Genomic DNA, 69017 nt, shown 5'->3' with positions numbered 1-69017 from the left:
ACCCGGCACTAAGCAATCAGACATTATGTATCCTTGGAAAAAATACTTTGCTGTTCTGTTGGTCTGCTTCTAAATTCTGCTTCTAAGACCCCTTCTGTGGCACTGCTTGTGGTCTATTTACATAATCACTGTTTTGTTTGCACTGGTTTAATCCCCACTGGTTTGTGCTTTTTCCTTCTCCCCACCCCCATCATACATACTTCCTCTTCTTGACACTTCCACCTCAGGAGATATATAAGGACAGGATTGTGATTCGAGCTAGCTAGCTTGCACTGCATCCCCGCTCATCAATAAAGATTGAACTCAGGTCAGCCATGAGTCCCTGGTCATCTGTCTCCCGCCCGCGAACCTAGACCAGCACTGTTCCTCATTCTTCTTGGATGTAATCCATACATATATGCTGTTAGCGGACAAAAACTGCGAGGGAGGGGCCAGGCGGTGTCACACCAATAAAGCAGACATAGTGCTAAGCCCAAGGGCCACCCACCTTGCAGGGGGGACATTTCATAAGTGGTGAAGCAGGTCTGCAGCTGTCTTTCTCTCTTCCTCTCTCTCTTGCTCCTCACTCAATTTCTCTCTGTCCTATTCAATAAAATTAACTTTAAAAAAATGTTTGGAGGGCCAGGCGGTAGGTAGTGCAATGGGTTTAGCACACATAGTGCAAAGTGCAAGGACCAGCTCAAGGATCCCGGTTAGAGCCCCCAGCTCCCCACCTGCAGGGGAGTCACTTCACAGGCAGTGAAGCAGGTCTGTAGGTGTCTGTCTTTCTCTCCCCCTCTCTGTCTTCCCCTCCTCTCTCCATTTCTCTCTGCCCTATCCAACAACAACAGCGACAATAACAGCAACAACAACAAAATGGAGAAAAATATAGCCACCAGGAGCAGTGGATTTGTAGTGCAGGCACCAAGCTGTCAGGGTTTCTGGCGGAGTGATCTCCAGGGGAAAGGTAATGGACCGGTTCTTTCTCGCTCACGACAGGGGACGACATGAAGTAAAGACACCGGGGAGACTTGCAGCATGCTCAGATCTTGTTTATTAGCAGGTGGACATGAGTTAAATAGAAAACCAAACAAAGGGAATTATTGAAATATGTCAGAAATTACAGGTTTCTTAAAGGTCAGCTTGCCCCTATGGTAGGGGGCTGGTATGACAGGAATTGATGAGATACAAGACAGTTATTCTCCATGACACAAGCAACTTAATTATCCAAAGGTATTTGAGAGAAGCATAGGGGTTAAACCAGTAGGGTGAGACAGAGAGAAGATGGATATCAAAAGGCCATATAGTTTGGAATTTCTCTTGTCTGAGGTCTAAGGTGTATGATGGAGTGTGTGATAAGGTGTGTTCTTCTGTGATCAGAAGGTAAGGTGACTTTGAGTAAGTGAATCTTAAAGTAGGCGACCATGTGGCCTGCAGTTAATGGGGAGAAGTATCGGTGTTTCTGTGGGCCTGAGAGTCAAGAAGGAAAGAACTAAATCTGAACTTCTCCCCTTTGCTCACCTTGGCTGAGAGAGACTAACCAAGAGGGTATCTTCTCAGACCTCCATCCAAGGATGGGGGAGTTCTTCCTAAGTTCTATCAAGCTTACACAGAGCCCCAACACTGAGCCCCAGCGATAACCCTGGAGGCAAAAAAAAAAAAAAGTCTGCCAAGAGCGGTGGATTAGTTCCAGTACTGCGCCCCAGCAATAACCCTGGAGGCAGAAGAAAAAAAAAACTCCAAGGGAGAGTGTTTGATGAGGTCCCATCATGGGATATATTCTGGTGAGGCTACTTCCGGATTTCTGTTGCACGGTGGATGTTCTTTGAGGTAATTTACTTGACAGAAGGCTCGCATAGGAAGCCTTGGAACCCAGCATCTTTGTATGATTGCAAACACCTAGCAGTGCTGCATTTATTGCCTCGGGTCTGGAGGTGGATTGGCTCCTCCAAGTGATGTCCTCCTAGTGCCGATTCCTCTGGAAGCAACATGGGGCTTGGTGGTTTCGGTGACCACCAGCTAACAGCACAGGAAAGGTGGGTCTCTCCCACCTCAGCATCTCAATTCCACCCTCAGCTCTTCTAGAGAGTTGGAACTTCTCCAGAGCTTCCTGATTCCTTCCCTGGTATTTCACCTGCCTCCACAGAGCTAGTTTTCCCCTTTACTCCTGGCCTCAGCCAGCAGTCAGCACATTCTCTTCTCCTTTCACTGGTCAATACTCTGCCATGCCTGAGAGGTACAGTTGACCATTAGCAGTTGCCCTGCATCTGGTTGGTTCCTGCTTTTGAGGGTGAGCCGCCAGTTGCTCTATCTCTCAGGATTATCTTCTCTCCAGGGCTGGGAGGCGACATCCATGGTTGAGCTCAAGTTATTATGCACAAGGACTTAGGTTCGAGCCCCGCCCCCAGCCCCTACCTGCAGGGGGCAAGAGCAATGAAGCAGGTCTGCAGGTATCTATCTCTGTCTTTCTTCCTCTGTACCTCCTGCTCCCCTCTCAATTTCTCTCTGTCCTATCGAATACAAAAAAAAAAAAAAGGAAAATAATACTCAAGGACCAGGGTTCGAGCTCCTAGTCCCCACCTGCAGAGGGACAGCTTCAGAAGTGGTTAAGCAGAGCAGCAGGTGTCTCTCTGTCTCTCTCCCTCTTCCTCTCAATTTCTAGCTATCTCTAGTCAATAAGTAAATAAAGATAATTTTAAAAATAGAAGTCCGGGGGGTCAGGCGGTAGTGCAGCTGGTTTTCCAGTGAGAGGCTCAAGTTCCTTCTGGGTCTGCTGGCATCTTGAAAATGCAAGACAATGATTTTCTTTTCTAACCATCCAAGTCTCCTGCTGTGACAAGACTTTTGGATAAAGCAGCTCTATTTTTAACTCGCAAAAAAAGAAAATAAAAGCTATCATCAAGCTACCTCTTAGACTGTGAAAACAATGGAGGTTATCAGAGAAGAAGGGAGAGGACTGGGGGGAGGGACACTGGAGCTTCAGGGATCAGTTGGTGAGTGACACTCACCTATGTGGAACTGTATTCCTTACATTGGATAAGTTTGCAAATTTACTTCAATAAAAATATGTGCTTGGGCAGCACAGTGGGTTAAGCGCACGTGGCGCAAAGCACAAGGACTGGCATAAGGATCCTGGTTCGAGCCCCGGCTTCCCACCTGCAGGGGAGTCGCTTCAAAGGCAGTGAAGCAGGTCTGCAGGTGTCTGTCTTTCTCTCCCCCTCTCTGTCTTCCCCTCCTCTCTCCATTTCTCTCTGTCCTATCCAACAACGAACAACAACAACAGTAATAACCACAACAAGACTACAACAACAAGGGCAACAAAAGGGTAAAAAATGGCCTCCAGAAGCAGTGGATTCATGCTGCAGGCACTGAGCCCCAGCAATAACCCTGGAGGCAAAAAAAAGAGAGATAATAATAAAATATAATAAGTATAATAATCGTACAGTATCGTGAGTGGCATATGAAACGTCCTGTGTCTCTCCTGTCTGCCCCTTTTATCTGAAATCCACATTGGTTTGAGACCCATTAACCAGAAGTGATTGAACCCCATCGAGGGAGCACCTGCCAGTGGCAGTGATGCAAACATTGTCTCGGGGCGCCACCTAGCGGACAGTGTGTGTAGCGCCCCTATTGTCTCAGTCTGCCTCCAGGCCGGCTGCCCTGGGTTCTGCCGCTGTGCTCTTTCCAAATCAGCGTATTTCCACTCAGATTTCTCCCAGTTCACAAACAAGCACGAGCCCCTGCCTAGGCTGGGGACATTTTTATTTCTCACTCTTCCTTCGTCCCTTTAGAATGATGAAAAAGCGGGGCCTGTCTTAGTTTTCCCAGCAAAGGACTTTAAGCTATCTGGCTGCCCGCCCGGCAGAATGTTGACTACATGCTTTCTCTGTAAGATGAATTCTCACAGGGTGAGACCTGCACTTAGACAGGTCTGCGTGTGCCTTTTCCAGAGAAATCCTCTCAGGTTGACATCTAATTAATCTAATTAAGCATTAATCTAAATCCCTGGAACAATCACAAATGAGGAAGGTGTGAACACAAATTTATATACCCTCTTAGTGATAGAAAACCTGATGCGATCAGTTCAAAGTCTTCATGAATGAATAAAATCAGCATGTGTGCTGTAAAATAAAATAAAACAAAAATCCATATTCCCATTGGGGGAGGGTGGAGGGAGGGCTTTCCCGTGCCCCCCACTCTGTCACCAGCCTCTTCAGCAGCACCTTGCATGGTGGCTGCCCTCCCTCACGTAAGTGGCCCGCCATTTTTGGTGCTGTGCTTAGTTATACGGGGGTTTGGGCTGTGGGGGGGGGGGGGGGCAGGCAGGCCAGAGGAGAAAACAAGTACAAAGCAAGGTATCTCCTTCCCCGTCTGCATCTCTGTTCCCTCCATAGCCCTCTGAGTGCAGACCCGGCCAGGCCAGGGACCCCCCACCCATGGGATGGGCTGTTGGAAGACCCACTTGGGACATCGAATGGTGGGGGGGGGAGGGGCTCCCAAGGTGACTCCTCTGTGCAAAGTCTGATGGATTTCTCAACAGGCACACACAAAAGAGGTTTGTGTTATCTCTGTAAGCATCCTACAGGCCTCATTATTGAAGAGTTGCTGGGGAGACAGCATAACAATTTTGCAAAAGACTTTCCCACCTGAGGCACTGAAGTCCCAGGTTCAAGCCCCAGCACCACTATCAGCCAGAGCTGAGCAGAGTTCTGGCCTATCACCTCTCAGTTTCCAGACCTAAAATGAGATCCATTGATCTTCTCATTTGCGTCTGCTAAAAGCTAGCGTGAACAGCTTCTGGAGTTGAGCCAGCAGGGCTGAGGCTGGTGGGGTAAACTCGTGAAGTCCGGTCAGTATCACCGTAAGGCGCATGTCTGGGCTGGGTATCGGACTGGGTCAGAACAACTGAGGCAGCGTTTCAGGCCAGGAGCGGACTCAGCACCAAGGTCTCCTGTCAGCATGGTCCCCAGCCTCAAGGAATTGGTCACATTCCTCCCCTTCACCCACCCAGCTCTGGATTTTTCCAGTCTGTTTGCAAACAAAGCCCTCCCTCACCCATGACTTTGGTCCCAAATAAAGTAAAGGCAGGCTCACTTTAATGATGGTCTTTTTGGTTAATACCAGGCCATTCCATCATCTGGGGCTCTAGGCAGAGAATCCTGGGATTCCCACACAGACATGATGGGCCCAGACCTCTCACAGACCCTCTCTCACCCTCACTGGTCACTTCCATCAGGAACGTCATCACAAGCCCTCCTATGGCCTCCCCAGGACCTGCCCTCACTGCAGAGCAGCCATGGCAGGGACTCCCCACTCTCTGTGGGGAGGCTGGTCACCCTGCTCTGCCCCTTGAGGAAGATGGGTACTGACATGAGAGCAGCCTGGAATGTTCCAGCTGTGACCATGGACTGTGAGCTCAGACTGACAGAGACTTAGAGATCACATAGGCTCTTGTGCTAAATATACAGAGACATGGGCCCTGGGTCAGGATAACAGCTAATTGTATTTATACTTTCCTCATGTTTGGGAGCAGCTCCCTGTCCTGATCCAGCTTTCAAGTCCTATTCTCAACTCTGACACTATCTCCCCAAATGATACTTTTTAGCCCACCTGCATGTTAGCTGTTGGGCCCAGGCAAAACTTACTAAAGTCATGAGCCCTTTGGAACATACCTAAGACAGACTTCCTAGCTTCTTCCCACATGAAAACCCTTATTTCCATCTGCTCTATTCCTACCTTTAGGTTCCTGTTTATTGGACATTTTGTCCTGCTTTATATCTTACCATCTTTCAGCCACCAAGTTGCAGATGCTGCCATGATGCCAACCTGACCTCCTCACCCATGTGTCCTGGAGCCTCCCCTCCCCAGAGCCCTGCCCCACTAGGGACAGACAGACACAGGCTGGGGGTGTGGGTCCACCTGCCAACACCCATATCCAGTGGAGAAGCAGTGACAGAAGCCAGAGCTCCCACTTTCTGCTCCTCATAAAGAATTTGGGTCCAGACTCCCAGAAGGATGAAGAACAGGGAAGCTTCCAATGGAGGGGATGGGACCCGGAACTCTGGTGGTGGGAACTGTGTGGCATTGTGCCCCTGTTATCTTACAATCTTGTTCATCATTATTAAATCACCAATAAAACATTTAAAAAATGTAGATAAGGAACTGCTTCCACTCTAGCTCAGTTCTCTGCGGTTGTGAAGAGTTTTTGTAAAAAAGAAAGAAACCAGGGAGACGGGAGGTAGCGCAGCGGGTTAAGCACACATGGCATGAAGGGAAAGGACCGGTGCAGGGATTCAGGGTTCGAGCCCCCGGCTTCCCACCCGCAGGGGGACGCTTCACAGGCGGTGAAGCAGGTCTGCAGGTGTCTGTCTTTCTCTCCTCCTCTCTGTCTTCCTCTCCTCTCTCCATTTCTCTCTGTCCTATCCAACAACAATGACAACAATGAACAAGGGTAAGAAAAGGGAAAAATAGCCTCTGGGAGCAGTGGATTTGGAGTGTAGGCACCAAGCCCCAGCAGTAACCCTGGAGACAAAAAAAAATAAAAAAGAAAGAAAGAAAAAGAAAGAAAAGAAAAGAAGAGAAAAAAGAAGCCCATGCATGGGAGAGACTCCCCTAGCCTTGGTGGGTTTTGCCATAGTCTTTCTTATTTTACAAAGAAAATACAAGTCCCTGGAAAACACACTTTGTGTGAAACTATGAAGGAAAACAAAGAAACAAACCCCAGTAGCCCCAGATGTGTGCGGCAGTGAGAGCAGCACTCAGCTGCACTCCGTCAGGATGGGGCCAGCTCTCTGCTCAGCCATCCATCTGGAAAAGCAGAAACGCGAGTTAGACGCTTGCTCAACCTGCTGCTTTGCCGGTTAACCTTGGGAAAGTGGATGAAAGCTGACGGGAGGCTCTGAGTCCACTGCCGCTGAGCTGCTGAGCTGAGAGCGCACAGATGTGCAGGCCGCTCCCACGGAGGCCGGCCCTTAGCAGGGGCTGGAGACAAAGTGACCTTGTCATATGGTCAGCGCATCTCTGAGCACGAGGGGCTTCTGTGGGATTCTTCTTCTTCTAGCGTTTGCCCTTCTTCCGTAGCCAGTTAACAGCGTCAGGTTGAGCCTGATGTAAAGTTTCGAGACCTCCTTTGAATCTGGAGAGGTGGCAGTCGTTAACTATGTGGGTCATAGTCTGTCTGGAGCCGCAGGGGCAGTTCGGGTCGTCTCTGGCTCCCCAGCGATGGAACATAGCGGCGCACCGGCCATGGCCTGTTCGATAGCGATTGAGGAGGGCCCAATCATAACGTGCCAGGTCAAAGCCGGGTTGACGCTTGCAGGGGTCTGTGATGAGGTGTTTGTTCTTTACCTCAGCTGACTGCCAACTCTGTTTCCAAGAGACTGGAACAGAGAAGTTCAGTGTAGGCGTAGGGGTCCAGATTGGGTGACGAGACGTCAAGCGTTGGACAGGGTGGGCGAAGATATCCGCGTATATTGGCAGGTCCGGTCGAGTGTAGACGTGGGAAATGAACTTAGATGATGCCGCATCCCGACGAATATCTGGCGGGGCGATGTTGCTAAGAACTGGCAGCCATGGAACCGGGTGGAACGGATGGTTCCAGAAATTATCCTCATGGAGGAATATAATTTGGAATCGACCAAGTGGACATGGGGGCTACGGAACCATCCTGGGGCACAGTATTCTGCAGTGGAATAGCATAATGCCAGAGATGATGATCGTAGTGTGGAAGCGCTCGCGCCCCATGAGGAGCTGGCCAGTCTTGCAATGATGTTATTCCTCGCGCCCACCTTTGCTGCAGTTTTTATGAGATGTTCGTGAAATGACAGATTGCGATCGAGAGTAACGCCAAGATAGACTGGCTGGGCTTCATGCCGGATTCTCGTATCGCCAAGCTGCACATTAAGCTCACGAGAGGCCGAGACATGGTGTAGATGGAAAACAGATGATACTGTTTTTGCAGTGCTAGGGATTAGTCGCCATTTTTTACAGTAATCAGATATCAGAGACATGTCTTTCGTGAGTGTTTCCTTGAGGATGTCAAACTTTGATGCCTGAGTTGCACAGCAGATGTCATCGGCGTAGATGAACTTCCTTGAAGAAGTTTCTGGGAGGTCATTGATGTAAATATTAAATATTCTGCGGGATGTGCCGGGGTGACAGCAGCAGCAGCGATGCTGGCCAGAGAAAGAGCGGCACGGAGTCGGGCGGTAGTGCAGCGGGTTGAGCGCAAGTGGAGCAAAGCGCAAGGACCTGTTAGAATCCCGGTTCGAGCCCCAGCTCCCCACCTGTAGGGGTGTCGCTTCACAGGTGAAGCAGGTCTGCAGGCATCTCTCTGTCTCTCTTCCTCTCTGTCTTCCCCTTCTCTCTCAATTTCTCTGTCTCTATCCAAAAGCAAGCAAATAAATAAATATAAGTAAAATTAAAAAAAAACATTAAAAAGAAAGAAAGAGCAACACATCTTCAAGATGCACTTAAGAGAGAGGGACACGAGAGGCTTAAGACCAGGGACTGGGGGAGTCAGGCCGAAGCACAATGGCTTAAGCACAGGTGCTGCAAAGCGCAACGACAAGCGTAAGGATCCCGGTTCGAGCCCCCGACTCCCCACCTGCAGGGGAGTCGCTTCACAGGCGGTGAAGCAGGTCTGCAGGTGTCTGTCTTTCTCTCCCCCTCTCTGTCGTCCCCTCCTTTCTCCATTTCTCTCTGTCCTATCCAACAACGATGACATCAATAACAACAACAATAATAACTACAACAACAATACAAAACAAGGGCAACAAAAGGGAAAATAATAAAATTTAAAAAAAAAAGACCAGGGGCTGGTCCTGAGACTTCTGGGGCTTCGGGCATGCAAGGGGATATTAAATACTGATATTCTATCAGAGGTAGCTCTGAGTGGGCTAATTGGTCTATCGGGTCACCATCTAGATTCCACAGTACAGCCAAGGAGGCAGCCTGGCTGGATGGGCACAGGCGTGGCATCGTGAAGTTCCACACAGAATTTCAGGCCACAGGTCAGAGCTGGTAAGTGCTTGAGCCTTTTTCTCTCTGGTATAAATAGATTTTTTTTTTTATTTTGACTCATGGGACCTGCCATCTAATCTGGGGATCCCTCTCCAAGGCATCTATCCAGAGAACACAAAACACTTGCCCCAGGAGGTCTCTGCACACCTGCAGCATGGCAAGTCTGTGTGTAATAGCCAGGAAATATCCCAAGCACCCAACAACAGGTGAGTGTTTGGGGAAATTTGGGTGTATGTTATATACTGTGGGGTACTATGCAGCTGTTAGTAGTGGCAGAATCTTCTTTTCTAAGATGTGAGTTCAAGCAACAGTGGTGAGAAAAATAAAGCAGAGGGACCCATGTATGATCTCACCTGTAGGTGGGGCTGGTGAAAGATGAGGAATAATTCAGGGTAAAACCTCAGTGAGCTGCAGGTGTCTCTCTGTCTCTCTCCCTCTTTATCTCCCCCCCCCCATTTCTTTCTGTTCTATCAAATAAAATGGGGGGAAAAAAAAAAAGGAAAAAAATGTCAGGGCCAGGCAGTGGTGCACCTGGTTTAGCAAACACATTACAGTGCACAAGGACCTGGGTTCAAGCCCCCAGTCCCTACCTGTAGGGGGAAAGTTTCACGGGTGGTGACACAGGGCTGCAGGTGTCTCTCTGTCTCTCTCCTCCTCCTCTCTCAATTTCTCTCTGTCTCTATCCAATAATAAATAAATAAAAATTGAAAGAAGGAAGGAAGGAAGGAAGGAAGGAAGGAAGGAAAGAGAAAGAAAGGAAGAAAGAAAGGAAGGAAGGAAGGAAGGAAGGAAGGAAGGAAGGAAGGAAGAGACAGCTGGCCCTGAGCTTCACTGATAACCCAGGAAGCAATAAAAAAAAAATTGACTTGAAACCACTCAGTGGTCGCACAGAAGTTCACTCCCCACTGTTGGAAGGCAGGGAGAGAGGATTTCACTCAGTGTTGTCTGTATCCTTTGCAGAATATTCACAAGATGTTTCTACCACATTTAGGGAAAGCATCAGGAGAGTCTGAGGAGAATGCTTAAGCCATTGCTTTAGCAGGAGTGCCTAGTTCTTGGCGAATAAAACTGAGATCCCCAAATACATCCCGCCTTTCTCTCTGCCCGGCGACCACCCTCTCCCCTAGGCTCTGACATCTCATTGCTGCGAAGCCCCTGGCCTCCTGCACTGTTTCCTGTGCTTACCTTCAAGCCACAGTTCCAAAGCTTGTGTCTCACTGTATCATTTTTAAGGTTGATTCACCTTTTTCCAAATGTTTTTACATCTTATATGCTTGATTTAAAAGTTTGCAGTGGAAAAAAAAAAGAGAGAGAGACTCAGAAAAGAAAAAAAAGAAAAACCTGCAGGCAGCAGAGAAAGAAGTCTACAAGGACCTCTGGGGTCCTCGCCCTCCGTCAGCCAGCAGTTCACTTCAAAGATGCGGGCAGGGTTTTCACTTTTCGTTTTTAGTACCTACCAAGCTTCCTAATGAACAGATACATCACCAGGGAGAGTTTTTTCGTGGCTCTACCAATATCCCAGCATTTCTCACCTATAAAGAGAGGCTGAGAAAAATAAATCGTTGCTTTGCAAATGCTAAAAAGTGTCTCCATGAGGAAGAGCTTCAAGGGGCCACAGAGCATAGCAGAATTGGCGTAACTCAACTTTTATTGTTATGTGGGGATAACTTCAATGCTGCCATTTGAAATGTAGAACCTCACTGTTTATGCGCCACAGTGAGTAACACTGCAGACTCCGGGCCTGAGCTCTACCCAAAGCAAATGCCAGCAAAGCTCACTCCTGCCAGGTTACAAAATAATAACAATAATAATAATAATGGTATTTTTATACTTTCCCCATATTTGGGAGCTACTACTCTAGGCCTATTCGCGACTCTGACACCAGCTCCCCAGACAATACTTTTTAGCCCACCTACTTGTTAGCTATGAAACTCTGGCCAAAATTACTAAAATCAAACAAACAAACAAACAAACAAAAAAAAAATTACTAAAATCATGGGCTCCTAGTTTCACTGCTCTGTTCCTCCTTTTTGGTTCCTGTTTGTTAAACAATTTGACCTGCTTTATATCTTACCATCTTTCAGCCACCAAGTTGCAAACGGTGCCATGATTCCATCCTGACCTCCCTGGGCAGACGCCCTCACCCATGTGTCCTGGAGCCTCCCCTCCCCAGAGCCCTGCCCCACTAGGGAAAGACAGACACAGGTAGGGCTGTGGGCCCACCTGCCAACACCCATGTCCAGTGGGGAAGCAATGACAGGAGCCAGAACTCCCACCTTCTGCTCCCCATAAAGAACTTTGGTCCAGGGTCCAGGTGGTAACACACCTGGTTGAACGCACATATCACAATGTGCAAGGACCTGGGTTCAAGCCCCTTGTCCCCACCTACAGGGGGGAAGTTTTGGGAATGGTGAAGCAGGGCTGCAGGTGTCTCTTTATCTCTCCCTCTCTGTCTCCCCCTACACTCTCAATTTCTGGCTGTCTCTATCCAATAAATAAAGATATATCTTTTTTAAAAAGAAATACATCAGAAAATAAAAAAATATATAATGAAATTGACATTTAAAAATATCTTTGGTCCATACCCCCAGAAGAATAAAGAATAAGGAAGCTTCCAGTGGAGGGTATGGGGCATGGAACTCTGGTGGTGGGAACTGAATGAAAGCTGCCTTTTTATTTTACAATCTTATTAAATCACTAGTAAAAATAAAACAAGATAATAAATAAAAGCACAAAGGCTGGGGAGCTAGCTCAGCAAGTTAGAGCATAGCACTTGCATGGTGAGTTTCTGGTTCAATCCCCGGGATCTCTATTTGCTAGGACTGAGCAGAACTTCCTCCTCTCCCCTCCTTCTTCTTCTCACTCTTCCTCTCCATCTTTCTCACAAAGTAAACAAAGCTTGGGGACCCAGAGACAGCTCACCCAGTAGATGGCACATCTTACAAGGTACAAGGACCCAGGTCCAAACCGCCAGCCTCTACCAGGAAGCACCTGCAAGTGGAATGCATCACTTCCTAAGGAGCAGAGCATTGCCATAATGTCTCTCCTCTCTATCTCTGTCCCTCTCTGTCTCTTGCCCTTTATCTCAGAAGGGGAAAAATCATCTTGGAGTGACGGAATTGTGCAGACGCAAAGCTCTAGAAGCAGGAAACAAACAAATGAATTGATAAATCAAAGTGTCAACATGTCTTAAGAATCTATCCAAATGGCCTTGTGGTCAGCCAGAGACGAACCATTTTAGCGACAAACAAATCCAGACATAGGCCCAGTACTCATTGCCAGTGGAAGCTAAAATTACACCAGGTTTTTGTTGTTTTTTCTTTTGCTTGCAAAAAAAAAAATTAATTAAAAGTTTTCTTGCCATTGGCACCTGTCATCAGAGACCAGAGCATTAATAATGCAAGTCAGGGCAGCCAGGTGGGCTCAAAGCCCCCAGATCTTCCTGACTCTGTCACAATTTCAAACATTCTCCTAGAACAAAGCCCATAATCTTTACTACTCTTCAATACCTCAAGAGGGCCAAGCTAGCAAGAATGAAGCAAGGCTACCAGTCCCTTGAGCTGACCTTAATATTTTCCAAAGGAGTAAAATACACAATGGAGTACTATTCAGCTATTAAGAATGATAGATTCACCTTTTTCACCTCCTGTTGGATAGAGTGTTGTTGTTTTTGCCGGGCTGGCTTCACGGGCGGGTAACAGACGACCCGGGACTCATGGCTGGGTTGTACGCAGTATCTCTTTATTCATGCAGGACGCAGCACAATCTATACCAAGCTAAGCTAAAACTAAACTAACTAACTACAAACAATCTTGTCCTTATAAATATACTAGCCCAGTAGGGTGGGAACAGGATGCGAAGCAGAGAGGGTGGAGAGAAAAGTGACTGGTGAAAATCAGGGTATGACAAGGAGAGGGGGCGGAGCAGGTGAGAATTCTACCACTTAACCACCAATGCCCTGGAGGGAAGGTGGTGCTTGTTAACAGAGGTTATGTAAATAGAATGAAGTGGTTTATGTAAATAGAATGCAATGTTAAGCAGGGGGGATTTAAATCAAATGAAACAGAAGGGGGTTTTAGAAGCATACCAACAGAGTACGAAGGAATCATGTTAAGTGTTATCAGCCAGCAAGAGAAGGATGAGTGTGGGATGATCTCACTCATGGACAGAAATTAGAAATCAGAGCAGAAGGGGAAACACCAAGCAGAACGTGGACTGGGTTTGGTGTCTTGCACCAAAGTCAAGGACTCTGGGGTGGAGCAAGGGGGCTTTCAGGTCCTGGTGCTGATGGTGGAGGAGGACCTGGGGTGTTTTGCAGAGAACTGAGAAATGTTACACATGGACCAACAACTGTATTTACTGTAAACCATTACTCCCCCAATAAAAAAAATGTATCGAACCCAGACATAAAAAAAAAATAATGCCTTCAGCCTTCTTCAGCCATCTTTACCCTAAAATAATACTTTTAAAAACTGAAAATGTCCTAAGCCAAGAAAGCACATCTGAAGTCCTGGTCATGAAAGTGTAATGGGTGTCTGAAGCAACATTTGGATTTCCATGAAATGTCAACCAACCACATTTGAAAAGAAAAATGTTGGCATTCAATAAAACACAGGTGAAAGTCTGGAAGGACTGATTTAACATCAGTATCAGAAACACTCCTTTTTATTAGGGTATGAGTTAATGTCCCTTTCCAAGCAGGAGAAATTTATCATGGCCATTCAAATAACACAGATATACTTAAATTATCTCCGGATTCAGAAATGCGTGGCTTTGATGTGTCTGCCCACACGGTTTAGGCAAATGGCTCAGAAGGACTCACCTTTGTCATTGACAGGACAACCAGAAGTGACCAGACCTCAGTGCCCGGGACATTCAGCACCTCACAGAATTATGACTCAGCTTACAGGTAGACGCGGTTCAATGGGCAGGGCACAAGACTTGCATGGGTAAGGTCTCAGGTTCTAGCCCCTGGAGTCATCTATACCAAGCCAAGAGGGGCTCTAGTCACTGTTCTCTCTCTCCTTCTCTCTCTCTCCCTTCTCTGCTTTCCCTCCTCCCTTCCTCTCCCCCCTCTGTCTCTCTGCTTTCCCTCCTCCTACTCCCTCATTCTATTTCTTTCTCCCCCTCTCTCTCACAAAATAAACCCATCTTTTTTTTTATTATAATTTACTCCTCCCTAGTTTTGTGTACAAACAGGAGAAGTCGCCTGCATTTAGACACACTCACTTCTTTTAGCTTGCTTGAATTTGTTTTTTATGGCAGCCAATGGTTTACGGCACCCTGACTGTTCTAGGGAGTGTGGCTTCACACTTCTTCAAGTGTATTTTTTATATTTGAACCTTTAAAATATTTATCATGAATGGCTTGGGGGCAGTATATGTATTTGAGGGTCTTAGAGGACTAAGAACAACCCTAGTTTATATCTCAGCGGCACTTTATGGAAAACATAGAGGAATTAGGAAGCACTGGATGTCGACAAGGTTGTTGTGAGGAGATAGATGATGATGGTAGCTAGGTAGATGAGAGACAGACAGACAGATGGATGCTAGGTAGATGATAATAGAGATGCCTAGACAGGCAGAAGTCAGGAGCTGCTATTTAAATGCTGCTCACAAGTTAACACAGAATCGTCATTTGATAGATGGAGGCAAGCTGAACAACATGATCATTTAAGAACAGAAATCCTGAGACACTTCATGCCTGCTTCCTATGCTTGTAACTCTGGTGTCTTCTTCCCTCTCACCCTTCTGTCTGCAGTTTCCATTATTTCTGGTTCTGGACCCTGCCTCAACACAGACAGAAGCAGAAAGGATCCTGACTGCATTTAAAAAAAAAATTTATATTTATTTTCCATTTTGTTGCCCTTGTTTTGTTTTGTTTTAAATTGTTGTTATTGATGTCATTGTTGGATAGGACAGGGAGAAATGGAGCGAGGAGGGGAAGACAGAGAAGATGAGAGAAAGATAAGACACCTGCAGACCTGCTTCACCGCCTGTGAAGCGACTCCCCTGCAGTATTTATTTATTTATTTATTTATTTATTTATTTATTTATTTATTTATTTACATAGAAAGGCAGAAAGGCCAAGGTAGAGAACCAAAGGCACCACAGCGGAAGCTTCCTTCAAAGTGGAGGCTGGGCTCGAACCTGGGCCTCGCACATGGCAAAGCAGCGCACTCCATGAGTGAGCTACGTGGCCGGTGCAGCATGGGAACACTAGGTGACGGGCAGGCGTGCGACTGCTTGCTGATGCCGGCACCCCATCCCTCCGTGTGGACAGGCAGCAGGATCAGACCCAGAGCAGGATCCACTCGCCAGACACACATCCCAGGACCAGCTGACATGTGACCAACCAGCTCTGGACCTGGGGTGCTGCGTCCCCCTCTCAGCCTGAGATTCTGGGACGACAGGAGAGAGATGAAGCATAGCTGTCAATGGCTCCACTCATCTGTGGAACAGAGACTACTGAAGTAAACTAACATGCAGACAAAGAAAAGTGGGGGCCCGGCGGTTAAGTGGCGCAGCGGGTTAAGCACACGTGGCACAAAGTGCAAGGACCGGCGTAAGGATCCCAGTTCGAGTCCCAGGCTCTGCACCTGCAGGGGCGTTACTTCACAGGCGGTGAAACAGGTCTGCAGGTGTCTGTCTTTCTCTCCCTCTCTGTCTTCCCCTCCTCTCCATTTCTCTGTCCTACCCAACAACAATAGCAGCAATAACAATGATAACAAGGGCAAACAAAAGGGGGAAAAATAGCCTCCCGGGCAGTGGATTCATAGTGCAGGTCCTGAGCCCCAGGGTCCTTGAACACTGTAACACGCATATTTCTGACAAACTTTTGGAGCATGTGTCCATGGGAGGTTTTTTGGTTTTGTTTTTGAACTAGAGCACGTTGAACCTGGGACTTTTGGAGCCTCAGGCATGAAAGTCTCTTTGCATAACCATTATGCTATCTCCCCCCCCACCACCACCACCCATGGGAGTTGTCTTCACCCTCAGGCTGCTGGTAAAATCCTGGAGGCCCAGTAGCTTGTGGAGAGCGTTTTATTTCTCCAGGCTCCATAGGCTGAAGGCCCCACACCAGGGTGCTGGCAGGGTGGGGCAGGGGTGAGGGTCCCCAGGGGTGGCAGACGGCCAATTTTTCATTGGCAGAAGGGGCCTGGGAGATCTGCGGGATCCCTGGTGGGGGGAGAGTGGCGCACTCACTTGAGCACACGCGTTGCCATGCACAAGGACCCAGGTTCGAGGCCCAGCTCCTCACCTGCAGGCAGGAAGCTTCATGAGCAGTGAAGTAGGTCTGCAGGTGTCTCTCCATCTCTCTCTCTCCCCCCACCCACCCCTCTCCGCTGCTCTCTGTCCTAATATTAAACTGAAAGGGAAGAATTCCTTAAAAGGGAAAAAGAAGGGCTACTGGGAGCAGTGGATTCACCAAGCAGACACCAAATCCAAGCAATAACCCTGGTGGCAATTAAAAAAAAAAAAAGATATCGCTAAAGTTAGTATGAGGGCGGCAGCGAGACCACTCCCCTGGGAGGGGCCTGTCCCCTGGCACAATATGGGAACACGGGGGGGGGGGGGGGGGGGGGGGGGGGGCTGCAGTGCTGTGCACAGTACTCCATCCCTACAAAGTCAGCCTGGAGAGCTGAAGCCACAGCTATGGGAGGAACTGGAAATCCAAAAAAGGTGAATCAATTACTTCAGGAAAACTTTAAAGGAAAAAAAAAAATGCCAGGGGGTAGATAGCATAATGGTTATGCAAAGAGACTCTCAAGCATGAGGCTCTGAAGTCCCAAGTTCAATCCCCTGCACCACTATAACCCAGAGCTGGGCAGTGCTCTGGTAAAATAATAATATTATTAATAATAATAAAAAGTGCCAAAAAGGAACAGAAATGAAAGCAGCTTGTGAGAGAGAGAAAAACATTGTCACTTTACCCACTGGCATCTGTGAACTGAACATGAGTTTCCCTTAGTCTGAGGGAGAGGGGGGACGTTGCCTATTATAATGGCTGTGCTAGGACGGGCTTTCAAGATATACATTTCTAGGGTCGTCAAATATATGTATCCCTGTAAGCACTGCCATAAAATACTCTCTATCGTAAATATAGTTTCTGCAATAAATTATCACTGAGAAGGTTCCACAAAACAATCAGATATTCGGTGCATCGATTTAAATATGAAATACGGATAGTCTTTATGACATTGTTCCTAGAAAAGTGACATATTCTTTTCACATTGCTGAGAGGAAAGAGGGACCCCTGGTGACAAGGGAAGAGGTTCAGCGGTTGGTTCTGCTGGGCTCTGGGTCGCTTCCTGCTTCCTGCGGCAGGAGGCCACCAGGTGGGGGCAGAGCGGGCTGAGGAGACTCAGGTCCCAGGACAGGTCTGTGAGGTCCTCTGGATGCCCAGGGCGCACAGGGTGGCAGGGGCTGAGCACTGGAGAAGAAGCCCACTGGGTGGCAGGCAGGGCTGGTAAGGGACGGCCTCTTCTGCCTCCTCCAGCAAACCCAGCTGCCTGCCGGGACCCTGCGGCCCTGCTGTCCCCTCATGCGGCCTTTTGGCCTCACGACCAGACGTCCTGAAGGTACCGCTTCTCTTCCCTCAGCGCCGCCAGTGTCTTCATGGCTTCTAGGTGTTCGATTCCGGCCTCCCGGCTTATTATTTCCACCAGGGCGTCATTCACATCCTTGGCCATGTTCTTGGCATCTCTGGAAAAGGGAGGGAGGGAGGGAGGGCGTTAATGATTAATCCTTCTTCATGAATCCAACTCTAAATGACTCCTTGACACCTCACCTCTATCCCTCTGTTCCCAGGGCTGTGATAGCCTGTTACCCACCCACCACTTCCAGGCCTACAACAAGTTGGGTCTAAAGACTTATTTATGAGAGATGGGCAGGGGAGATAGTGCAATGGAGGAGAGAGAGAAAGAGACAGAGGGAGAGAAAGAAAACACCAAAGGATGACTCAAACATATTTGGAGCTGGGGACTGAACTCAGGACTGAACTCTCCCACTGAGCCACTTCCTGTTTTTGTCCAAAAAAAAAAAAAAAAAAACTTATTTCTGTGAGAGAGAACCAGTGACTCCTAAAGAAGTCAACTCCTTCTCATTCCAAATACAAAAGGGGGGAAAAATGGGCCAGGGGAGGCCCCTCAGCCACACTGCCAACATCCTGTATTCATTTCTTGGTTCTCCGTTAAGACAAACAAACAAAAGCGACCTCTTGCTGGCCAGCAGGACTTTTCTGAGTTCCCTTAAAGCTCAGTCAAGCTTGTGCCTGCCACAAAGGAAGAAGGTTCCCAGCCAGCATGTGCTTGGTCCTTTAAGAAAGGACTTAGAGCAAGGACTCACTCAGAGAGCCTGTCGGGGTAAAGCAATAATGTTTGACTTATTTTTAGATGCCAGAGAAAGGTCACACAATCACAGTCAGCTGATACCTCTCCTTCCTTAATAGCTGTTGGAAGGCAAGGCTCACAAGGTAATCACCACCCACTGTGTTGCAGGGAGGAGGTTCTTTTGTCTGCTGCAACAACTAGATTAGCAAGGGGCCCTGGAGCTGGGGAAGCTGTACTTAGGCTCCACTGAGCTGTGCTTTAAGTTTCTGGCCAGGCCACAGCATCCTGTCAGTAACCATGGAAGTGCTTCCTTCATCCAGCTGATTTGAGCCTCTATTTATACTAGCTTGCTTCTGGTTTCAAAGTTACATCTCCTTTGGCAAGGTTCGGGTTGACATCTTAGCTATGCATATGTTTGTCTTTTTTGTTTTTATAAACAATTTTTTAATACTTATTTATTCCCTTTTGTTGCCCTTGTTGGTTTTTATTGTTGTAGTTATTATTATTGTTGTTGGAAAGGACAGAGAGAAATGGCAAGAGGAGGGGAAGACAGAGAGAGGGAGAGAAAGATAAACACCTGCAGACCTGCTTCACCACCCTTGAAGTGACTCCCGTGCAGGAGGGGAGCCAGGGGTTCGAACCGGGATCCTTATGCAGGTCCTTGAGCTTTGTGCCATGTGCGCTTAACCCGCTGCGCTACAGCCCGACTCCCGTTTCTGTTTCTGTCTTATCACACTATGCAGGCGCACTATGGTTACTATAGTTACCAGGGTTTAGGGTTACATGCTCACTAACTTCTTACAGTCCTGTTCATGGTGTTTTTTCCCCATTCACATCCTGAGACCAAGTTAAATGGTCGCCATCTTGGCTCAGATCAATAATGACTTTTTTCTATAATTGCCACCAGAGTGATCACTGAGGCTACAGCAGGCTATGGATCTACCACTCCGGTAGCCTTTCCCCCTTACTGTCTTTCTCTCACTTTGCTTTCTATTTTATTGGACAGGACAGGGAGCACTTCCTGCTTCACTGCTCTGGAAACTTCCGAAGTCCTACAGGTGGGGAGACCCTGGGCCTGAGGCCACAGCCAGCCCCCCAGAAAGCAGCTCTTAGAGGCAGGCACATGCAAGGGGACACAGCGGCCCCTCAGGCAAGGATTCACTCGCACCCCTCTGCCTCTCTCGGTTTCTCTCTGATGGAGCAGCTTCCTGGCTGCCGAGCCTAAGTCCAGTGGCCATGGTCCTTGTCCTGCTCCTGCGGCCTAGAGTTGGCTGTCCGGTCCCCTTGTGTCCGGTCACTGCTCTGCCAGGCCCTGTTCCTCCGGTGCCCCCCCCCCATCCCGCAGGGCACCCACTCACCCGCACAGGTAGAGATGCCCGCTCTCCTGCAGGAGGACGCGGGCCACTTGTGGGCCGTGACGCCGGAGGTTGTCCTGCACATACTTGGCCGGCGGCGTGTCCCCCTCCTGGGCCTCGGGGGCGTCTCTTGAGAAGGAAACCTTCAGGTGGGTGAGGACCCCGAGCTTCTGGAAGCGCCGGAGCTCCTCCCTGAAACGCAACAGGCAGGAACGGGTCACGGGAGGGCTCGGGGCGCAGGTGGAGGGGACGAGTCACTAGAGGGCTTGGGGCACAGGGTTGGAGGGGACAGGTCACTGGAGGGCTTGGGGCGCAAGGGTGGAGGGGACAGGTCATGGGAGGGCTCGGGGCGCAGGGGTGGAGGGCTCGGGGCGCAGGGGTGGAGGGTTCGGGGCGCAGGGGTGGAGGGCTCGGGGCACAGGGGTGGAGGGGACGGGTCACGGGAGGGCTCGGGGCGCAGGGGTGGAGGGTCTGGGGCGCAGGGGTGGAGGGTCTGGGGTGCAGGGTGGGAGGGCTGCACTGAGGGCCACCCCACACCTGAACAGGTAGTCTCGGTCCTTGTGTCTGCAGCCGAAAAACAGCCATGTGGCGCCCAAGTGGCGGTCTGGGTGCTGTTCCTGGAGCTTCTCTCTGCACAGACGGGAAAGTGGAGGAGCTTGGCATGCACAGTAAGCAGATAAAGATAATAAAAAAAAGTTTTTTGAAAGCAGTGAAGGCAGGCCTATTAAAAAATGAGAAAACGGATAGACAGACAAACACACAGATACAGAGAGCTAACTATAGAATCAGCACACATCTATGAACTTGGAAGAACCATTGCAATTTCCAATGAGGAGAATGGGGACACCGAACTGGGACGGTGTGGAATCATACCCTCGTCATATTATGATTCTGTAAATCAGTATTAAACCACTAATAATAATAATAATAATAATAATAATAATAATAATAATAATAATAATAATAATAATAAAACAAACTTAAAATGTTTGCAACCGAAGTGCAATTTCCAGAAAACCACCGAGGAGACACGACACGGGAGCCCCCGGCTAGAATGACCCCAGGTGCCGCACCAGGGCCAGGCCCCCTCCCTCGTGCAGGAAGCACCCACCTGTGCTGCAGGAAGCCAATGAAGGGCGCCAGGCCGGTGCCCGGCCCCACCATGACGAGGGGCACGGACGGGTCGCTTGGCAGCTGGAAGGGCTGCGTCACCCTCGGGGAGATGGAGATCTGGGATGGAAAGCAGGGGTCAGGCCGCGGAGAGGAGCACACGACCCAGAAGGACCTTGGCTCGAGAAGCCAGAACGTGGGAGTCGGGTGGTGGCGCAGCAGGTTAAGCGCATGTGGCGTGAAGTGCAAGGACGGGTGAAAGGATCCCGGTTCAAGCCCCCGGTTCCCCACCTACAGGGGAGTCGCTTCACAGGCGGTGAAGCAGGTCTGCAGGTGTCTGTCTGTCTTCCTCTCTATCTCCCCCTTCTCTCAATTTCTCTGTCTCTATCCAATAATAAATAAATAAATGAATGAATAAAAATAAAAAGAAGCCAGAATGTGCAAATTGCGCTGGAGGAAGCTGGAGGAAGCATGGCTAGGGAGACACACAGGGAACCCTGGGGGAGCCAAGACAGGCCTGTCACTACAGAGAAATGAGTCTCAATGTGCGTCCTTTGTGACCAGACAAAAGGTGTGCTTTTGTTTTGAAGAAGTGTGATTCTTTCCGAAACAGCACAGAGCAGGGCTGTGAAGGTAGCCTGTCCACAAGGCTCCTCCTACCTGTGGGGCCGGGGCTTTCCTGCTGTCCGTCCGGGATGCAGGGGCGTCTGGCTGCAGAAGGGGCTCAGCCAAGGCGGCCAGCCAGCCCGTGCACACACCCCTCCTCTGTGCCACCGCCGGGGCGTCACCCCCAAACTCCACGATGTTAAAGAGGAAGTGGAGCTTCCCCGGATGACACAGGCTTGAGCTGGAACGACACATGGTGGGTTTCGAGGCGCGATCAGATGCGCACAGGCGCGGCCAGCAAAGCCCCTCTACCAGTAGCTGTGAGTGGTCACTCCCTGTGACCTCTGACCACCTTCCAACCATGCCTCCACGGGCCCTGCTGCTGGTCACAAGGTCCCATCACCCCGGCCCTCCCCGAGCTCTGCTGACCCTCAGGAAAGCTGCCCAGGACCAGACTGGCTTCAAGATGAGGTGAGGTTTACAGAAACGTTCCTCCCCCGCCTGGCTTCACAGGCCCCAGCAAGGGCAGAGACAGAGGAGCTGGGGCCGGGCCGCCCCCGGGGGTGCTGGTGTCCGGGCTGTGGGGTCCACTGAGCAGTCACCAGAGAAAGCCCAGCGGGAAGAGGCCCGAAGGCCGCCCTCGCTCACTCCACACGGCCCGTGACCTTCCTCCATTGCCCGGGTGGGCGGTCAGGACTGAACCCCCACCTGCATGGGGCCCCAGGGAACCCTGGTGTCAGAATGCCAGTACCTTGCGCAGGAGTATGCTCTGGGCTGGAGCCTGGGAAGATGTTCTAAGGAGAAAGAAAAAAAGGAATAGGCAATCGTTCATTCACTCCCACTGCAAATAAAACATAGGTAAGGGGTGAAATGGTTCAAGTTCAGAATTGGGTTCCCCTCTCTCTTATCTAGAATATTCAAAATAAGTTGTGTTTTGGTTTCTAATCAACACTGTAGAGACTGTCCAAATTTTGTCAGTAAAGTACTTACTTTGATTTCAGTGTCTCTCTCTGTCTCTTCTCCCCTCTCAATTTCTCTGTCATCAGGCGGTGCTTCCACAGAGCTCCCAGTACCTGAGAGGCTCTGGGCAACCCCGGCCCGGAAAGGCCGCCCTGGGAGGCAGGGCAGGGGAGACACTCACCGAGCAGGAGGCCGAGAGGAGGGTGGCAGGAGGGGAAGGCCAGCAGGACGTCGAGCAGGCCGGCCCCCGCGTCCCTGAGGAAGCGGTTGTAGTCGGCCGAGCCCTGCCTGCTGCTCAGCTCCTGCAGCCGCCGCCTCTCGGGGCCGAGGCTCGCGTGCTCCGCCAGGGCCCGCAGCAGCACCTGCGCCAGGGGACAGACGGGTCACTGGGGCACCGGGACAGCTACCAGGCCTCCACTCAGCCACCCGACTGCGGACAGACGGACAGGAGCTGGGGCCGTCGTCCATGTCCTGCGGAGCATCCGTCACAGAAGCCAGAACTCCCCAACTTCTGTGCCCCAGAAGGACTCTGCTCCAGACTCCCAGAGGGGGAGGAACGTGAGGGGGAGACGAGCAGAGGGCTCTGAACCCCAATTCCACCAGGACCCAGAGAGATTTTGGGACATGATTCTGAGGACACATCATCAGATCCTGCTTTCCAAGATTTCAGCAGGGAACTAACTGTTGGTCTGCTTCTAAGACCCCTTCTGTTTCACTGGTTTAATCCCCCCTGCTTAACACTATACTCTGTTTAGATAACCACTGTTAACTAAGCACCGCCCTGCCTGCAGGGCACTGGTTTAATCCTGCTGGTTCATACTCTCTTTTTGCTCCGCCCCCTCTCCTTGCCACATCCTGATTTCCACCAACCTCTTTTTGCTCCACCCTCTCTACATCACATCCTGTTTCCACCCTACTTGGCGAGTATATATATACACATACAGGATTGTGATTAGAGATAGCTTAGCTTAGATTGCGCTGCGTTCCACATGAATAAAGACTGAACTGCGTACCACTCAGTCATGAGTCTCTGGTCATCTCTCTCTCCCACCCGCGAAGCTAGTCCTGCATAATGGCGCCCGAACAGGGACTGGCAGGGAACCACCAGAACCACAGAGTAAATATGCCTTGTAAGCAGGGTAAACAGCCATGTAGGAGAGGGAGAGGGAGGGAGAGAGGGAGAGGGAGAAAGAGAGAGAGAGAGAAGGAGAGAGAAGGGGGGAGACAGAAATACCTTTTTCGGAATAGCCCGTATTTCCAGGCACCAGGTGAGCAGGAACCGCAGAGAGCGCCCCTCGGGGATGTGGGGGGGCAGGGCTGCCCCTTTACCACGGGCAGGAAGAAGCAAAGGAGCCCGGGACGTGGGGAAGAGAGCATGTTAGACACGGCCCGGAGAACACAGCGCTACCACCTGACCCCAAGAAAAACAAATTTCAAGTATAAATAAAATCAGTCAGTCAGCCAATCGACAGATAAATGCAGGCTGCAAAAAGAGAAAAAGAAGGAAGGTAAAAAGAAAGAAAGGGAGAAGAAATAAATAAATAAATAAATAAATAAATAAATAAAGAGAAAATCAGCCCAATGAAAGAGCCTGCTTCTGCAAGACTCTGGCCACACGATGTCTAATGTCCGAGGTGCGCAGGGTACAGAGAGCCCAGCCTCCTCTCACCCTGTGACTTGACTGGAGAAAGGCTCAGAGACCCACAGGCCCAGGGGGACTGTTCTGCCAGTCACCACAAGGCCAGCCCGGGATACCAGCAGCCACCACCCAGGCTGGGGAGCCACGGCCACCAGTCCCTGGCAGCGCACTGGCCTTAGGACACCCCAGAGGAGAGCCCTGGGGTCTCACCTTTCTTCTTTGTGTCGGCCATGAGCGCCAGGAAGACACGGTGCCCTCCCTGGTCTGCCAGCTGCAGGCGCCGGAGCAGGTGCTGGACTTCTGAGGAGCTGTTGGGGCAGAGCACGTCGAAGGTGTCACCAGGCTCGTACGAGAAATCTGTTTCCTGGGAAAGAACCAAGAGCAAGAGAGAAACGAGGCAAAGCCATGTGAGCTGGAGGTTTGGTTGCAGGGAACAGAGTGCACAATTCAGAAACAAAAGTTCACAGAGCTGCAAACGACAGACAAGGAAACCCAGTGAGCCGAATGACTATTTTTTAAATTTATTTATTTATTCCCTTTTGTTGCCCTTGCTGTTTTATCATCATAGTTATTGTTGTTGTAGTTATTGTTGTTGTCATTATTGGAGAGGACAGAGAGAAACGGAGAGAGGAGGGGAAGACTGAGAGGGGGAGAGAAAGACAGACACCTGCAGACCTGCTTCACCATCTGTGAAGCGACTCCCCTGTAGGTGGGGAGCCGGGGGCTCGAACCGGGATCCTTACGCTGGTCCTTGCGCTTGGCTCCATGTGCGCTTAACCCACTGCGCTACCTCCCGAATGACTATTTTGTGGTCACCATTCTGAACTGACTCTTTTTTCTCAGACAAAAGAAAGATGGAGACAAGAAAAGACAGCACCACAGGGAAGCTTCCCTTTGTTGGCTGGGCCAGAACTTCTCAATGTCCTTCCTTTTTTCCTTTTCTCTCTCTGGGTCCTGACAAAACTGGAGTTCAGAACCCTCTGGTCATCCTCCCCAGACATTTCTCCCCCTCTGGGAGCATGGACCAAAATTCTTTTTGGGGAGCAGAAGGTGGGAGTTCTGGCTTCTGTAACTGCTTCTCCACTGGACATGGATGATGGCCCCAGACTGTCTCTATCTTTCCCTGTTTGGGTGACTATGTCCCCTTTTATTGCTAAGCAGACACCCAGTAGCTCTGTCCCCTGGTGGGGGATCAAGATTGACCTGCCAACACCCATGTCCAGTGGAGAAGTGATTACAGAAGCCAGAACTCCCACCCTCTGCTCCCCATAAAGAATGCTGGTTCATATGTGCAGAAACGTTAGGGGAAGATGACCAGAGGGCTCTGAATCCCCATCCCATCAGGACCTGAGGCGTTAATCACCAGGAGTCTTGTTTCTATACCGTCACTGAAAGGGGAGAGAATCTGGAAAACACCAGAGGAAGCCTGGCTGTTTGTCTTATTTAAGAGAGGAAGAAAAAAGGAAGGACATTTGGAAGTAGTAATAGACAGAGGTGTGACTTAGAAAGGAAGTGAAGGCAGGACAGTAGAAAAAAATGGGGAAAAAGAGATATAGACATGATAGTGATAGAAATACTAGTGACCTTGGGAGAACCACTGCAGTTTCCAATGGAGGGAGTGGGGACACAGAGCTCTGGTGGTGGGAATGGTGTGGGATTATACCCATTATAATTTCATAAGTCAATATTAAATCACTCATAAAATTAAAAGAAAGAGAACTGCTGTTTGGATTCCTTCATTTGTTTGTGGTTGCCCTTCAAGCTAAGTCACCTCCAGTCAGAAAACTGAAAAGAAAACCAGGATAAGGCGAGGAGACAGGCACAGGAGGGCTCAGGAGCAGGGGCCAGACCCCCAGCCTCTCCTGAGGGTGCTGCTGGCTGAACGCCCACCCGAGGGCCCAGGGCCGTCCAGAGGACAAGGCTCAGAGCTCACCGAGATGTCCAGTTCCAGCAGGAGGGTGGTCTTCACAGCATCGTCCCTGGTCATCTGGATGGCTTTGGAGATGGGAACTTGAAACACGGGACCCGCTGAAGTCACAGGCATGTGGCTTCCCTCCTGGAGAAACAAAGGCCACCGAGTAAATTTTCAAAGTGACTTTGCTGTGCTGGCCGCCGCTCCAGTGCGTGACTACGTGCGACTGAACAGACTGTACAGAGCGGCCAGGCTTCTTCTTCTCCTTCTCCTTCTCTACTTTATCAGGGGGATTAGTGGTTTACAGTCACAGCAAAATAACAATAGTTTACACATGTATGACGTTTCTCAGTTTTCCACAGTACAACCCAACATCCCCCCCCCCCCCGCCATGTCCACCTCTGCCATCATGGTCCAGGACCTGAGCTTATTTCCTTTTTCTTCCTTTATAAGAATTTATTTATTTATTCAGGAGGAGAGAAAGAAAGAACCAGACATCACTCTGGTACATGTGCTGCCGGGGACTGAACTTGGGACCTCACGGTTGAGAGTCCAACACTTTATCCACTGCGTCACCTCCGGACCACTTATTTCCTTTTACTAATGAAACACTATGGAATCTAGAGAGTTCATACTCCTGAACCTGCAGACACACACAGACACACACACACAGACACCCACACACAGACACACTCACACAGAGACACACACACACAGACACACTCACAGACACACACGCAGACACACAGAGACACACATACACACAGACACACACACATACAGACACACAGACACATACAGACACACACAGAGAGATACACACACAGACACACACACATACAGACACACACACACACAGACACACACACACACAAGCAGACTGCAGACTGTTCTCGGCCTCTGGTGGCTCTGTGGGAGGCAGGAGGGTGAGGACACAGAACTCTGGGTATGGCTATGGTGTGGAGCTAGACCCTGTACACCAACTATTCACTGTAATCTTAAAATGGCATCACCTGCTACTAATGACAAATTAAAGAATGGAAACAAAAACTGACAGATGACTTCCAGTTCACTAACTTGGGGGACGGAAGAGGAAGGGGCTCATCTTGCTGGCAGCATCAAGAGCAGCGCCAGGTCGATCTCTACACAGTGGACAGTGCCGTGGTATCTCTCCTCTCCGTCTCTGTCTCATCCTCTCTCTAAGTAAAGGCAGGGGGACTCCCGGGGCAGGCATCCCAGCAGAGTTCACACACTGCACCAACAAACCCGAGGTGACAAGTAGGCAGAGAGAGTAGGAAGGGGCCCCCGTGGTAACTGACACACAGAGCACGAAGCATAAGCGGAGGCCTCACCTGGCTGGGGGACTCCTGCAGGTGCACCTGTAGGTATTCTGGGGACAGGGTGGGGATGTTCAGGGCAGCCTGAGAGAGTGGGGGCACAGAGCAGGTAAGCGAGGGCCCCGAGTCTGTGATCAGAGCAGCCGCCTGGCCTGTGTTCGCTGCATTCCTGGCCGAGATTCTGAGGTCCTCTCCCCTTGGCTCGTCTAAGTGCAGCAGCTGCAGGCGGGATTCAAGGCGGGGGGACTCAGCTCCCCCAGGGTCCATCCCCAGGGAGGTGGGGGGCGCAGCCACATGGAGCCCGTCACTCATCTCCTCTGCTCCTGGGCTGGACACCAACTGCTTCCTGAGGGCAGCCCAGAGCCCGTCGATCCAGGGCTCCACCACAAGTTCCAGACTGTCAGGAGAGGGGAATAAGAAGCTGAGAGGGCTCGGTTCTCCATGGGGAACGCAGGGCAAGGCAATGCTGCCTCCTGCCGGGGTCCTCAGGCAGACGCTCTGTGACAGTCGCAGCACCAAGGTAAATTGGTTAATAGTCTGAAACCGCAAAGCAGGAATCTAGCAGGTGGGGTTGAAAATAGGGGCCTTACAGTGGACGGAAGCCAGGAAGTCTGTGAGGGAAACACTAAACACTAGAGGAAGCCAGCACTGCTTCTCTTATCTGAGAGAGAAGAGGAAAAAAAAAAAAAAAGACACTCAGAAGTAGTAATAGGGGTGGGGTGACTTGGAAAGGAAGTGAAGGCAGGAACATAGAAAAAAATGGGAAAAATACATTCATACACGTACACAGAGACAGAGATACAGACAGAGACTCACAGAATCAGCCCACATTCCTGATCTCAGGAGAACAACTGCAGTTTTCAGTGGAGGAGAAGGGGGCACAGAACTCTGGTGGCTGGAAGGCTATGGAATTAGACTCCGGTTATCTTATAATTTCATAAACCAATAATAAAGCACTCATTAAAAATATGAATTAAAAAATAAAAAGAGGGGCTCTGGGAGGTCTGGGCTGGGCTCCCATGTGTACAACCCTGCCACCAGAACTCCTATAGAAACTACTGGTTCCTGGGACTTGGGCGGTGGTAGCACAGCAGGTTAAGCACAGGTGGCGTGAAGCACAAGGACCTGTGTAAGAATCCCGGTTCGAGCCCCAGGCTCCCCACCTGGAGGGGAGTCGCTTCACAGGCGGTGAAGCAGGTCAGCAGGTGTCTATATCTTTCTCTCCCCCTCCTCTCTCCATTTCTCTCTGTCCTATCCAACAATGACGACAGCAATAACTATAACAATAAAACAAGGGCAACAAAAAAGGGAATAAATAAATATTTTTTAAAAAAGAAAGAAACTACTAGTTCTTGTAAATGTCCACACTTCAAGTTATGGGGCCTATGCTGGCCACCTTCTTTCATTTCTCCCAGTAGCAGGGGCGAGAAGGGTGGCAGGACATGACAAACTCTGCATGCCCGAGGTCCTGGGTTCCATCTCTAATGTTGCCTGTGTCCAAGCTGGGTAGAGCCCTGATCTCTGCCTCTCATAAAAATTAAGAGTAGAGGCTCAGGAAATAGGTAAACCCAGCTCTGGGCTGACCCCAGAGCCGGGCAGGCTCACAAAATTCACACGTGTCTTCAAGGGGCGAAAAGCTTCGGCGCTGAAGCAGGCGTCCAGATGTGTCGTTACGAGCCTGCCCGGCTCGGTCCTGCCCGTCCTGCACAAGGAGAGGTCGAGGGCCCGACCCAGCGGTGATGGGAAGCGGGGGGCGCTTACCCCACGCAGTCATCCGCGTGCCCCGTGTCATAGAACCGCCGCGCTCCGAGCTCCTGAAGGCGCCGGTCGATGATCTTGCCCCCGTTGCAGAAGTACGTGTACTCGGAATCACCCAGACCTGAAGGGCCCAGACAGGGCATGAGGACACACAGACGACCAGGTGCCAGTGTGCACGGGACACCCAGGACAGACAACCCCTCGTGCAACAGCACCAAGCCATCCTCTTATGGGTGGAAGGAGAGATGTCTGCTAATTCCACTCTGCCTACTTTCGCTGGGGTGCAAAGTGATTTCCTCTATGCTGCAAGCAGACCTGTGGGAGCCAGACACTTGCCTGACCACAGTCAGCAAAAGTCTACTTGACAGCTTTGGTTTCCATGAATCTGTGCAGAAAAAAAAAAAAAAGAAAAAAAAAGCAGAAACAAAACCTAGGCTAGGTAAGCTTAAAGAAAAGCAGAGGCTAGCGTGTGCAGACTTTCTAGTGTCCACTGGGGCTGTGGGCCAAGGGCCACACACGGTCTTCCCTTACAGAGGCAGTGGCGGCCATGCAGACACAGACTTCGCCGGGGCTCACGTCGGGGTCACCTGCCGAGAGGCGCGGCTGGCATGGAGGCCACAGAGCCCGCAGAGTCCGGAATGCCCGTATCTGCCCCTTTCTGGGACTCACTGGCCCCTCATCTGCATCAGGAACAGCTATTTCTTATGCAAGGAAGAGCGAAGGCTTGCTTCTCTATTTCCAGGTGAGAAGGGCTGACGTGTCTCTATAATGTGTTGAAAACTTAGAATCTGAAACGGAGTCCTCAGTTGTCTAATCATCCACTTACTCTCCCAAGGAGAGCTGGGAAGGCAACTGGTGGGCCCAGGCATGCTCGGCCCTGAGCTCAACCAGCCCAGGTGGACAAGCTGCAGCCTTTCCTTTAAATATGTGAATTTTCCTCAGGGGTGGCTGAACACACACACACATATCCTTAAAAAACAAAGTGGGGGGAGTTGGGCGGTAGCGCAGCAGGTTAAGTGCATGTGGTACAAAGCACAAGGACCGGCATAAGGATCCTGGTTCAAGCCCCCGGCTCCCCACCTGCAGTGGAGTCACTTCACAAGTGGTGAAGCAGGTCTGCAGGTGTCTGTCTTTCTCTCCCTCTCTGTCTTCCCCTCCTCTCTCCATTTCTCTGTCCTAACAACAACGACATCCATAATAACAATAACAATAAAAAAAGGGGGGCAACAAAAGGGAAAAAACCCAAAGTGGGGAAAGTTGAAGGAAGATGTCAGGACTCTGAAATACCCTCTTCTCGAATATGTTGGCCACGTGCTCTCAAATCTCTCTCAGTGACAGCACAGCCCTCCCGGCTACACGCCGCAGCCTCCGTGAACGGCCAAGTGCACCTGAGGGATGTGCTGTGTCAGAACCACCTGGAGCTTCCACAGCGGCCAGAGACACTGCCCGGGACTTGATGCAGGAGACCTGGGTTTTCTCCTCGGTCCCGCCTGTGCTAGGGGGCCATTCCTGTTCTCTTCAAGTTTGCTCTCTCTCTCTCTCATATTAGATAGAATGAGTAAATCTTTTAAAATGATGCACATTTGTAGGGGTTCTGTGCTCCTTTGTAGAACTGCTGAGTAACTTGCATGTGTATATATATACATATACATATATATATGATAGACTTTATTTATTCATGAGAAAGATGGGAGGAGGAGAGAGAGAAAGAACCAGGCATCACTCTGGTACATGTGCTGCCAGGGATCAAAACCAGGACCTCATGCTTAGAGTCCGATGCTTTATCCACTAGGCCACCTCCCAGACCCAGCCTGTATATTCCGTAGAGATGCCCGAACACTGTGTTCCCTGAGTGCTTCCCCTAGCGTCCCCCCACACCTCTGAAGTGTACCCTATACCACCGTCTCCCAGAGCCCCCTGTGCAGGGCTCTGACCCACCGGTTCCCAGAAGCCCAGAAATGGTTTTAAACCGTTTAGTGCCTCTGCCTACACTTGGTGAAACAGAATGAATTCCTTTGGGAGTTTAGAAATGCGGCCTATGCTTCTGTGCAACTACTGACACTGCCCTGTCTGAGACTGTGCCCCTGGGCCTGCGCGCAGAGGTCCCAAGGCAAGCTGGAGGCCGGAGGCACAGGGTGCAGGGCGCGTACCTAAGAGTCCGTACCGCAGGTGTGCGAACCAGTCGCCTGGCAGGGTCTGGTCCTGGATCTGCTTCACGAACCTGCGGGCGGTGTCGGGCGGCTCTCCTGTGCCCGTGGTGGAGACCACGATGACCAGAGGGGCTGTTTCTGTCCTCAGGTTGTACTAGGAGACAAAGAGGCCTGGTCAGTGACCCCCCGCCCCTGTGGGAGCAGGCTCCAAGGCTGCTCTCTCTCTCTCTCTCTCTGCAGCAGCAGGGAGGGAACACAGGGTCTCAGGCTTGCACATTACGAGAGGGTCAGCTTTTCAAACTCTATGCACTTGGGAGAGAGGAGAGACCGTCCTGCAGCAGCACTCCATCCTTAGGTGCACGGGAAGGTGTTCGCTCTAACCACTAAGCTGGCTCCCAGCTGTTTGGTTTGAGGTTTTTTCTTTTCTTTTCTTTTCTCATGAACCTGCTACCAGATACTGTCAATTGTTCCAGGGCAGAGAAATGCCAGATCTTGGGGGGGAGACATTAAGACCTTCCTGCTGAGACACTAGGGGGGGTCTGGCTCTCAGGGTTCCAGATCACTGAGTAAAGCCACCGGTGGCCAGTGGAGCTCCCCAGTGTCCCCAGTGTCTCTGGGTCTTGGAACTAAGTCCCCTCACTGGATCTCACTTCTGTTGAAATGTTCCCAGCGGAGCAGTTTGCTGCCCTCGTCGTGACGAGTCTGCGAGCTCTGCTCCTCGGAGATGTCGTCATCCCGCTCGGGTCCCAGGCACGAACTTCAGTTTTCATGTGGACACAGTAGGTCAGGTCAGGAGGGGAGCCTGCGTTTTGCTACACAAACCCCGCTCGGCCCTCTGCAGGAACAGGCTCTTAAGACTCAGAGGTCTGCTTAAGTGACTGCATCTGGGGAAGGACCCTGATCAGGGAGCACGGAGCTCTCTGCATAGACAAGGAGCAGGAGGGCAACCAGGGGCCGAACGGGCTGTGGCACACCGGATTGACAGCACGGTTACTCGAGAGGACTCGAGTTCAAGGCCCTGCTCCCCACATGCAGGGGTGCGCTTACTGAGTGATAAGGCGGTCTGCAGGTGTTTCTCTTTCTCTCCCCCACCCTTGGTTTCTCTCTATCCTAATAAAGAAAAGAGGAAGAAAAAAAAAGAAAAAGGGGGGGGGGTTGGTGGTTAAATGGAGAAACATTTAACTGATGAGGGACAAGGGACGTGACCGGCCTGGCAGCAAAACAAAACCAGCCGTCACCTAACTCTGGGGGAATGGCTAAGTGGTGATGCAGGGCCACTCGGATACTGACTGTCTGTCTGTCTGTCTGCAGGAACAGGCACAGACTGCAGGCCATCATGGGACACTGTAGTGTCCATTTCCTTACTTGGAGGGAGGTTTCTTCCTTGGGTGCTGACAGTCAAGATGCTCCCTGGTGGGTGAATGAAGACACAACCTCAGTAACAACCTGGTTCCAGCCTCCAGTCCCCGCCTGCAGGGGGAAAGCTTCACCAGCGGTGAAGCAGAGCTGCAGGTGTCTCTCCTCCTCCCTCTCCCATCTCAATTTCTGTTTCTATCAAGATTTTAAAAACTAATAATAAAGGAACAGGTCATCAGATGATCCTGCCAATCTCTTGTGCTGGGACTCAGCGACAGCTCAGGGGCAAGGGAGCTGCCTCCTCACACGACACCCCCTAAAGGTTCCCGCTTCTCCTGCGTGACCGATACGCGACCTCCCTTTATGAGGCCGTGACTTGGGTCCTTTAGGCTGGTAACTCGCCTTTGAGCCCGAGCTGGATAAGAGACACAGGTGTGACCTGAGAGCATGAATGAGGTGCACCTGGGGGTGATTAGCACGGCGTGAGTGTCCCGCACTCCCCTCACTGGGGCCTCCAGTTTCTATAGGATGGTGACCAGTATGTCTCACGCCGTGTGTGGACAGTAAACGAGCATCTCTCTGAAGGAGGTTGGTCCTTTCCTCTGCGCCTCACCCTCACCGCTGGTTCCCGGTTCCCCATGTTGCTGCTGCTTCTCCACTAGCCAGAGGACACCCAGCAACATACAGGATTAGAAGATTTAACCAGGGAGCGGTCCTGTGCCTGAGGCCCCTAGCTCACCCCGATTCCACATAAACAGCAGCCATTCACCTCCACTGTCGACAGTCCTGCCTTTGAACTAGATGTGGGTCAGGGCCAGAGTGGGCCGTACCCTGACTCCAGTCTACAAAGGGGCCGGTATGGAGATGAGTTTAATTGCTTAGCAGCCATGCCATCGTCTTGTGTAAATGTCTGTGTCGGCTGCTATGGTCTCAGATGTAGGAAGTGGTGTGGCCTGTTGGAATTGGCAAGACCAGGTGAAATAGGGGCACGGAATGCCAACTCCACAGAGCCTAAGTTAGCCCCCTGCAGGGGCCGCAAGCCTGACCCAGACAGAGCAGTCTGCTCTAAGTCCTCATAGGCTGACGCTGCATCTGTTACATCAGAGGCCCTTCATCGGGAGGAACCCTAACAGGAAAGGCAGGGTGCTCCGGCCAAGCACCAAGCGCCAGGTCTGTGTGGCACTGAGGACACACGTCACGGCCAAGGCACAAAGCTCATCTGGTCTCCCAGCCTCTCCCGCAGACCAACAAGGAAACACTGCCACCTCCTGCGTGGCTAAGCAGGTACTGTTTTGGTTTTCTGAGTGTTTCATTTAACTCAGATGGACACTTCAATGCAAAAGCAAACAAAACAAGACCACACACATACAAACAGCCAGGAATCTTAGAACATGGCTGATACGTCTCTGAAAGTTAAAAAAGGCCATACGGGCAGCGGTTGGTATCCTGTTGTGTTGAGTAAGAAGTGTGACTCCCCAAACCAAGTGCCTGGCAGCACAGGGGCAGGCAGGGCAGGGTGGGAAGCCCAGGACAGAGCTCACCTTCTCCCGCTCGCTCAGGCAGTGCAGGTCTGCAGAGAAGCCGTGGGCGGCTGCCTTCTCACAGATTTCTTCCGCGATGGCCTTTGCCTGTCCTTGCTGGGTGGCATAGAGTAACAGAAACCTCATTACCTCGAGGCAGGTGCTGAAGGGCGAGCTGAAAAGCACAGGAGGGAAAAGGAGGTTTTCTTCTTTATCAGCAGCAACACCTCCAGGGACCAGTTTCCTTTACGTTCTTTCCTCTCTAACCCGGGGCCGGGCCAGTGGAGATAAAAGTGAACGCTCCACTCCAGCTATGGCACGCCTGCCTCCTCCTTGACTCCTCCTTGATGTAAGACGAAGTAAACGCACCGTCCCGCAACACGACTTCTAACCCGGTATCAGAGACGTGCATTTGCGTGTTTCTCGTCTCCAGTACACTGAGGGGTTGTATTAGCACGTTTTATTGCAGAGAGCCGAGTCTCCAGAGGCTCACACTTACGGGGGCTGTCAAGTTGCAGGAAGAGATTTAAACTAAAGCTAAGGGGCTGTGAGATAAGCTGAGCACAGAGAATGTAGGATTTTCAGGCCTGAGATCTAGGTTTCACCCAGAACACTGCATGTGCTCTAGTGTCTCTTTCTCTCTTATAAAAATACACCTGTGAGGAGTCGGGCGGTGGCGCAGTGGGTTAAGCGCATGTGGCGCAAAGCGCAAGGACCGGCGTAAGGATCCCGGTTCGAGCCCCCGGCTCCCCACCTGCAGGGGAGTCGCTTCACAGGCGGTGAAGCAGGTCTGCAGGTGTCTGTCTTTCTCTCCCCATCTCTGTCTTCCCTCCTCTCTCCATTTCTCTCTGTCCTATCCAACAACGACGACATCAACAACAATGATAATAACCACAACAACGGTAAAAAACAACCAGGGTAACAAAAGGGGAAAAATGGCCTCCAGGAGCAGTGAATTCGTGTTACAGGCACCCAGCCCCAGTAATAACCCTGGAGGCAAAATATATATACCGTGAACAAGAGTGCATGTAAGACAGTTAAAAATCATACTGAAAACTTTTTCTTTTTTTTTTTTTTACCAGAACACTGCTCAACTCTAGTTTATGGTGGTGATGGGACTAAGCCTGAGTCTTTGGAGCCTCAGGCAGAAGAGTCTCTTTGCATAAGCATCCTGTGTGTTCACCATTCTGTACTGCTTTAGATCTCACTGCCTTCCAGCCACCGTATTTCAGAGGCTGCCATGACGCCAACCTGACCTCCCTGGGCAGACGCCCTCCCCTCCCCAGAGCCCTGCCACACTGGGACAGACAGACACAGGCTGGGGGTGTGGATCCACCTGCCAACACCCATGTCCAGCGGAGAAGCAATGACAGAAGCCAGAACTCCCACCTTCGGCTCGCCATAAAGAATTTGGGTTCTCTGCAACCCTCAATGACCCTGGGTCCATGCTCCCAGAGGGATAGAGAATGGGAAGGCTATCGGGGGAGGGGGTGGGATATGGAGATTGGGCGGTGGGAATTGTGTGGAGTTGTACCCCTCCTACCCTATGGTTTTTTTAATTAATCCTTTCTTAAATAAAAAAAAAAAATTAAAAAAAAAAAAAAAAAAAAGAATTTGGGTCCATGCTCCCAGAGGGGGAGAAATGTCAGGGGAGATGACCAGAGGGCTCTGAACCCAACTCCATCAGGACCAGGAGAGAGAAGACATAAAAAGGAAGGTTACAGGGAAGTTGTAGCAGTTGTAGGGGTGGCTTAAAATGGAAAAGCGGGGCCACAGAAAACATGCGCAATACGGATAAATAATCAGAAAGGTAGATCGATAGATACAGAAATAGTCAACCCAGATCTGTGATCTTAGGAGAACTACTGCAATTTCCAATGGAGGGAATGCGGACACAAAATTCTGGGGGTGTGAACGGCGTGGAATTATGCCCCTGTCATTTTGTAAGCCATCAGAAAAAAAAAAAAAAAGAGATAAAAAAAAAAAAAGTTTGGGGACTGAATAGTGACTCGCCCAGGAGGCCCAAGACCCGAATCCCAGAATTCTGACCATGCTGCCCGTCTGGTCTCGGGGCGACGGACTCCCCCGGCCGTAAACCCTCGGACCCGAGCCCTCGGAGATGCACAGAAGCGGACCCCGACCTCCACAGCCTCACCCACAAGACAGCCGGAGATGCTGCAGGACCACGCCGCCACCCGGGTCACCTGGCGCCCAAGCACGCATGCTCCTGCCCCAACCAATAAGGAGCGCGGGTCGGCGGAAGCAGGAGCCAATCACAGCGCGCCTAGCTACACAACGCCCCCCCCAGCCCCGCCCACAAGGCTTCCAGAGATCTGCGCATGCTAGCGGCCGCGACCAATAAAGAGCGCAGGAGGAAGCTGGGTCAGGGCATGGGGCGGTGTGTGGCCTGTCTTCTCTGCGCAGGCGCACTGCGGCGTGACCCCGGCGTGACCTGTATCTAAGGATGCTCGCGAGACTTGGAGCCAGCATGGCCGCCCCCAGTAGGCAGAGCTGGGTTTGTATCCCCGCGGTTCACGAGCTCTGCTGTCGCGGTTCAGCGCCGTGGCGGGGCCCGCCTGGCCTTTCTCCAACCCCCTGGCCCTGGGCTGGAGCGCAGGCCGGGTTTGTCTGTTTGCTTGCTTGTTTTGGGGGTGAGGGTCTGTTATCCGGAACCTATGGACTTTGGATTCAGGAAGTCGGGGTGCCTGTCCCCCGTGTCCCTTCCCGCGTGTTCCCATTTCACCTCCCTGACCTGTAAGGATTCACTGTTTTTATTTTTTTATTTTTGCATCTTATTTGTTTTATTTTAGAGAAATGCACAGGCAGAGAGACTGGAAGAGAAACCCCAGAGCTCTGCTCAGCTCTGGCAGATGGTGGCGTGGGGGGTGGAATTCGGGATTGACTTTGGAGCCTCAGGCGTGAGGGTCTGTTTGCATAACCATTAGGCTATCTCCCCCACCCGGGATTCACTGTTTTTACTCTTCTCCTTTGCCCCCATCTCCCCTCCTCCATGCCGGCACCCAAGTGGCCCTGGTTGGTGGCCCGAGAATCTGCCGACAGCCCAAACACACTGTCCTCTCTGTCCGCACAAAAGAAAAAGTAACCTGTTGAGCTTGCAGCCATGAGTCACTCCTGGAAAACTGATGGTTGTATAAAGGGCCAGCGCCATCGTGTCCGGGGACTGGCCTCCTGTGGACACGAGTCCTGCCGGGTCTGCCGGCAGATAAACACGGCTTTCAGCATTAAAGCCTCAGCCAGCGTGTCCTATCGCTCTGCCTGAGGATCCCGCAGCACCATCCCAGGACGGTCACCCCAGGACAGACCCATGGACAGTGCTCTTTGTCTTCATCTATTCCTTTACTGGGGAATTAGTATATACATTTCCCTTCCCTCCATCCTGTGCAGCCTAGGGTGGTGTACGCTATTTTAAATAGTTTATTTCTCTGCTGCCCTCGCCAGAACGATTGTTTGGAGCCCCAGCTTTCCTCTTTATTTGGTGAAAGAATGAATGTCATCAGCACCAGGGCCTCTTGACATGCAAATTACGATTGGCTGAGAGGCTACCCGAGGCCAATTTTTTAAATTCTTTTATTTAGAGGAAGGAAGAGACACCACGGGGGTAGGGGGTAGTAGCATGCCAGGTTAAGTTCACACACTACGGTGCACAAGGACCTGGGTTCAAGCTGCAGGTGTCTCTCTGTCTCTCCCCACACTCCCAATTTCTCTCTGTCTTTATCCAATAATCAGTGGAATTTTTAAAAAGAAGAGATACCACAGCACTATTCTAGAGGACACACTGTGCTCTACTGGGTGAACTATCTCCCAGCCCATGAATCCTTTTGTTCTGCATTCACTTAGTGCCTCTGGACTCATCTTTCAGCAACAGCCCTAACCCCAAGGGGAAGCCAATACCTGGGGCCCTTTTGTTGCCCTTTTTTCACCCTCCACCTCTCCACCACTGCTTCTTCTCGGTAAACTGACCCAGTGCAGATGCTCCCAGGCACCCAAGTAGGAGCCAGGAGCCTGTGTCGGAGCGCCGACTCGGCTGCTTTCTAACCTCCTGAACTGAGCAGCACTCCCTTGTGCTTCAGTTTCCTCGTCTGCACAGTGATGGTAAAAACAGGTAGATTATATTGTTGGGAGGACTGTCCAAGTTGGCCAAGTAAAAGAACTACTGGCATCATTACCTCAAGATGCCAGACATTTAGCTCTGCCACGTGGAGAGCCAGCCTTGCTGATACTTGTGCCTGTATGTCTGCATTTCTGACTTAGAAATAGTCATGTACTTCTGATACTTGTGCATAGAACTTGCGTTCTACTAGGGGCTTTTTGTGGCCTTTTGCTTCTGAGGTATTGCTGGTTTACAAATGCATGCTTGATGGAGTACAGTTTCACACCTCTTTAAGATGTCTGTCACCACGCCAAAGAGCCAGTCTCCCTGCACCATAGCCCAGTGAGCCCCTTCACCCTTTTAGCTCCCTGCCAACTTGGCAACCTCAGGCCTGCAGTAAGAATCTGAGAGTGTTTTATTTGGCCGTGTGCCCAGGTTGTTTCTGTATCCTGTGGGGAGATCACCTGCTAACTGTCTTTCTCCTTCTGACTCGGTCTGTCATCTGTCGCGGTCCCCTTCAGTCCCACGCACAAGGAAACAAGCGGCCAATCATCACCTTTCCTCACTGCTAGCAGTATCCATCCTGTGTGTCTGTCTCGGACACCTGAGTTGTTTCCTGTTGTAGCTGTGGCGGACAGCACTCTGGTGGGCTTAGCCTAGCGGGGGCTTCTCAGATGAGCGCTGCTGTGCTCTCTAGACACATCTAGACGCCTCTGAGTGAGATTGCTCGACAAGACAGTAGATCTGTTGTCAGTATTGTGAGAAGCCTCCACAGCATTTTATGCACTGCCTGGTCCAATTCCTGATCCCACCCACAGTGTATAAAGATTTCTTCTAGTGGGAAATTTTTTGGTTTGATTTTGCTTTAGAATAACATTCTTTTATAATTTTATTTATCTCTTATTGAGTAGAGACAGAAAGACTGAGAAGGAAAGGAGAGAAAGAAGCCTGCCTGCCACACAGCTTCCCCACTCAGGAAGCTTCCCCCCTGCATGTAGCGAGCAGGGCTTGAACCCGGGGGTGTGCGCACTGGGTGTGCGCACTGTTGTGTGGCCGTTCCGCCAGGCACGCAGCCGTCTAGCCCGAGTCAGTTCGCTTGCGTGCCCATCCTTAGTTTCGGCAGCACCAGCCTTGTGGAGAGGATCTTGCCGTCAGCATACCTGTGAAGTTTTCTCTTACTGTTTTTAACCTAGCTGTAAATCAGAGCGGCTGACGACTGGTGGCATGGCGCTGGCCACCGTGTGGAGGAATCTTTGTCACTCGCCTAACTTGCGCGTGCGTGGAGCTCTGGCTGCTCTAAAGTGCCAGCCTGGACATCATGTTCACAAGGGAGTCCAGGCGTGTCTGTGTCCCTGGTTCTGTCCACTGCGGCCTGCGCCCTCCCAGGCCAAGTCCCTTCATACTTGCTGTGAAAAGGTCCCTTCAGAAAATGGAAACGACCCCCATCCTCTCCAGGAGCCAGAATTCTCTCAGGTCGCCTGCTGCGACAGATTGGAAGGAAATGCAAAAATCGCGGCAGGCGCAGGCGGGCAGCTGTGCTGCGGACGGCTAAGCAAGTTCGCCTCTTCCCAGGAAGTGCTCAGCTTCCTGAGCACGTTGCAGGCCGTGCCCGAGCCCCTGGCAACAGGGGCCTTACAACGGATCTGTGAAGTCGAGAGCCGAAGGGGCGACAGCTCGCTGCCCCAGGAAATCCTGGACAATGGGGTCTTTGAAGCTCTGTGCCTCCCCTTCGAGCAGGAGCCCTCCAGCCTGTCCAGTGCAGGCCTGGTGTCGGTCCTGCGGGCCCTCGCACTGCTGCGTGTGGTCCCCCAGGGGCGCCTGCTGCCGAGCCTGGTGGCAGAATGCCGGCGTCGGCTCCAAAGAGACGGCCTGGATGTCCAGGCTCTCTGTGTGCTGGGGGAGAGTCTGCTTAAACTGCAGGGGCCAGACTGCTCCACACTGGAACTCGTCTTAGACGAGCTGCAAGGTAGAAGCTTAGAAAGCGTTGCCCCCGAAGACCTCGTGGCCCTTTACAGAACCTTGCAGGAGTGCCCTGAAAAGGCAGGCAGATACCAGGGCCTCCTAGATAAGGTCAACACCGCTTGCCTCTCTGTGTTCCTCGGCCTGAGTCCTACGTCCATCAGCCAAGTGCTCGACGCCCTGGTGGTGCTGGATCAAAGCCAGGCCCTTTCTCTGGTCATCAGGCTCGCCAAGTACGCCAGGAGACACGTCCCTGCTTTCACCGGCCAAGAGCTCGGCAAGGTCATCGAGGCGTTAGCATACTTCGGGCACAGCGACCGGGTCTTCACGGAAGCCCTGGAGCAGCGCCTCTCCACCGCCTCTCTCACACAGGACCCGGAGCTGCTCTGCAGAGCCGTGCAGTACTGCAGCCGGAGACGGGTCCTCTCCAGGCCCATCCTGGACAGCGCGGCAGAAGCCTTCGTGTGCCGGCCGCACGAGTTCTCACCTCGGCAGGTCGCGGAGCTGATCGAACCCTTCGGGAGACTCAACTACTCACCGCCCAACGCCACTGCCCTGTTCCGGAGCCTGGAGAGCGAGCTGGCCACCCGCTTCAGGGATTTCCCGCCCAGAGCGCTGCTGAACCTCTTGCACTCGTGCTCGCTGATTGAGCGCCACCCCACCAACCTCATGGCGAAGATCTTCAGCCCCTATTTCCTCATGCAGCTGCAAGGTAAGCCGGCCGGTGAGCCTGGTGCCCTCTGTGCTGCTGCTTGAGCCTGGTCCTCCAGAGGACGCGGGAGGGGACAGCTGACGGGGAGACAGCGCTGCGTTAGCGCTCTGGGCTTGTGTGCCTGAGACCCCAGGTTCGGTCCCCGGCACCGCCACACAGCACACAGTAGAGCTGGCGCTGTGGCTTCTATCAGTCCCTCTCTATAAAAATAAACCCCCTTTTGAAAAGTTAAGTTAAAAAAAGAAGAAGAAGAAATGCAGAGTTCAGAGGTGCAACGATACTGCGAAAAGGAAGAAGAAAAGGATTTGGGGCGCCGGCAGTTCCCCCGTCTGAGAGCCAGGTTCTCAGCAGGGTGGCAGTGGTGGTGACGGAAAGGGTTTGGGGCGCCGGCAGTTCCCCCGTCTGAGAGCCAGGTTCTCAGCAGGGTGGCAGTGGTGGTGACGGAAAGGATTTGGGGCGCCGGCAGTTCCCCCGTCTGAGAGCCAGGTTCTCAGCAGGGTGGCAGTGGTGGTGACGGAAAGGGTTTGGGGCGCCGGCAGTTCCCCCGTCTGAGAGCCAGGTTCTCAGCAGGGTGGCAGTGGTGGTGACGGAAAGGATTTGGGGCGCCCGCAGTTCCCCCGTCTGAGAGCCAGGTTCTCAGCAGGGTGGCAGTGGTGGTGACGGAAAGGGTTTGGGGCGCCGGCAGTTCCCCCGTCTGAGAGCCAGGTTCTCAGCAGGGTGGCAGTGGTGGTGACGGAAAGGGTTTGGGGCGCCGGCAGTTCCCCCGTCTGAGAGCCAGGTTCTCAGCAGGGTGGCAGTGGTGGTGACGGTCTCTGGAGGGAGGTGTTGGAATCGTTGAGAAAGAAACAGCACCTGTTTAACTCCTTTTCTTCTTCTTCTTCTTTAATTTCAATTTTATTAGTGACTTAATGATTTGCAGAATTACAAGATAGCAGGGGCACAATTCCGTTCCCACCACCAGAGTTCTGTCTGCCCCTTCCCTCCACTGGAAGCTGCAGTGCTTCTCCCAAGATCACAGATAGGGACTGTTACTTCTCTCTTCATTTTTTTTTTTTTAAGATAGACACCTAGATTATTCTTTATTTATTTACTGGATAGAGACAGCCAGAAGTTGAGAGCGTACGGGAGAGAGAGGGAGAGTGACAGAGAGACACCTGCAGCCCTGCTTCACCACTCGTGAAGCTTCCTCCCTGCAGGTGAGGTGACTGTTATTTCTGTAAGTATCTGTCTGTATTTCACATTATTTGCCTTTTTTTTTCCCCCATAGTTCTGTCTTCTCTTCCTTTCCAAGTCACGCCTACACCTATTGACTACTTTTGAATGTCCTTCCTTTTTTCCTCTTCTCTTTCCAGGTCCTGATGATAACTCCTTTTTCATCTTTTATTTTTATTATTTTTTTTTAGAATTAATTTATATTTAATACTATCTTAATTCACTTACTGGATAGAGACAGAAATGGAGAGGGAAGGACCTGGAGCACTGCTTGGGAAGCTTCCCCCTGCAGGTGGGGGCTGGGGGCTCGAATCCAGGGCCCTGAGTACAGCTACACGTGCACTCAACCAGGCGCGCCACCTCCCACCTCTCTTCTCTCCTCTCATGAGGATGACGTCATTTAATTGAATACCACCCAGATAGACGTCAGAAATCTGAATCTCTGGCTAGAGGAAGTCCCAGTAATTCAGCTCACACATTCTGTCACTTCTGATTGCAATCTTGGCTTTGGGAGCGTGAGCTTTTGAAAATTTAGGCTGAGGTTTCATTGTTAACGCGCAGGAAGCATTATGACTGGGCACAAGTCTTTTTTCCTGGCGCCACTTGCAGATGCCTTGTGGGAGTGACATAATGAATGCCGTGTGCTTTTCTCTGATCACACACACCCAGCTTCACCGTTAACTGTGCCCGGAATGCTTTCTACTGCAGGGGAAGAACCGTTTGTGGACAGGCTGAGCCTAGCACAGCTCACCCACCTTCTGCTGACCTCCTTCTTGGAATGCCCTTTCTACAAGGTAAAAGCCCAAACTGCTGTCTCGCTTCCTTAGGAAGACACTTTTCTTTTCTTTTTTTTATTTCTTTATTGGGAAATTAACATTTTACATTCGACAGTAAATACAATAGTTTGTACATGTATAACATTTCCCAGTTTTCCATATAACAATACAACCCCCACTAGGTCCTCTGTCATCCTTCTGGGGGACACTTTCATTTATCACCCCGTTCCCTCAAAATCTCTAATGTTCCTTTCCTTTTGATCATCTGACTCATAAAAAAGAAACAAACAAACAACAACAAAAATAATAATAAAATTCCCAGAGCTGACAGTCAGGTGGAGTTAGGAGCCACCAGGCAGCCTCCTCTTTGATAAACGGCCTGCTTCCTATCATTCAGGCTTTCTTTCCCTGGAAGGCGACCTTTCCTGCTGTGTGAGCTGCCCTGGGAGCTCTTAGCAGGGGCCAAGGGTGTGTGAGTCGGCGTGATTCTCCTGGATTCAGTCATACCTTTGAGGGAGATGAGCCACCCAAGGTGTGACTCTGGACTGGACGGACCCTAAATTCTGTCCAAGTACATTTGGAGTCAAGCAGGAGCTTCCCTTTTGTCTGGTAGAGTTTCGTGCCGATGGAGTTTGTGCTCCAGGAGTCCTCATAACTCCACCCGGGCCTCTCTGGAGATCAGAAATGATCCCTGCAGCTCTGCTCACCCCGCCCTCCCCCGGTTCCACACTCCAGAGACCCGCCTGCAGAGGAAGCGCTATTGGGAATAAGGCACAGGAGAGGAGCTGGCTTTCAGACAGCTTACAGGACACGAAGCATATAAACGGGGGCGACTGGTCACCCCTGGAGATTGAAAGCATTTGTCCCTTCCGTGCCCAGCTTTATGCAAACACACAAGCACAGCGCGGAATCTCCCCAGAGTGCAGCTGGCTCCTGTGGCCAATCGGCCGTGTACCCGTTCCGGGCGGGACACAGAAGGATGTGTTCTCTTGAGGACAAGAGAGCAGTGCGTGCTCAGCCCCCACCCCACCCCTCCCCTGCAGTCTTCGAACACACGTGCATGACTTCTCCTAAACAAGCATCAATGATTTCTGTAGATGAGAAGGAGCCAGGGGGCGTGGCTTCGGCACAGGCTGTGCCAGGGATCACGCTCAGTACCCCTGCTGCTAAGCAGCACTCTAACCACTGCTCCACCACACGCTGTGCCAGGGATCACGCTCAGTACCCCTGCTGCTAAGCAGCACTCTAACCACTGCTCCGCCACACGCTGTGCCAGGGATCACGCTCAGTACCCCTGCTGCTAAGCAGCACTCTAACCACTGCTCCACCACACGCTGTGCCAGGGATCACGCTCAGTACCCCTGCTGCTAAGCAGCACTCTAACCACTGCTCCACCACACGCTGTGCCAGGGATCACGCTCAGTACCCCTGCTGCTAAGCAGCACTCTAACCACTGCTCCGCCACACGCTGTGCCAGGGATCACGCTCAGTACCCCTGCTGCTAAGCAGCACTCTAACCACTGCTCCGCCACACGCTGTGCCAGGGATCACGCTCAGTACCCCTGCTGCTAAGCAGCACTCTAACCACTGCTCCACCACACGCTGTGCCAGGGATCACGCTCAGTACCCCTGCTGCTAAGCAGCACTCTAACCACTGCTCCACCACACGCTATGCCAGGGATCACGCTCAGTACCCCTGCTGCTAAGCAGCACTCTAACCACTGTTCCGCCACACGCTGTGCCAGGGATCACGCTCAGTACCCCTGCTGCTAAGCAGCACTCTAACCACTGCTCCGCCACACGCTGTGCCAGGGATTACGCTCAGTACCCCTGCTGCTAAGCAGCACTCTAACCACTGCTCCGCCACACGCTGTGCCAGGGATCACGCTCAGTACCCCTGCTGCTAAGCAGCACTCTAACCACTGCTCCGCCACACGCTGTGCCAGGGATCACGCTCAGTACCCCTGCTGCTAAGCAGCACTCTAACCACTGCTCCACCACACGCTGTGCCAGGGATCACGCTCAGTACCCCTGCTGCTAAGCAGCACTCTAACCACTGTTCCACCACACGCTGTGCCAGGGATCACGCTCAGTACCCCTGCTGCTATGCAGCATTCTAACCACTGCTCCACCTGCCAAGGAACACATCTTTTGATATTAGAATGGGCGACTATAGAGACTAGAATCTGAACACAGGTTACTGGGTTAATTCTTGATTGGTGGCCATGAACTAAGTACCTTTGTCATCTCCCCCACCTCTACTCTGTGTTATCGGTCTAATTTTTTTTCCTTCTGTTCAATTCAGTGAAAGAGAATGTGACTTTACAATTGTAGATTGTACTTCAAGGGGTGCTAGTAATGCTGAGCATATCTTCAAACATCCATTGGTCATTGACAGGAGTTTTTGCTGTTTTTTTTGGTCCCAGAAGACATTGTAAAGCATACTAGCTGTTCATACAGTACACATAGTTCCTCCTGGCTTGTAGCAGTTGTCTTCAGCCAATACCCATATATTATTTATAATAATACCTGCCTTTGGTGACTTCTGGGTTTCCTAGTTCACTTGAGATCATTTTAAGCCCTCCTTAAGGCAATATGTAAATATTTCAGAAGATTTTTAAAAAGGGGGGGAGGGTTTCTACTATAATCAGATCTTTGATTCGCCTAGAAGTTACTTTACTATACAGTGTGACCTGTGTTAGAAGTTAAGGTTAGTGCTTGTACACATGGATAGCCAGGTGCGAACATCACCAGGTAGTTACCTTCCAAAACTAAAATGTCACCCTTACCACTTTTGCTTTCCTTCCTTCCTTCCTTCCTTCCTTCCTGTCTGTTTTGTTGTTGTTGTTTGTTTGTTTGTTTGTTTGTTTTCCTCCAGGGTTATTGCTGGGACTTGGTGCTGGCACTATGAATCCAGTGTTCCTGGAGACTAATTTTTTCCCTTTTGTTGCCCTTGTTGTTTATTATTGCTGTTATTGCTGTCGCTGTTGTTGGATAAAACAGAGAAATGAAGGGGGGGGACAGAGGGGGAGAGAAAGACACCTGCAGACCTGCTTCACCGCCTGTGAAGCGACTCCCCTGCAGGTGGGGAGCCGGGGGCTTGAACCGGGATCCTTGTGTTTTGCGCCACCTGTGCTTACCCGCTGCGCTGCCACCTGGCCCCTCTTTCTTTCTCTCTTTCTTTCTTTCTCTCTTTCTTTCTTTCTTTCTTTCTTTCTTTTTTTTTCTTTCTTTCTTTCCTCCCTCCCTCCCTCTCCCCCTCCATCTCTTTCTTTCTTCCTTCCTTACTTACTAGAGAACGCTCAGTTCTGGCTTATGGTGCAGGGATTGAACCTGGAACTTTGGAGCCTCAGGCATGAGAGCCTCTTTGCATGACCATTATGCTGTCTCCCCTCACCTGCCACATTCTCTTTCCACTGTTAAGTTAGTTGGCTGTCCTAGGGCCCTTTCAGCAGTCTCAGGAGCTCCAAAGCAGTTTCTTGAGCAAGGTATCTTCCTCCCTGACTTGAAAAGCACATTAAAAACTTCATCTGAGCTGTATGACAGGAGTTCCTTTGAACTACCATGAGGGCGTCTTGTGTGGTCCTCTGGAGAGAGATGCTGGCAATAGCCTGGGAGGGCTCCTTGCCTGTAATTCTGCTGGGACGGGTCCCCTCTGCTCAGGTCACCCTCCTTCTGTTGCCTCGTTGTGAGTCTTGCCTTTCTTCCCCATGCTGCACTCCTCAGGGCCCCAGACTCCCCCCCAAGTTCCAGGTGAAGTCCTTCCTTACTCCATGCTGTGCGCTGGAGACCCCCATGGATTTTCACCTCTATAACTTGGTCAAGATGGCGCTGATCAAACTCTTGGGATCGAGGCTGTATTTCGGTGTGAGAGTGCTGACGCCCTACAATTACACCATTGGTGAGTAGCAGGGAGCCGAGCTGCATGCTGAGCCCAGGGCCAGGACCTGCCCATGACACAGAGAGCCTAGAAGATCCCCAGAAACAGAGGAGGGGAGGGAGGGGGGGAGGGTGGCAGGCTGCAGAGTGGACAGAGGGCGCCCTGTGTTAGCCACAGCAGAGCAGAGAGAGTCTGCACAGAGCCTAGAGCCTCTCCCATTTCCTTATGACCCACCGTGACCTCAGAGACTCATGCGGGACCCAGCGGGATCCCAGAGAATGAGGCCTCGGCAAAGCAACCCCCAGCTCAGTCTCCGTGAGGCCCTGGTTCAGGTGTCAGCGTCACACAGGTGAGCCCCAGGCGGTGCAGGTGTGAACAGCCCGAGCCCAGCAGAAGGGTCTGTGGACCAGTGATGCCCTGGCCCTTCGTCCCTCGGGCTGTGTGAGTGGCTGTTGCACAGGACAGCGAAGGAAGACAGCTTTCACAGGCCTCTGGCGGTCACACCTCACTCCCTCTCCTGTCACAGAAGGGAATGGGCTGCCTGACAGTGACCAGGGGTAATGCAGGACGCTTCGCTTACCCTTGGGGACCATGGGGCTTGAGGGGCCAGGGTGCTGTAACAGTTTGAAGCATTCATTCACTATCTGGGGGACAAGTCCCTGCCCCTACCTAGTGGAAGTACAGGAAGTGTCACCACGCCCCGGTGACGCGGGAACCTGCTTCTCGTCTTGGTGTGCCTGGGACACTGATGGTTTGAATACAGCGGTTGGTCCATGTGTAAAATTCCTCAGTTCTTGGCAAAACTCTCTCCCCCCGGCCCAGGTCCTCCCCCCCCACCCCTGAGTCCTTTACTTTGGGGCAAGACACCAAACCCAGTCCACGTTCTGCTTGGTGTTTCCCCTGCTGTTCTGATGTCTCCACTTCTGTCCCTGAGTGAGACCAGCCCATCTTCATCCTGCTCTTTCTGGCTGATCTCACCTCACAGGATTCCTTCACGCTCCATCCAGATGAGAGGAAGAAGGTGACTTCATCCTTCTTCACAGCTGAGTAGTATTCCGTTGTGTATCTAGACCACAGCTCTCTCAGCCACTCATCTGTTGTGGGCCACAGAGCCACCTGGGTGAATCCCGCGGTGGCTGCTGTGCCCCTCACTTTGCAGTCTGCAGCCCAGTCCCTGCACGCAGTATGGACAGAATCAAAACAGGATGAGGAGGGAAGGAAGGTAGTTGTTTGCAAGGGTGTAAACATTTTCCTCTCTTCTCTCCCCAGATGTTGAACTAAAACTAAATGAAGAAGGATTCATATTACCATTCAGAGTTGAGGAAGACATACATAAAAGGTAAAAAAAAAAAAAAGTGTTGAAGGTTTCCTGTTACAAGACTTGTCAAGGTTGACACACAGTGACTTTTCTCTTCTTGAGACAGGATAAATACAGCAGCTCCCGGGAACTAAAATATGCTTTGAGGGTCCCTTGTGCATTTTGTAAGCATGCAGGGTCCACTCCTGGTTCGTCTAGAGAGGGCCTGGGCGCACAGGAGCAGCCTGGTCACAGACGCAGCCTGCCTGCAAGAAGAGACCTCGCCCGGGCCATCTCCGAATAAGCTTCTCCCTCCTGCTCTCTCCAGGGTGGCCCTTTGCCTTGATGATGCCAGGCGTTTCTGCCTGAACAGCAGACACTTACTGGGAAAGGAAGCTGCCAAGCAGAGGCAGCTGCGTCTGCTTGGCTACCACGTTGTTCAGGTACGGTTTCACCACGCTACTTCTTTTTTCCAAAAGCCATTTCCAACCCAGACCTGCTGTTCCCAGGGGGCTGAGTGGTCGGCCAGGCCTGCAAACCACGAATCTAACTCTCCCTCAAGTGCCAACTATGTCGCTTAGGCTTCACCCTCTTGATCAACGTTTTCTGGATTTGTTTTCTGATTTTTATTAGAACAGAGAGAAACTGAATGGTCCAAGAGGTGTCGCAGTGGGTAAAGTGTTGGACTCTCAAGCATGGGGTCCCAAAATTCAAGCCCTAGTAGCACGTACACCAGAGTGATGTCTGATGTTCTCTCTCTCTCTCTTTCTCTCTCTCTTTCTCTCTCTCTCCTCCTATCTTTCTCATGAGCAAATAAAGTAAGATCTTTAAAAAGAGAGAAATTGAAAGAAACGGAGTTAGAGAGAAGGAGAGAAAGAGAGACACCTGCGGACCTGCTTCGCTACTGTGAAGCATCCCCACACTGTCACTGGAACAGGCTGTCCAGGGTGACCCCCGAAGGCAGGGAGGCAGCACCCTTCAGGCTGTGCAGGACGCTAATGTGACCTTCTTCCCCCTCACAGATCCCCTATTACGAGGTGGAGCTGCTGAAATCCAGGCTGGAAATGGTGGGATATTTACAAAGGAAACTGTTCTCTCCAGGCACGGGCATTCACTAGTCACCTGGAGAAACTGGCATCAGAGCCCATGCGGTGCAAGGACTCGGTTCCCAGGACCTGCTGTGAGAAGGGCAGTGGCGCCAAGCCTGCCGATCTGGACAGGGCTGTGCTCTCCCTCACGCCACGCGCAGCTGGTCAGGGAGGAGCTCTCATTTCATCAGAACTTGTATTTATTCCATGCCAGTAGCGGAGGTTTTTCTACACCAGTTGATCGTGCGCAATAAAGGGAGGTGCCACTTGGGTCCTTGTTCTGTCTTGTGTTCCGTGGTGTCTGTCTGCTGTCTGGCTGGAAGCGAGTTCCGACCAGGGTCGCTCGCTTGACAACGTCCTGTTCTTGGGGTGTCTTGGCTGTGTCCCTCCATGTGGGGCTCTGTGCAAGCTTGATAGAGCTTAGGGAGAACTCCCCCCATCCTTGGATGGAGGTCTGAGAAGATACCCTCTTGTTAGTCTCTCTCAACCGAGGTGAGCAAAGGGCAGAAACCACGTCTCTCAGTCTAGACTAAGTTCTTCCCTTCTTGACTCTCAAGCCCACAGAAACCTCAGTACGCCTCTCCATTAACCACAGGCCACATGGCTGCCTACCTTAAGATTCATTTACTCAAAGTTCACCTTACCTTTTCTGATCACAGAGAACACACCTTATCACACACTCCATCATATACCTCAGACCCCAGACAAGAGAAATTCCAAACTATATGGCCTTTTGATATCCATCTTCTCTCTGTCTCACCCTACTGGTTTAACCCCTATATGCTTCTCTCAAATACCTTTGGATAATTAAGTTGCTTGTGTCATGGAGAATAACTGTCTTGTATCTCATCAATTCCTGTCATACCAGCCCCCTACCATAGGGGCAAGCTGACCTTTAAGAAACCTGTAATTTCTGACATAGTCAATAATGCCCTTTGTTTGGTTTTCTATTTAAACTCATGTCCACCTGCCAATAAAGGAGATTTGAGATTTGAGCACACATCAGTCTCCCCGGTGTCTTTGCTTCGTTTCGTCCCTTGAGCGAGCGAGAGAGAGAGCCGGTCGGTTGCCTTCCTGCTGGAGATCACCCCACCAGAAAGCCGACACCTCCGGACTCTTCCCATCAACTGTGCGGTGAGGAAGGTATTCTCTCTTCGCCCTGAGCACCTGGCTAAGGCTCTCCACCATCCGTTGGCCATATCCACATATCCATGTGCCCCTTCCATTTCCTTCTCTGCCCACTCATCCATTCCACTTACCCCCCATTCGTTTACTGACTCCATCTGGCCATCCCAAGGATGTTCTGTTCACTGATGCAGTTGACGCTGCTACCCTTTCGTGGTCGTCATTTGGGTCGTTCCATTTCACTGTCCCCAACCTACTCACTCATTCCCCGACACAAGTACAAAGAGAAGAGCTAGTTTCGGGATTCTCAGACAGTCAAGCAGGAAGGAAGGAAAGGAAAGAAAAAGAAATTAACTTCCCTTCATGGGAGGAGGCAGCAGCATTCAGTCCCAGAATTCAGGCAGACAAAACTTGGGGCCTACAGGGGTTTGAGCAGGGCCATGGGGTGACCTCACGTCTAGAAGGGAGAGACTGGGCGAGTCAGAAACATTGTTAAAACAACTTACGATCCTGAAAACCGTGTGTCTGTGCGTGTGCGTTAGGAACGAGAGCCAGAGGCTGACAGATGCTACGTCTCTGCTTCTGACAAGCTGAAATCAAAGTCCACATCGTGGAAAAACCAAACTGTACCCCGCCAAATAGTGAAGCTCGCCTTTACCAGTAAAAAGGACGTGTTGGTGGTTTTATTTCCGCCTGAGATGCCAGGTGCAGCCTGATTGCTCTTGGCGCTGTATAGCAGTAATGATGCTCAGTTAAGTGTATTTCCACTGCAGTTGCTCGCAAGTGAAACAAGAAAAATGAGAAAAAAGTAAAACGTTCACTTTCAAGTGGGTATCCCTGGTGCAACTGTGATGCTCTGGACGGGCCACTAGAGGGCAGCAAAGCTTGGGACATGGTTTTCATCTTCTCTATTCTTACCTTTAGGTTCCTGTTTATTAATCAGCTTGTCCCGCTTTATATCTTACCTAGCCAGCAAGTTGCAGTTGCTACCATGACGCCAACCTGACCTCCCTGGGCAGGCGACCACCCCTCCCCAGAGCCCTGCCCCACTAGGGAAAGACAGAGACAGGCTGGGGGTGTGGATCCACCTGCAAACACCCATGTCCAGCGGAGAAGCAATGACAGAAGCCAGAACTCCCACCTTCTGCTCCCCATAGAGAATTTGGGTCCAGGCTCCCAGAGGGATAAAGAACAGGGAAGCTTCCAATGGAGGGGATGGGACACGGAACTCTAGTGGTGGGAACTGTGTGGAATTGTAGCCCCGTTGTCTTTCAATCTTGTTCATCATTATTAAATCACTAGTAATTTTCTTAAGTTGGCCTGGAGGGACGAGGTATGGGTGCTCAGACCCTGGGCTGGGAGAGAAGCAGTGAGCAAAGTGTCCTCCCCAACTGGGACCCGACTCCATGCTGACACTTTGTCCATAGGGGCCTACTGCAAGCTGAAGCCTCTGCTGTGGGGGCGGGGCAGGAGGGGCGGGGCCAGAGTGGTAGGAGGGGCAGAGTGGGAGTGGCAGGAGGGGCGGGGCCGGATTGTCAGGAGAGGCGGGGCCGGAGTGGCAGGAGGGGCGGGGCCACAATGGCTGGGGCGCTGCCAGAGTGGCAGGAGGGGCGGGGCCGAAGCGGCAGGGGCGGATTCGGAGAGGCAGGAGAGGCGGGGCCGGAGTGGCAGGAGGGGCGGAGCCGGAGTGGCAGGAGGGGCGGTGCTGGAATGGCAGGGGGCGGGGTCGGAGTGGCAGGAGGGGCGGGACCGGAGTGGTTGGAGGGGCAGAGTGGGAGTGGCAGGAGGGGCGGAGCCGGATTGGCAGGAGAGGCGGGGCCACAATGGCAGGGACGGGGCCAGAGTGGCAGGAGGGGCGGAGCCGGAGTGTCAGGAAGGGCGGGGCCGGAGTGTCAGGGGGCGGGGCCGGAGTGGCAAGATGGGCGGAGTCAAAGCGATAAGAGCGGCCCCCGGTCTCCAGGCGACGTCAGGACGCGTGTCCCTGGTCGCGGTGGGTCCCGCAGGTATAGAAGGTCCTGGCGGTGGTCCCAGGGCAGTGGCAGGCGGGGATGGAGAGGGCGGCGGCGGCGGCGGCGGCGGCGGCGGCGGAGGAGGAGGAGGAGGAGGAGGAGGAGCAGCTCACGGCCGCTTCCCTGCGGGCCCAGCGGCCCCCGCCGCCCATCTCCGCGCTGTCGGCCTTCAGCCACGTGCCTCCCCGGCGCCTGGACCCCCCGGAGCACAGCTACTTCCACCGCCCGGGCTGGGTGAGCGGGGTCGGGGAATGTGGGGGGACCCCCAGCACAGCTACCTGCTCTGCCCGGGCTGGGGCTAGCTGGTTGCGGGCAGCCCGGGGAGCTGCGGGGCTGGGGTGCTAGGGAGGGGGGAGGAGGGCGGAACCTCAATGCCCTGAGGGAGCAGGGGTGTAGGGGAGCGGGGGTGCATGGGAGAAAGGGTGCCCGGGAGCGGGGGTGCCCGGGAGCGGGGGAGCAGGGGTTCCCGGGAGCGGGGGTGCAGGGGAACAGGGGTGGAGGGCAGCAGGGGTGCAGGGGAGCAGGGGTGCCCGGGAGCGGGGGTGCAGGGGAGCAGGGGTGCCCGGGAGCGGGGCTGCAGGGGAGCAGGAGAACGGGGGTGCAGGGGAGCAGGGGTGCCCCGGAGCGGGGGTGCGGGGGGTGCAGGGGGAGCAGGGGAGCGAGGGTGCAGGGGAGTGGGGGAGCCGGGATCAAGGGCTGCAGGGGAATGGGGTTGCAGGGGAGTGGGGGAGCCGGGATCAAGGGCTGCAGGGGAATGGGGTTGCAGGGGAGTGGGGAAGCCGGGATCAAGGGCTGCAGGGGAGCGGGGCTGCAGGGGAGTGGGACAGGACGGCATTGTGGCGCTGGGGCGGGACCTCACTGGGAGCTGAGGGCGAGTTTGGGGGCTTCACTGCTGGGGGCAGGCACGGGAGACCCTGGCCTCAGCGGAAACTGGGGAGAGTCTCCACTTCTGGAGGGGGGTGTCCACACTGCTGGGGGTGGGTGTTCACTGCTTGGACTGGGAGGTCCTCACTGGGATTGGGGCAGGTTCAATGCTTGGATTGGTGGGTTCACTGCATCACGTTGGGGTGTCCTCACTGCTATAGAAATCCAAGCAATGCAAAAAAGGAAGAAGGGAACGTGTGAATACACACAGACACACACATACACACACACAGAGACACACAGACACACACACACATACACACACACAGACACAGACAGACACACAGACACACACACACAGACACACACAGAGACACACACCGACACACACACAGACACATAGACACAGACACACACACACAGACACACATACACAGAGACACACACAGACACACACACAGAGACACACATAGACACACACACAGACACACAGACACAGACATACACACAGACACACACACACAGACACACACACACAGAGACACACACAGACACACACACATAGACACAGACACACACACACACAGGCACATATACACACAGACACACACACAGACAGGCAAACAGACACACACACAGGCACACACAGGCACATACACACACAGGCACATACACACACAGACACACACAGAGATAGACACACATACAGACACACATACAGACAGACACACACTCACACACACACACAGGCACACCCTTCGTGGGTAGCTCTTCCTTTAAGGTTTGGGCTCTGGCAGAGTTTTGAGTAGCTCAGAGGGCTCTGTCTGAACCCCACTTCCATCAGGACCTGAAGAAAGAAGAAGAAAAAAAAAAGACAGTCGGAAGTAGTAACAGGTGTAGGTGTGACTCAGAAAGGAAGAGAAGGCAGGACCAGAGGGAAGAAATGGGCAAATATATATGTATGTAAAGATAGATATAGAAATAATAGCCCTGCTGTTTTATAAATTTGTAAATTATTATTAAGTCAGGAATAAAAGTTCATAAATAATAAAAGGAAAAGTTAAATTTATTTATTAAATATTTATTTATTCCCTTTGTTGCCCTTGCTGTTTTATTGTTGTGGTTATTCTTGTTGTCGTCATTGTTGGATCGGACAGAGAGAAATGAAGAGAGGAGGGGGAGACAGAGAGGGGGAAAGACAGACACCTGCAGACCTGCTTCACCGCCTGTGAAGCGACTCCCCTGCAGGTGGGGAGCCAGGGGCTCGAACTGGAATCCTTACGCCGGTCCTTGTGCTTTGTGCCATGTGCACTTAACCCTCTGCGCTACCGCCTGACTCCCCAAAATCTTAAATTTAAAAAGAAAGGAAATGAAGGCAGGACCATTGAAAAAATGGGGAAACTATATAAACATAGATACAGATACAAAGCTATATTATCAGCCCATATCTGTGGCCTTGGGAGAACCACTGCAGTTTTCTGATGAATGAAGGGAATGGGAACACAGAGCTCAGGTGGCGGGGACAGTGTGGAACTTTATCCCTGTAATCTTGTAATTTTGTAATTCAATATTGTCATTAATAAAAATAAATAAATACAATGAAGTTGAGAAGTTGCCCCTGTCAGAGAAAGCAAGAAAGCAGGAGGAAGGAGGAGAGACCTGGAGATGTCCTCAGCTCACACCTGCTCTCACCACCTGGCTCTGAATTCCCAGCCAGGTCCCCCTGGCTCTGCCTCCAGATAACTGGGGCCCAGCGCCACACTCTGGACAGACAGGGGACCCCCAAAGCACCGTGCAGGGCCAGGGAGACTGTGGGTTCTGATCCCTGTAGGTGACCCCAGCCTCAAACGAGTCCCCGGCTTCCTCTGCCGGTCGGTCCCCTCCCAGACAGGAGTCGTTTCGCTCTATGACTGTGTGTTTAAGAGGAACCTGGGCTACAATCAGAGGCTGCACCGAGACGACAGAGAGCACGCCAAGAGCCTGGACCTCCACGTGAACGAGGAGGTGGGTGACACGAGGCCGGGAGGCAGGGACCCTCGGAGGCGCCGTCACTGCGCTGTGCCTCCCTGCAGCCCTGCCCTCAGCCCCCTAAGTGATGGAACACGCTGCCGAGAGCAAACTCCAGTCTGCGAGAGAGACTGTGGTCATGGCACATTTTTTACGTTTTTTTTTTTTTTTTTTCTGTGTGCAAAAAGGCATCACGTTTTTTCCAAGGACAGGACAGCTCCTCCTAGTCTGACACGTCACTGATTTGGACGGTTCTACTATTTAGTTATGGAGCACATAACACTGTGACAGCAGTACAGCCGCAAAGCTCTTCTCCCACATAAAAGAGGTGTCCTGGGAGAAATCATAGAAGCAGCTGGATAAAGAAGGAGGGAAAGTGGGGCCGGGTGGGAGTGCACCTGGTTGAGTGCACTTGTTACCGTGCACAAGGACCTGAGTTCAAGCCCCCGACCCCCACTTGCAGGGTGGAAGCTTCCTGAGCAGTGAAGCAGGGCTGCAAGCCACTCTTTTTCCTCCTCTCTCTCTCTCTCTCTCTCTCTCTCTCTCCCCCTTGCCTCTCGACTTCTCTCTCCCTATCTCTATCCATAATAAATAAATAAGACTATTAAAAATAAGACAAAAGGGAGTCAGTCCTTAGCGCAGGCAGCGGGTTAAGCACACATGGCACAAAATGCAAGGACTGGCATAAGGATCCTGGTTCAAGCCCCCAGGCTTCCCACCTGCAGGGCAGTCACTTCACAGGCGGTGAAGCAGGTCTGCAGGTGTCTGTCTTCCTCTCCCCCTCTCTGTCTTCCCCTCCTCTCTCCATTTCTCTCAGTCCTATCCAACAACAATGACATCAATAACAACAATAATAATTACAACAATAAGACAACAAGGGCAACAAGAGGGAATAAAGATTTTAAAAAGATAAGACACAAAAAGAAAGAAAGAAAAAATAAGAGGGTTATTGATTTGAACTCAACTTAAGTTGGGAAACATGTCCACATAGCTTCGGCTGCAATGCAAGCTTCAGGGGAGAGAAAGTGCGTCTGGGTTTATTCTGAGCGTCCTTAGGGTGAGGCCACAGGGTATCTGCCTAGTAAGAGACTATCGAGGAAAAATCATGCATGTTTGTGAGGAAAGTGACAGGCGTGCTCAGGAGAGGGTCATGCCAAGATCACACAGACTGTGTCCAGAAAACTCCTCACAAGGACAGACACTGGGGGTGGGGAGCTCCACTGCCCAAGTCTGCTCAGCCCTGCTCCTCAGGCAGGCTCTGTCTGGGTCCCCTCAGAACCTAACGGACGAGACAGGATGGCTGCTTCCAGGGAAGGGAGTGGGGCCACACCCTCCAGTCTACAAACTTCAGGCCAGATCTTGCTTTTTCTAATCCCTGAGAGAGTCTTATCTCAAGTTTATTAGAGAAAAGCAGGTGAGCAACACTGGACACAGTTTTGACAGAGATCCTTTTAATTAATTTATTTTGATTTGATTTGAGAGGACAAAGAAATTGAGAAGGGGGGGAGAGATAGACAAGGAAAGAGAAAGACACCTGCAGACCGGCCTCACTGCTCGTGAAGCGCCCCTGCTGCGGGTGGGGAGTGGAGGTTAGAACCCAGGTCCTAGAGTATAGCACTATGTGTGCTTAAGCACTGCTTGGCCCCTTGACATAGATCTTTGTTGCACCTCTAAATCCTAACTGCCAGGAGTTTTCTAAGAACTCTGGCATCCTAAGCAAATAAAAATATAAAGGGGCCAGGCAGTGGCGCACCTGATTAAGCGAACACATCACACAGTGCACAGGGACCCAAGTTCAAGCCCCTGGTCCCCACCTGCAAGGCAAAAGCGTCATGAGTGGTGAAACAGGGCTGCAGGTGCCTCTCTATCTCTTTCCTTTTTTAAAAAAATTATTTATTTATTCCCTTTTGTTGCCCTTGTTGTTTTATTGTTGTTGTCATTGTTGGACAGGACAGAGAGAAATGGAGAGAGGAGAGGAAGACAGAGAGGGGGAGAGAAAGACAGACACCTGCAGACCTGCTTCACCGCCTGTGAAGCGACTCTCCTGCAGGTGGGGAGCCGGGGCTCGAACCGGGATTCCTATGCCAGTCCTTGCACTTTGCACCATGTGCGCTTAACCTGCTGCGCTACAGCCTGACTCCCTCTCTTTCCATTTCTATTTCCCCCTCTCTGTCTCTAGCCAATAATAAATAAATTTCAAAAAGTTAAAAAAAAAAAAAAGAACTCTGGCCTCCTGGGGACACACACACACACACACACACACACACACACACGGTTTCTCTCAGGCAGTATGGCCACCACACAGTGCTGTTCCTCTCATTTTTACACGGTTTTCTGAAAGGCTTTGCTTGTGTCTTCTGCACATCAGGGTTAGCATTAGGGTTCAGGAGCCCGGGTGCTGGGTGTCATGGAGTGCCATGGCCCAAGGGAAGCTCAAATGTTAATGCCCTGCTGTCTTTCCCTGTCTCTCTGTCCTTCTGACTGCGTCCTTTGGGACAGAATTTACAGAGCTTTAGGTGATGGTCCTTAGTGAAATAAGAGGTGAAAGGCAGCTTCCTGTGTGGTGGTTTCTAGAGAAATGCAGTACTTGCAAAGAGGCAAAGAAATGAAGCAAAACAAAAGTGGACAGTCTATGATTTTATGAAAACTCCAGTGGTCATCATTGGGAGGTTGGAGGAGCAGAACTCTGGTCGTGGGTGTGGAGTATAGCTAGACCCTGGATCTTTCAGTCCTGTAAACCACTATCAATCACAAATAAAACAGTGGCTTAAAAACAAAAAACAGGGAGTCCGGCGGTAGTGCAGCGGGTTAAGCACAGGTGGTGTGAAGCACAAGGACCAGCGTAAGGATCCCCGTTCGAGCCCCCGGCTCCCCACCTGCAGAGGAGTCACTTCACAGGCGGTGAAGCAGGTCTGCAGGTGTCTGTCTTTCTCTCCTCCTCTCTGTCTTCCCCTCCTCTCTCCATTTCTCTCTGTCCTATCCAACAACAACAACAGCTATGACAATAATAACAACTACAACAAACACAACAGCAAGGGCAACAAAATGAGTAAAATGGCCTCCGGGAGCAGTGGATTCATAGTGCAGGCACCGAGCCCCAGCAATAACCCTGGAGGCCAAAAAAATAAATAAATAAAATAAAATAGAGGGTGTGGGCAGTGGCACACCTGGTTGAACGCACACGTAGTGAGCAAGGACCCATGTTGAAGTCCCAGTCCTCACTTTCAGGGGGAAACTTTATGAGTGGTGAAGCAGGCCTTCAGGTCAGTCTCTCTCTCTCTCGTCTCTCTCGTCTTTCTCTCCCTCTCTCTCTCTCTCTCTCTCACTTCTTTTTCCTCTTCTTCTCCTTCTCCTCCTCCTCCTCCTCCTCCTCCTCTTTCTTCTTCTGTTTTGTCCTTTCCTCTCAATTTCTTTCTGTCTCTATCTGGGAAAATAAATGAATGAAAATAAGATTTTAAAATAAATAAATAATAATAACAATAATAACTGCAATAAAACAAGGGTGACAAAGGAAATAAATAAATATTAAATAAATAAATAAAAATATTTGTAAAAAAAAAGGGGGCGGGCTGTGACACACCCATTTGAACACACATATTGCCTTGTGCGAGGATACGGGTTCAAGCCCCTGGTCCCCACCTGCGGAAGTGAAGCTTTTTCAAGCAAGCTGTGAAGCAGTATTGCAGGCATCTCTCTCTCTCTCCCCTTTCCTTCTTGATTTCACCCTGTTTCTATACAACAAATAAATAAATTATGTAAAAATTATTTTAAAGAAAAAAGTTGCTTGGGAACAGTAGGTATCACATGTGTGAGGTCTTGGCTAACCCACACAGGCAGGGAAACATACACAGACAGACAGACACACTTCTAGGCGGCAGTAGTTGGAGGAGGAGGAGGAGGAGGAGACTTCGCAGAGATAGGGTGGGGGTTGCTGAGAAGTGAAGGTGCTGGGGTGGTGAAGGGGTACTGGGAGGTGGCTGTGGGAAGGGGTAGGGTGCTGGAGGTGGGTGCAGTGGAGGAGTGGGGCTGTGGGGTACCAGGCCAGGCTGTGCCGCCTCCCCCCAGGAACAGGAGCGGCCAGTGGGGGTGCTCACATCCTCGGTCTACGGCCGCCGCTGGCATCTGCCGCTGGAACCCCTGAATCATGACCACCGGCGCGCCAACCACCTGAAGGCAGATTTCTACCGCAAGAACGACATCCCCAGCATCAAGGGGCGAGGTTTTGGGCACATCTCCCCGGCCTGAGCCCCGGCCCGCCCGGCCCGGCCTGCTGGACAGGAGGTGCGGTCCAGCCCTCACCTGGCCTCACAGAAGGCTCTGGGCTGGCCCCTCCCCACCGCTAGCCTGGAACAAGGACCCCCCCAGGCTGAGGCAAGGAGCCCCCCAGGCTGGGGCATTGACTTCCCCCAACTCCAGGCAATGACTTCCCCCAGCCTGGGGCAAGGACCCCCCAGCCCGGGACAATGCCCCCCCCCCCCCAGCCCTGGGCAAGGACCTCACAGGCGGGGCAAGGATCCAGGACCTCCATGTCCACCTGAATCAGGTTTCCAGAAGCAGTCAGACATAGGGCCAATCTACACCTCAATAAAGTGACCCTTTGCACAGATCTTGACTGAGCTGATTTCATTACCAGGAGCTGCTTTGGGGGACGGAGGGAAATCCGGAAGGGGGTGCAACTTATTCCCCAACTTGCAGTCTGTTGTGCAGTACCACCCTCACATTCGTCCTCCTGAGGGAGCAACACAATAACAGTCACGGTGAGGAGGCTGAACCCACCCCTCCATCTCCACTTCCCCACCCACCCATTCATCAGGGAGCTGAAGTTCACAGAACAGAAGAGGACGTTTGCACCTTGGAGAATCAAAGTGCCGGCACCTGGCTCTGGCACACCTGGTTAAATGCACGTATCATATGCAAGGACTCGGGTTCAAGTCCCTGCTCCCTATCTGCAGCAGGGACGCTTGGGACACTTTGTGAGCAGTGAAGCAGGTCTGCAGGTGTCTTTCCCCCTCTCTAATCACCCTTCCGTCTCAACTTCTCTCTGCCCTGTTAAAATAAAATAGAAAGAAAGGAAAGGGAAAAATGGCTGCAGGAACAGTGGATTTGTAGTTCCCCTCCCCCAGTGGATAAACAATACTCAGCAATTCTGACCTATCCCGACACTCTCTATGAAACCCTGCCCCAGGACAGGGCTGGTTAAGTTGCTACTAACTGAGCCCTATCACAAACTGAGGCTGACACAGGAAATTGACGAAGTGGAAGTATTTATTTACACAAGCACATAGAACAGCCAGTATTACAAACACACACAGACTCAGACTCACAGGGAAGGTCTCAGCTAAGAGGTCTACAAGCCGAAATGCCAGAGTGGTCCTGTAGCTTGTGGAAACCAGAGCTCTTTAACCTAGGGATTTTATAGCACTCCGGGATGGGAGTAGTCACTCTTATGTAAGAAGGCAGAAGGGCAGAGGGGTGTTATGCAAGCAGAGGGTACTTTCTACACTTGCACATTTTAAACTCCATCTTATGGTGCTGATTTATGTCTAAGCAAAGCAGATGTTACAAAAGCAAACAGAGCAGGCTAATTTCAAACTCTCCAACTTAAACATGGCCATGTATTTTGCAATGTCACTTCGGTGCACTAGGCTAGGCTAGGTTATCAGGGAGCAGCCAGCCGGCTGCTTTCTGCCTGTCGTTATGCTTCTGGGGAGCCAGGTAGTTTTGGCATACCTGGTTAAGTGCACATAGTACTAAGTGCAAGGACCCTCACAAGGTTCTGGGTTTAAGCGCCACCCCCCTCTGGCTCTCCACCTGCAAAAGAGTCGGCTAATAAGCTCTTTTAAACTGGGAACTTCTGAAATGGAAGCGTTAATGTAACTCATTCTCTCATAGGCCCTCTGACAGGCCCCTGGGGCAAGGAGGCAGGGTGACCTGAATCAGTAGCAACTCTAGGTGCTGGGCTTACAGGAACTCTTCCAAAACCACATCTGGAAACCAAAGGGTAAGCCCAGGGATTTCAAAGTCCCACCCAGTTCCTGCTCACCTGTCCTTTCAAAGTAACAAATAAATGTTGGGACTGGTTGTTGCTTGGTTCTGGGAGGAAGTTTGGGGAGCTGTGGAGGTAGGGTCCTTTCATTAACAAGAGTTCACAAAACTTCTGGCTGGGAGCACAAAAATAAATTGTAAAGGATTCAATGGCTTAAACAGGCAGGGTGGGCGTGGCAACTGAGTCTAAAGATTTCTAGTCTTTGTGCAAGAAGCCCGTGTGTTAGCAGTGGAAAAATACTGTCCTTAAAATGCTTACTCCCGGGGGTCGGGCGGTAGCGCAGCAGGTTAAACGCACATGGCGCAAAGTGCAAGGACTGGCATAGGGATCCTGGTTCGAGTCCCTGGCTCCCCACCTGCAGGGGAGTCATTTCATAAGTGTTGTAGCAGGTCTGCAGGTGTCTGTCTTTCTCTCCCCCTCTGTCTTCCTCTCCTCTCTCCATTTCTCTCTGTCCTATCCAACAATGAACAACATCAACTGTTGGTATGTTCCCTTCCCCCCTGACCTCTGAGAAGAATTGGTTTGCCCCTTGCTACTTTCGCGCCCCTTTTTCTCCCTGCCCCCTATGCTAAGGACGGGCAGAGTCTCAGCAGCAGCAGCAGAGAGAGGATGATGGAGAAAAGCACATGGTGTGGTGATTTGCCCGTTCGTGAATAAAGATATACAGCTTCTCAGCCCAGCCGTGTGTCCCCGAGTCTCTGTTACCCGCCCGTGAAGCCAGCTCGGTTAAAACAACAAATTTAAACAGACATCGTCAAAGCAAATTGTAACTCAAATTTCTACTTTTTCAAATATGACTAAGAAAAAAAAGGTACAAGTAGTAATGCCTACTTAAAAAAACAAAAAGAACAAACTATTAACTGGGTGGATTTGGGGAAAGAAAAAAAAAACTATACAGTATTATTGCACTCCACGAATGTGCAGAATCCAAAATGTGCCAGCACTGAAAAACTGTCTTGCATTGAGGTTTTCCAAGAGGTACAACGAGCCTGCCAAGAAAGCATCTGGTCTGTACTAACAGCTTGCTGTCTTCAGTACAGGCCTTCATAATGTCAGTCACACTGCTCTTGCAAAAATCCCTTAATGTAAAAGAGTTTTCAGTGCTGATAGGTGGGCTATGATTGATGGTGTGGGATTGAATCCATATGCACATTGAGCTTCATTTCATTGTCAAGAATTTGAACGAGCTGTTGCATGGATGGAAGGTGACCAGATTCCAGCTTAGACCACACAGGTACATCATTCAAGGTTATCTCAAATGCACCTGTTGACATACACTGGTTCTCAATAATGTTGCTCAAGAAGAAAACCATCATACATGTATAGACCTTATTTTCTTGGCCTCGCTGCCAGATGCTAGGAGCTTGCATGTCAAAGAAAGCAAATGGATCCTTGCCCACAATTATTAAGCCTATTAATACTAGTTTGAAGACTGACAGGGAAGAGGCTATGTGTCTGTATATTGGTTGAGGGAGGTAATTCTCTCCTTCAATGCGGATGTCTGGGTACCGCTGGCTAATAATCCGCATGTACTCTTCAAACACCCGCCTATAACCTCAGGAAACACAAATCTGGAACTTGAGCAGCGGCCCGTGGCGTACTGCATTTTTAGCCTCTTGCCCAGCACGCCGCCCAGATTGGTCGAGGCATCGCTTCGGACCATCGCCGAAGCTGCCATCAAGAGAAGAAGCAAAAGCCGCATCGTCACAGAGCGCGCTGCCTCTCAGCCGCCCTCACAGTGACTGTCAAGTTCTCTACAGAAAAGCAGAATTCCAGCAGCTGACCTTCCTCATACAACGTTCCACCCCCCGGCATTCTTCTGTGGACATTTGCTTTGGACTGGCATTTCTATCGGACTCAACTGGTACACCTCTTGGACACTTTGCAGCTTCCCCTTATGCTGCTGGGTTTCTCAAAGACTGACTGCAGCCATGCCTTGGGACTCTAGGCCCTTCCCCGCCCCCATGCTAAAAAAAATGCCCGTTGAGGCAAGTACCCCCCCAGAGGCAGGAAATGCTTTTTTTTAAGCTGATAAAGTTTTGCCCAGAGGTAAAAAATGGCCCCCTCAGGCCTTCCCTTGGCAGCACACTGGTTCTTGTTACTTGCTTACATGTTTCTCCATGTTTGTGCCAGTTTCTCTTTTGAAAATGCCTGTATAATACAGGTTTCTGTTCACCCCACACCCCTGATACTGTGGTCATTTAGTTAAAAACAGAAGGGGGAACTGTTGGTATGTTCCCTTCCCCCCGACCTCTGAGAAGAATTGTTTTGCCCCTTGCTACTTTCGCACCCCTCTTTCTCCCGCCCCCTATGCTAAGGACGGGCAGAGTCCCAGCAGCAGCAGCAGCAGCAGTGGAGAGAGGATGATGGAGAAAAGCACATGGTATGGTGATTTGCCCGTTCGTGAATAAAGATATACAGCTTCTCAGCCCAGCCGTGTGTCCCCGAGTCTCTGTTACCCGCCCATGAAGCCAGCTCGGTTAAAACAACAATCATCAACAATAATAATAACCACAACAAGGCTGCAACAACAAGGGCAACAAAAGGGGGGAAATGGCCTCCAGGAGCAGTGGATTCATGGTGCAGGCACTGGGCCCCAGAAATAACCCTGGAGGCCAAAAAAAAAGGGAAAAAATATTTATTCCCTTTGTTGCCCTTTTTCTTTTATTGTTGTCATCGTTGTTGGATAGGACAGAGAGAAATGGAGAGAGGAGGGAAACACAGAAAGGGGAAGAGAAAGACACCTGCAGACCTGCTTCACTGTTTGCGAAGCGACTCCCCTGCAGATGGGGAGGTGGGGGCTCGAACCGGGATCCTTATGCCGTTCCTTGTGCTTTGTGCCACCTGCACTCAGGACCTCATGCTTGAGAGTCCGATGCTTTATCCACTGCACCACCTCCTGGACCACCCAAGTACTTTTCCAGAAGCCTCTTATTAACATAAAAGCTGTCTTTTTAGGAACACAAAGCAGAATGTGGACTGGGCTTAGCGTATTGCAGCAAAGCAAAGGACTCTGGGGGGGTGAGGAGGGATTTCCAGGTCCTGGTGCCTGATGGCAGAAGAGGACCTAGGCTGGGGGCGAGAGAGTTGTGCAGAAAACAGACATTTTACTCATGGACCAGCAACTGTGTTTACTGTAGGCCATTAATCTCCCCAATAAAAATTAAGAAAATAATTTAACACCACAACAGATCAAATGAAGGGAAGAATTCAAACTAACATTTCAAAAAATAAATGTCTTGAGAGTCAGGCGGTAGTCAGGCGCAGCAGGTTAAGCACACATGGCACAAAGTGCAAGGACCGGCTTAAGGATCCTGGGTTCTAGCCCCTGACTCCCCACCTGCAGGGGAGTCGCTTCACAGGCGGTGAAGCAGGTCTGCAGGTGTCTGTCTTTCTCTCCCCCTCTCTGTCTTCCTCTCCTCTCTCCATTTCTCTCTGTTCTATCCAACAGCAACATCAGTAGCAACAACAATAATTACAACAACAATTTAAGAAACAAGGGCAGCAAAAGGGAAAATTTAAAAAAAGTATATTAAAAAATGTCTTGCATAAAAAACATGAAAATTTTCAGCTAGTGCCTATCTTTCTTTCTCCCTGCCTCCCCCCCCCCCCGCATCTCAGTTTCTTTGTGCCTCTACCCAATAAATAAACAAAATATTTATTTTAAAAGATGCCATTCTAACTCCCCTCACTCAGGAGAGTCCAAGTGTTTGGGGGGCTCCGTGCCAGAAAGAAGGCATGTGACAGATGCGCGTCTTCTCAGTTAGAAGCTGGACGGTCTCACAGTGGGCAGGGAAAGCACCTCACCCACGTACGTGCACACTCTCGTCTTCGTCTTCAGTGTGGCATTTCAAGCCCTGGGTGTGCGTGGGATTCAAGGTATAGTTCAGATGAAGGGACTCGAGACTATGCCTTTGAACAGCTCTCTTTTAGGAAGGGAAGCTGAACACCGATAAGCTGCCTGGTGACCCCAGAAAGCCAGGCTGTGTTACAGCAGCTGACACCAGAGGAGAAGGGGTGTCTGTGCAGAGAGTCAGAGTTTCTCCAGGTAGATGGTGGCTGAGGGGGATGCAGGCCTGGAAAGCCAGGAGCTGGATTGAGGGGCAAGTCAGTGTGTTGGGGGGGGTGTCCCCAAGATTTTCAGAGCTTCCTGCTTGCTAGAACAGAGCTCTGCACACTCCTTTCTAGACTAAAGCTCGTAATTGGCCCGAACTACCCTTCTGAATTCAAGAGGGAAACACCAGTAGAATCAAGGTGGGGATGTGAATTCTTAACATTGCCTGTTTCATTTTGTTTTGTTTTGTCACCAGTGATTTCACAATGTCTTACAAGATGATAAGATTACAGGGTATAATTCCACACTGCACCCACCTCCAAAGTTCTGTGTCCAACCCCCCCCCCCAGTCACAATGACAGTCACAAGAGTTCTCACAAAGTCTTAGAGATATTTTGCTTACATCTATTTTTTAAAAATTATTTTATTATATTTATTTACTTACTGGATAAAGACAGCCAGAAATCCAAAGAGAAGGGGAGATAGATAGCAAGAAAAATATCCGCAGCCCTGCTTAGCCACTCGTGAAGCTTTCCCCCTGCAGGTAGTGGCTGGGGGCTTGAACCTGGGTCCTTGCACATTGTAACATGTATGTTCCACCAGTTGTGCCACCACCCAACTCCTTAGGTCTAGTTTTGTTTGTTTTCACAAGTTCATACGTTTCAACTTTGTAGATTCCATATGAGTGGGACCGCCTTATTTATGGTAGTATGCTTCACCTCTCACCACGCTAGCAACAATCCCCTCCAGTCCCATCCATTTTGTTCCAGAGCAAAATGTCATCTTCTTTGATTGCAGAAAAGATTATTTTCTGAGTGCAGAAAGATCACTTCTAAGTAATATTCCATGGAGTACATATCCCATAACTTCTCTGGCCACTCATCTATGGGTGAGCATTTAGGCTGCTTGGCTGTGATGAATAATGTAGCTGTGAAGAGATGGGTTCCTACGTCCTCTCAGATCAGTGTTTCAATGTCCTCTGGATAAATGCCTAAGTGTGGGGTTGCATTTTTATCTGTTTAAAGACAGTTATTTTTCTAATTTTAGCATCAGCTTAGTAGCTACTGGCAGAGGACTAATAGATATGTTTAACCAGACATCATGCACCCACATGCTCTCTCTCTTTTGGGGTGTATGTTCGTTTTATTTGTTGATTTATTTTGGCCTGCTGACATTTTAATTATTTTAATAATGCTTTTTGTTCCAGGAGGTCACCCTGGTACCCTTTCTACCTCCTTGAGCCCTTCTGTCTCCAGGAATCCAGTTTCAGAAGCAACTGTTTTTAACCTGAAGTTGGGAATGTTTATTTTGGAAATAATCTGAAACCTGCCCAGGTTTTAAGATGTCAGCTGTCTTTTTAACGAATGCAGCAACGACGGGAAACAATTTTGCCTCAAAGGTGTTGGATTTCTCACTGTTGAACGCACCCCCCGTCAGTGAGCTAGTCCATTTGAACACTGATTCCTCCGCGGCTGTTTTTATTGTTTTGATTCTCTCCTTAGATATGACACCTGTATCCTGGGCAGTTTCGAGGTCCAGTGACACTTGTTTCTTGATTCTTTTTAAAATGCTTTTCTCACTGTAGGTGCCCTTTCCTCCTTCTTTCTAAGGAGTGGCAGTTTATTTGCAACGCCTTTGGAAGCATGTCACCAAATTCATAAACGTATAATAAGAAATACATAAAATGTGTCTTATAAAAAGTGCTGTGATTACTGCCTCCTTTTCTTGATTACCAAAAAAATATTATCTTCAGTGGCTTCGTCCAAAAGTAATGTAGTAAAATAATGTTAGCCTGGGGGATGGGCAGTAGCTCAGCAGGTTAAGAGCACATGGCGCAAAGTGCAAGGGTAGGCCTAAGGATCCCGGTTCCAGCCCCCAACTCCCCACCTGCAGGGGGGTCAGTTCACAGGTGGTGAGGCAGGTCTGCAGGTGTCTGTCTTTCTCTCCCCCTCTGTCTTCCCCTCCTCTCTGTTTCTGTCTGTCCTGTCTAACAACAACGACATCATCAACAACAATAACTACAACAACAATAAAAAACAAGGGCAACAAAAGGGAAAATAATAATTAAAAAAAAATTTAGGTGGGTGGAAGGAGACAACATCATGGTTCTGTAAGACATTCATGCCTGAGGATCTGAGATCCCAGGTTCAATCCTTAGCACCACCATCAGTCAGAGTTCTGTAGGGCTGTGATAAGAAAAAAAAAATGCGGTTGGGATCTTGATGGGGATAGCATTAAATTTGTATATGGCTCTGGGTAGTATATTCATTTTAATGATGTTAATTCTTCCAACCCATGAACATGGAATATCTTTCCACTTCTTTGTATCTTTTTATATGTCCTTGAGTCATGATTCATAATTTTCAGTATACAAGCCTTTCACTTCTTTGGTTAGATTTATTTCTAGATATGTTATTGTTTTTGTTGCTATAGTAAAAGGAACTGATTTCTGGATTTCATCTTCTTCTAACTTAGTGTTTGCATAGAGGAATGCCACTGACTTTTGAATGTTAATTTTGTAGCCTGACATCTTACTGTATTGCCTGATGATTTCCAAAACCTTCTTGCTGGATTCCTTAGGTTTTTCTATGTATAGTATCATGTCATTGGCAAATAGGGAGAGTTTAACTTCTTTTCTTCCAACCTGTATCCCTTTGATTCTTGCTCTTGCCTGATTGCTATGGCAAGAACTTCCAACACTATGTTGAATAGTAATGGTGATAGTGGGCAGCCCTGTCTAGTACCTGATCTGAGGGGAAATGCTTCCAGTTTTTCACCATTGAGTATGATGTTGGCTGTAGGTTTGCTATATATAGACTCCATTATCTTGAGGAATTTTCCATCTAGTCCCATTTTTTTGTAGTATTTATATTATAAAGGGACATATTTTGTCAAAGGACTTCTCTGCATCTATTGATATGACCATGTGGTTTTTGGTCTTGCTTTTATTGATGTGGTGGATCATGTTGGTTGATTTACGTATGTCTGTAGTTTTCTTTTTTTTGGTTGTGTCCCTGTCTGCTTTTGGAATCAGAATGATATTTCTTCATAGAAGCTAGGAGTAGTCCTGTGTCTTCAATCTTCTGGAAGACTTTTAACTCTTTCTTGAAAGTTTTGTAGAATTCATTTGTAAAACCATCTGGTCCAGGACTTCTCTTGAGAAGGTTTTTGATAACTGTTTTAATTTCATTAGCTGTGATGGGCCTGTACATATTATCTAGTTACTCTTTATTTAATTTTGGAAGTTCTGGAAGTTCGTAGGTATCTAGGAAATCGTCCATTTCTTCCAGGTTCTCTAGCTTGGTGGCATATATATTCATAGAAGCCTCGCATGATGTGTTGAATTTCTGCAGTGTCTGTTGTGATATCTCCTCTCTCATTTGAAATACGATTTATTTGGATCTTCTGCCTTTTTCGTTTTGTGAGTCTGGCTAAAGGTTTGTTGATTTTGTTCACTCTTTTGAAGAACCAGCATTTACTTTTGTTGATCTTTTGTATGGTTTTCTATTTTCAATGCTATTTATTTCTGCCCTAACTTTAGTGATTTCTGTCCTTTTGGTTACGTTAGGGTTCTTTTGTCCTTCTTCTAGGTCTTTAAGGTGTGCAATCAAGTTGTTTATTTGTGTTTTTTTCTTGTTTATTAATGTGTGCTTGTATAGCTATGAACTTCCCTCTCAGTACTGCCTTAGCTGTGTCCCAAATATTTTGATAGCTTATGTCTTCATCTTCATTGAACTCTCAAAACATTTGATTTCTTCTTTTATTTTCTATTTGACCCAGTATTTGTTAAGAAGTGTACTGTTGAGCTTCCACGTTTTAGGACTATTATTAATCTTTTGTTGA

At 50.6% G+C, this 69017-nt stretch overlaps 3 protein-coding genes and 1 pseudogene across 8 annotated transcripts; 2 read left to right on the top strand and 2 right to left on the bottom strand.

Annotated features, from left to right (window-relative positions):
* Positions 1 to 17163: 17163 nt before the first annotated feature.
* On the bottom strand, positions 17164 to 36290 carry MTRR (5-methyltetrahydrofolate-homocysteine methyltransferase reductase). 5 transcript variants are annotated; one of them, XM_060191146.1, is made up of 15 exons: positions 36190 to 36290; positions 34056 to 34209; positions 31159 to 31312; positions 29012 to 29129; positions 27266 to 27647; positions 25935 to 26057; positions 24212 to 24365; positions 23597 to 23685; positions 22544 to 22724; positions 22154 to 22196; positions 21457 to 21643; positions 20798 to 20916; positions 20224 to 20316; positions 19690 to 19878; positions 17164 to 17705 (listed from the first exon to the last, which is right to left on the bottom strand). In XM_060191146.1, exons 1-15 carry the CDS (start codon positions 36255 to 36257, stop codon positions 17561 to 17563), a joined length of 2199 nt encoding a protein of 732 aa, XP_060047129.1. In that variant the 5' UTR covers positions 36258 to 36290; the 3' UTR covers positions 17164 to 17560. The 5 variants fall into 5 exon arrangements, with proteins under 5 accessions (XP_060047129.1, XP_060047131.1, XP_016042531.2 ...); XM_060191148.1 differs by having other exon boundaries at positions 36176 to 36244; XM_016187045.2 differs by having other exon boundaries at positions 36194 to 36234.
* A 155-nt stretch (positions 36291 to 36445) lies between these two features.
* Positions 36446 to 49340, top strand: FASTKD3 (FAST kinase domains 3). Of its 2 annotated transcripts, none has more exons than XM_016187057.2 (7): positions 36446 to 36549; positions 39339 to 40816; positions 42737 to 42822; positions 46531 to 46705; positions 47954 to 48023; positions 48310 to 48424; positions 49083 to 49340. In XM_016187057.2, the coding sequence occupies exons 2-7, from the start codon at positions 39370 to 39372 to the stop codon at positions 49284 to 49286; spliced, it is 2097 nt and encodes a 698-aa protein (XP_016042543.1). In that variant the 5' UTR covers positions 36446 to 36549; positions 39339 to 39369; the 3' UTR covers positions 49287 to 49340. The 2 variants fall into 2 exon arrangements, with proteins under 2 accessions (XP_016042543.1, XP_007520609.1); XM_007520547.3 differs by having other exon boundaries at positions 49004 to 49340.
* Positions 49341 to 52110: 2770 nt separating this feature from the next.
* Positions 52111 to 59680, top strand: CFAP90 (cilia and flagella associated protein 90). The gene is made up of 3 exons (XM_060191156.1): positions 52111 to 52437; positions 54955 to 55071; positions 59140 to 59680. The coding sequence occupies exons 1-3, from the start codon at positions 52243 to 52245 to the stop codon at positions 59317 to 59319; spliced, it is 492 nt and encodes a 163-aa protein (XP_060047139.1). The 5' UTR covers positions 52111 to 52242; the 3' UTR covers positions 59320 to 59680.
* A 2200-nt stretch (positions 59681 to 61880) lies between these two features.
* On the bottom strand, positions 61881 to 62859 carry LOC103111270 (thioredoxin reductase-like selenoprotein T; annotated as a pseudogene).
* Between the last annotated feature and the right edge of the window lie 6158 nt (positions 62860 to 69017).

This window comes from Erinaceus europaeus, chromosome 5, assembly GCF_950295315.1.
Source record: "Erinaceus europaeus chromosome 5, mEriEur2.1, whole genome shotgun sequence".
In the NCBI taxonomy this organism is placed as follows: domain Eukaryota; kingdom Metazoa; phylum Chordata; class Mammalia; order Eulipotyphla; family Erinaceidae; genus Erinaceus; species Erinaceus europaeus.
This window is presented reverse-complemented; position numbering and strand designations above follow the sequence as displayed.

What these genes read in the sequence shown, in the direction of transcription:
- MTRR (XM_060191146.1), bottom strand. Translation starts at nt 36,257, where the DNA reads ATGCGTGCTTGGGCGCCAGGTGACCCGGGTGGCGGCGTGGTCCTGCAG. An exon ending in TACGGGCTATTCCGAAAAAG is followed by an intron (nt 22,725 to 23,596) that starts GTATTTCTGTCT and finishes CCCCTGGCGCAG; the next exon opens with GTGCTGCTGCGGGCCCTGGC. An exon ending in ATTGGCTTCCTGCAGCACAG is followed by an intron (nt 20,317 to 20,797) that starts GTGGGTGCTTCC and finishes CCGTCTGTGCAG; the next exon opens with AGAGAAGCTCCAGGAACAGC.
- FASTKD3 (XM_016187057.2), top strand. Translation starts at nt 39,370, where the DNA reads ATGGCGCTGGCCACCGTGTGGAGGAATCTTTGTCACTCGCCTAACTTG. An exon ending in TTTCCTCATGCAGCTGCAAG is followed by an intron (nt 40,817 to 42,736) that starts GTAAGCCGGCCG and finishes TTTCTACTGCAG; the next exon opens with GGGAAGAACCGTTTGTGGAC. An exon ending in GCCCTACAATTACACCATTG is followed by an intron (nt 46,706 to 47,953) that starts GTGAGTAGCAGG and finishes TTCTCTCCCCAG; the next exon opens with ATGTTGAACTAAAACTAAAT.
- CFAP90 (XM_060191156.1), top strand. Translation starts at nt 52,243, where the DNA reads ATGGAGAGGGCGGCGGCGGCGGCGGCGGCGGCGGCGGCGGAGGAGGAG. An exon ending in ACTTCCACCGCCCGGGCTGG is followed by an intron (nt 52,438 to 54,954) that starts GTGAGCGGGGTC and finishes GTCCCCTCCCAG; the next exon opens with ACAGGAGTCGTTTCGCTCTA. An exon ending in ACCTCCACGTGAACGAGGAG is followed by an intron (nt 55,072 to 59,139) that starts GTGGGTGACACG and finishes GCCTCCCCCCAG; the next exon opens with GAACAGGAGCGGCCAGTGGG.